The 72,089-nt window shown below is 41.7% G+C and overlaps 1 protein-coding gene across 1 annotated transcript; it reads right to left on the bottom strand.

Annotated features, from left to right (window-relative positions):
* Positions 1 to 22,590: 22,590 nt before the first annotated feature.
* Positions 22,591 to 61,790, bottom strand: lrrc4ba (leucine rich repeat containing 4Ba). The gene is made up of 3 exons (XM_036590448.1): positions 61,706 to 61,790; positions 27,726 to 28,251; positions 22,591 to 25,198 (listed from the first exon to the last, which is right to left on the bottom strand). The coding sequence occupies exons 2-3, from the start codon at positions 27,969 to 27,971 to the stop codon at positions 23,240 to 23,242; spliced, it is 2,205 nt and encodes a 734-aa protein (XP_036446341.1). The 5' UTR covers positions 27,972 to 28,251; positions 61,706 to 61,790; the 3' UTR covers positions 22,591 to 23,239.
* Between the last annotated feature and the right edge of the window lie 10,299 nt (positions 61,791 to 72,089).

The following is a 72,089-nucleotide window of genomic DNA, read 5'->3' as shown; positions in this document are numbered from 1 at the left end:
GTAAAGAAAGACTGGGTAAGTGTGTGTGTGTGGGTGACATCACCACTTAGGTAGACGTTGCCCAACTCTAAGCAGAACAGCATTCCAAGTTGTGGACTGGTATTGTGAACCAAGAGGTATTGTGATCAATACTCTGAGGGAACATGCCAAAGCATTCTGTGTAACAATCTGTGTAATTCATCAAGCCTGGACGTCCAGCATAAAGGACATTTATGCATGTAAAGGGGACTCACTAAAACGGAACTGGCCATCCATTTTGGGGAATGGAGAATGTCAGTTCAGTTTCGAATCAGTTTCACTGACTGGTCACTTGCAATACATTGCACCCTTCAACAGCAGGAATGTGAATGAAATTTTATTTAATTTACAAAATATGGCATGTGATTTATCAAGTGAGAGGGTCTAATCAAGCTTCACAGGAAGGCCAATGTACTGTTATGAGTCTCACCCCAAAACTCTTGTATAGACAGTCTAAAGCAATACAGCTATACTGACTTCAGAGGACTCTTAGTGTGGCAGGAAATCAAACCAGCAACTTCTTGTTGCTGCAGGCGGCAATGTTATCCACTACTGCTATTAAAAATACTGAGATATATGTGAGCTATTGACTTCAGTCAGGTGGTCTCTTTTTAAGAAATGTTTGATGTCTGAAGTTTGCTTCTTTAGCTATGATGCTAATGATGCTAACAACTACTAGAAGTCACAGACAGGCTTTGCTCACACAGCAGGTCAAAGTGGCCCAGATCTGCATATGTGACACAGATGTGTGTCTGTGCAGCATCAGAGAACATTTAAAAGTCTGAAAGCAAAGTTTAAAGAATCCGAGGATGCAAACCAAAGAAGTGACCGCGCCCTTTTAATGGCTCCAACACATTCTGGGTGGTGAGCCCAGTGGTCAGTCAATGAAGCTTCATGATGGCCCCTGTGATGCTGGCGAAGATGAGGCTGAAGCCTCCGGGAGCGACTGGCGTTCGTTGGCAGTCATGACATTTTCAATTCTGATTTGAGACACTTTCATATTTGGTACTGAAATCTGATACGTATCCGATCTGCAGCAGTGTGACTCACTCACGATGTGAACAGCCAGATCTGAATTCATGCATCTTTTTCGTCAATCCAACTCAACATTTGTCATAATTTCGCGCTGCTGAGACTCATAAACATTCAGGCTGATGTTCCTGTACAAAAAATTATTAGAGACGTATCCAAAACCCTATCGTATCCGAAATGTCCGAACGCGGCCGCAGGAGAACGAGGCTGCAGCGTCAAAGAACAGTTAAAAGTCTGAAAGCGAAGTTTAAAGAATCCGAGGACGCGAACCAAAGAAGTGACCGCGAGCTTTTTATGGCTCCAACACATTCTGGGTGATGAGCCCAGCTGTCAGTCAGGGAAGCTTCATGATGGCCCATGTGATGCTGGTGAAGATGAGGCTGATCCTCTGGGAGCGACTGGCGTTCATTGACAATTATGATTGTTTACCTCTGGATGAGTCACGTGAAGCAGCGTGAGCTCTGTTCTTTTGTGCAAGCGGGTCGTTTCAGACTGATGTCGCATACAGATCACATTTAAAAGATCTTGTGAACAGCCAAACAAAAAATCGGATTTAGTGAGAAAATCAGATTTGAGCTACTTTTACCTGCTGTGTGAACGTAGCTTAAATCATACTATGTCCTAAAACACATCAACAAGGCTGTGCTACCTTAATGAAGAGCTGGAGGCAATTTGAGCAAGTAGAGAGGCGTTTTAGGAGTGTCTTAACAGAAAAGATTTGGGTGACTATTGACTTCTAGTGTTCGTTACTGACGTTAGCCTCATAGCTCCAGCACTAAAACTACAGACGCAAAAATTTGGACTTGGCTGATCTACTACATCTATGCCAAGGGAGAAAATAGAAAATTGTGCACATTAGTTTTTTCTCTAAAGTAATTCTTTAAGAGCTTCACAGAGACTTCAGTAAGTTATTAGCTCCCTTTACTGATGACGTTGTGTTTGGTTTCAAATTAATTTCAGGAACGTGAAGCAGTGACATTTTCTTTCCATAGGCAGTGGGCACTGCACCAAAGAAGGGACACAGGGGCACATTAAGCTTACGGAACCCAAGCTGACCCACTGGCTCTGTTCCTGGGGTGAGAGTGGGCCTTGCCTCGTGAAACGGATCCTAAACAATGACAGAGACCGTATAAAATACAGTTACTATCCACACCCGCCAGGAGGACGCTTTCACAGTCTGAGGGGAACAGAGCGGGGGCTCAGGCCCCCTGCAGGGTCTATCTGCACATGCCTGCCCCTCAACTCAGACAGTATTAGCTCTGTTACATCTCTTTTGTGTTATTATTTATTATTTTACTGGTTTCTTATGCTTCCTTATTTTACACCTATTGTTTAGTCTTGCACTTTATTATTTGCCTCATTGATTATTGTGGACTTGCACACAAAGAGCTGAACTGAATCCAGATAAAAACAATGCTGCAATAAATCTGATGTAGTTACTACAGAAGTCCAGAGAGGCCTTGAGGTAGTTCTGATTTTCTGGAGTCTGTTATCTTGAGATCACAAATTATTTGTCTTGTGCTCTCAAGATAACAAAAGTTGTTTTATGTGAGATCACAAGACAAATAATTTGTGATCTCTAGATAACAGTCCAGAGAATTATTACAAAAGTTGTTGTCTTGAGATCACAACTTATCTTGAGACCAAAAGACAAATAAGTTGTGATCTCTAGATAACAGTTCAGATTATAACAAAAGTTGTTTTCTTGAGATCACAACTTATCTTGAGACCAAAAGACAAATAAGTTGTGATCTCTAGATAACAGTTCAGATTATAACAAAAGTTGTTTTCTTGAGATCACAACTTATCTTGAGACCAAAAGACAAATAAGTTGTGATCTCTAGATAACAGTTCAGATTATAACAAAAGTTGTTTTCTTGAGATCACAACTTATCTTGAGACCAAAAGACAAATAAGTTGTGATCTCTAGATAACAGTTCAGAAGATTATAACAAAAGTTGTTTTCTTGAAATCAAAAGACATAAGTTGTGATCTCTAGATAACAGTGCAGAAAATTATAACTACCTAACTGCCTTTCTGGACTCATAAATTACCCAACTGTGATCCAACTAATGGTCAGCAGCGGTCCTGTGGTCAGAAACTGAGTGGGGCGGATCAACTTTGCAGCACCAGATGGACCACAGTTGGTACACAGTTGACCTAAAAGGTAGGTGTTTTTTAATGAAGTGGACTGTAAAAGTGAAGTGAATCAAGTTCTAGGTTCCAGCTCTGGGTTTATTCATATACCCACAGAGATGTGACGAAGAGGCGCTGACCGCTGAGAGCCGCCAATTCTCTGTCACACTCTGCGTGGGCTACCAGTCACATTCAATCTGCTCAGCTCGGTAATAAACCCATCCCGGATCCACACGTCTCTGAGGGATTCAAGGAAAAGTCCAGCCTTCTGGATCTGTGACCTGATGAACTCACTCACTTCACGGCCGGAGAGGATGCCGCTGACCGCTCGGTACAACAGCACAGATGGGGACAGATTTACTGGTGGGTTTGCGCCGGTGGGGGTGGCCAGTTTGGTGGGTTTTCTGCTGAGAATTTTCCATGCAGATGAACTCAGACACCTTCATAACACAATTCCCAAAAACGGGAGCTTTTGCGAAATCTCAGGAGACCTCGGCTGACCCTGCGACCCTGCTTTGCTGTCTGTCACGTCATCACCATGACGACAGTGACTGACATCTCTTGTCACTTCACAAAGTCCTTCTGAGAGGGCTGTGTTACCGCAGAGACGGAGCAGCTAAGCAGCGGCCGTCTCTGGGGCATGAATCAGGGCTATGTCACACACACACCCCCACATATACACACACACACACACACACACAGTCTCCCTCTGTCTCAAGACAGATATTTATTCAGACATTCGTGTCCACACAGCCTGCACTGTGGCGGCGCTCTGAGAGAGACGAGCATGATTCAAGCGCATAACAGACACAAACACATACACACATACAGAACTGTGCAAAAGTCAGAGACGCCTCTTCATTTATTTAACTTTAACCAGTCAAAACAGCCATTAAGCACAAGATATCTGTTTTTCTGGAGATACTTCTGAGGAGATTAGATATCAGATAATCCATAATCCAAAGCTACAGAGAAAATGGAGCTCCTAACAACCACCTAGAAGACCTGGTCGACACCAAAACTGCCCCCATCAGATAAACAGCACTTAAAGCTTTCATCTCGGAGAGAGAGGAGAAAATCAAGCTGCTTCAGATCTGAAAACATCCACAGGTGTTTCTGTCCATCCTTCCACTTTGAGAAGACGACTCAGCGCTCTGGGTCTGAAAGGATGTGTAGCTGTCAAGAAGAACCTCACTGAGAAAAGAAGATGGACACATCAAACAAAGAAGCTGAACAATGGACTGACCACCCCCGAGTCCAGACCTCAACACCACTGAATGTGTTTGATTACTTCAGAAAATGATCGACCAGCTTCTTAGACTGAACTTTGGAGGTGTGTCTGCAGATTCTTTGAGGGACTGAAAGTGAGTCTCCTGAAAAGAATGGAAGCTGGAATGAAGGTAAAGAGTGACTCAGTAAACACTGAAAAAAATATTATTTTAGTTGTTTAGGCTTCTGTGCAAATTTCTGTTACACGGTGAAGTTTTTCTTTTTTTCATAGTTCACAGTAAGTCACAGTTTTGATGGGTGGCGTCTTATTTCTGCACAGTACTGTATCAGACAGCACCCTTCATGCACTTGTGTGTGTGTATATATATATCACTGTTGTCGGAACAAAAAATCTCCAAAATGGTAACTTGACAAGAGAAGGAAACAACCTACTTTACTTTTAATGTAATTTACATACAACGTAAAGAATAACAGGCATTTTCAAATTATGGCAAAAACTGAAAAATGACAAAAATAGACGTACAAGTTTTTCTTCCGACAGCAGTGATAAAGTCGTAAAAGTCATATTTTACCTTCTGTACCGTAATAATTTGGAGACACAAGGTTTTGTTGTGACAGTAAACACACACAAACACACCTATATATATATATATATATATGTGTGTGTATTTATATACACAGTCAGCTGAACATATTGGGGAAAAATGTGGCCTGTGCAAAAGTTATGGCACATTTTACATTTTATTTTTTCTTCCAGTTTGTTAAACTCAGCAAATAAACAGTACTTGTGTATTAAAGTGTGCAGAAGTGTGTTCATTGTAGAGGATGTGTTAATATATTTACACTCAGAACATCAACAGAACATCATTTGACTGGGGGTGTGCAAACTTGAGCCCCCGCTCTGTTCTCCTCAGACTGTGAAAGCGTCCTCCTGGCGGGTGTGGATAGTAATTGTATTTTATACGGTCTCTGTCATTGTTTAGGATCCGTTTCACGAGGCAAGGCCCACTCTCACCCCAGGAACAGAGCCAGTGGGTCAGCTTGGGTTCCGTAAGCTTAATGTGCCCCTGTGTCCCTTCTTTGGTGCAGTGCCCACTGCCTATGGAAAGAAAATGTCACTGCTTCACATTCCTGAAATTAATTTGAAAACAAACACAATGTCATCAGTAAAGGGAGCTAATAACTTACTGAAGTCTCTGTGAAGCACACACACACACACACACACACACACACACACACACACACACACACACACTCACTCTGACTGTGGAGGATTCACAGCTACAGTATGAACAGATCAAATCAGTAGAGAAAGTTACTGTTTCCTTTACAGATCAGATACAGGTACAGTCAATGTGAGTGAGGAACGAGTGGCGGGGGAAGAGTGTGTGCGTGCGTGTGTGTGTACTTAGGTGAGGGTGGGATGAGTGCTGGTGTTTACGTGTGTGGTGTGTGTTGAGGGTAATCAGTGTTTGAGGAGCTGCCTCGGGCTCTTGTACAGATCAGTGTGATGACGCAAAGAGCCGCAGAGAACAGCTGATCTCATTCAGCTCATAAAACACACCACACACACGGTGTCCCGCTCTCTAAACCACATCTGCAACTATCCAGCACATTCATATTCAAATATTCCATCATCTCTACTGTTTAAATATTCTATATGAATAAGAAAAACTCAATTAAACAATGTTTTAAATTGTTATTCTACTCATTATTATTATTACTATTGATCATTACAAATATTTTAAGCACTGCAGATGCTACTTATCAAGTGACCTACAGTTTAATAACAGCACAGAGCTCAATGTTGTGTTAGCAGTATCGCCCAGTGGCCCTTCGAACCATTCGTAGTTCCTCACTGAAGTCCAGCTGCTCATGTGCTGTTGCTCTGACCTCACAACTGTAGTCATCTCATTCAAATACAGCTTTTAAATGGCAAGAAGTTCAACTGACCAGAGGTTATTTACAGCTGCTGCAATGCCGTGAATTTGTTTATCAGTGAAATACATCAAGTATCATTTACAAGCCAAGCACAGAGTTGATGCAGTAAATCAGTTAACATTAGCACTGACAGACACCTTAACAGACTATGCTGGACAGTGCTCACAGCAGAACTATGGATAAATCAATGAGCAGCAAACTAACAATAGCAATAGGTTGGTGGAGCTCCAGATCCCCTCGAGATCCTCCACTGTGACAAGATTCAGTGAGCTGTATGAACGAGAGGCTACAATCCACTGGCTGTATATCACTGCTGTCGGAACAAAACCTTGTATCTCATAACTTTACAGGAGAAGGAAAAAACCTTCTTTACTATTAATGTAAGTCAATAGAACCAGACTTTTTTTTCCAAGTCATTTTGGGTTGTTTCTTTTGGTCCGTTCTTCATAAAATTTACACACAATGTAAAGAGCGACAGACATTTTCAAATTATGTCAAAAACTGAAAACGACAAAAATGGACGTACGAGGTTTTGTCCCGACAGCAGCGACATGCATCATTCTACTGAACTGGTTCAAAGAGTTTTAACTGATTTGGACTTTAGACTAAAATCCTTTTGCTCTGAATGATTAAAACAATCTTAGTATAGTGACGATTTTCGCTCATGTTGAGCAGAACTCAAAACACAGCCAGTACATGATCAGCTAACACAGCTTTGAACAGCTGTTCACACATAAAATCATAATACTTTTATTAAAACACACAAAAGTTTAATGCAGAAAATGTGTGTTTCGGTAGTGACAATTCTTAATGTTCCACACTGATTTTCAGACTTTAGGACTCATTCAAAACAATGGGATCTAACTGCTCACCATGTGGCCAAAAGGGACAGGGATGCAGCCTTACTTCCTGCTCTAAAATGCAGGGGCGTGGCTAAAATAAGGCTCTGACTACAGACTAAAACTCTGTTTCGGTAGTGACATGAAAACATGGGACAGCTTTTTTAATGTTTTTTTTTTATGTAAAAACTGAACTCATGATAAATATAAAGCTTTCAATTTCACTTTAAAGGATATAAAAATATAAAACAAACAAAAAAAAAAAATGAAAGATGAAATGTAGGGATGGACACCTCCCAACAGAAAGTATCCTATAAATGACAATATTGTATATTTATTATTTGTATTATTATTATATATTATTATTACTATCTTTATTAATATCTTGGGTTTAAATAGATCATAACATAACTCTTGTAAATATCTAAGGTCTGAATCATTAAGTGTTTTTATTTTTTTATTAACTTTTTTTTTTTTTACAGTTTGAACTAATTCAGTAGAATAGTCCATGTCCAGTCATTGGTAGGAATATGTAGACACTGTTGCTCTCACTGGACGCTGGTGATGAAAATTGGAAACTGCATTTGTGGAAAACACGCAATCTTCATGTTTACGTTCATAGCTTTAAGCTAACTAGCAATACACAGCATTAGAAGACTTACTGGACCTCTCTGGGTTCAATCTCAGTCAGTAATCCTGGAGTTACAGTTTATATTAAAAACATGTTTTAGGCCAAAACTTTATCACAAAACTATCACAAAACAGTGTCTTAGATATCAAGCCATGCATTCGTAACCACTTTGTGTAATAACTTAATGAGATGTAGCTTTTAGAGCCATTCAATGCTTCGGACGTCTGGTTCCTAGTACTATAGTGGTGAACTGCTTGTGTCTAAACAAATGTTTGTTTCCCAAAAGAAGTGCATAGTTTCATAAATATGATAATGTTGGTTATTCAATTTAGCATTTTTGAATATTTCAATTATCGAGTTTATTGAATATTTGTTGCAGCTCTACTTTAAACCCACACAACACTAAGCTAGACATAAATTTATAGCACAAAAACACTCAATAAATCAGCTGCTGTTTACACACACACACACACACACAGGCGTAATGTTCAATTCCAAACCTGTCACACACACTCTAACTCTGTGGTTAAATAAGCCGTCCGAGGCCGAACGACACTCGCATCTCTCTCTCTCTCTCTTCTTCATCAGCGGCGGCTGCACGGACAGCAGTAAAATATTACTGATCACAATAATAACACGGATAAATTACAACAGTTTGGCGCATTTGGCCTCGTGGGGGAAAAAACAGCGATGTAATTAGAGTTGGCGCCTCACCGGCATGAAACACTGACCCCAAATGCATCAATAACATACGAGGCCTCACTGTGGAAGGAAGAAGAGCCGTGTTAAAGGAAAAGTTCAACACAATATCACGTGTACACCCCATCCCGTATGCATTCAATTAGCCAAGTCATATCTGAAGTTCTTTTGTTTTGAATTACGAATGTAGCGAACAAGTAATGGAACAATTCCCATTGTACAAATTGTTAGCCTGTTAGCATCACATGCTCGCCTAAGACCATGTGGAGGTGTTCAGTATCTAATAGACTTGATTATGTGGTTTCTGACACTGTATTACTTATAATCTATAAACATGGACTACTGTACGACAACGTGGGGTGAAAATCCTTTATTGTACTTAATATTAGTCATATTTCCAACTTTGAAGCACTTTAATATAAAAAGTTCATAATTAGAATTCAGGGTCCCGTAAAGTCTAACCTCGCGTTCACACCAGCGACAAAGCGGCCGGAGGTCATTTGTTTGTCCATGAGAGCTGGCGATTTCTGGCGTCAGGAGGCGGTGCGAACGTTGGCCACGCAAAGTGGGTGGAGTCAGCGACGTGATAAAGTTGAGTGAAGTTTAACTTCATGCAAATAAGGAGCGAAGCAATGTGGCGATTACCAATAGGAACTGAGCATTCAGCCGGGGACTTGTAGAGAGAATTACCACTCACTTCACTACTTCACTAACACTAGAGGGCGCTCCCGAGTGAGTCCAAAATGAATGGATGAAGATGGAACATTTGAGTAAAATCTAAGTTTATAAATGCTTAAACATTTTTAATATAAAAGAATACATTTATTTCCTGAACACAGATCAACATAAAACATTTTAACACTGCTGTTATATTTTTAAGAGCTTTTAAACTCGAGCTATAGGAGTTTAAAACGGCGCCTCATGTACGTTTATGACGTTTGTGAGTGTGAACAGCCAATGTGCTGCTCCGCTTGCCAACCAATCAGCTTTCAGTAGCAGTAATGCTAACCAATCAGTAATGCCAGCGTTCTGCTGCCCAAAACCCGTTTGCTGTAGAAAAAAGAAAACATACAGGTGAGTTTTCTTTGTTTTTTTAGTGAAATACAAACTTCTACTTTCTAAAAATTAAAGGCAACAAGAGGCGAAAAGTCGCTGCTGGTGTGAACACAGAGTAAGGGTTCTTGTAAAGTCTTAAAATAGATTTTGAAAATTTAAGATCACAAAACATTTTGTCAATTTTGATGCTTTCATTTTTGTGGTTTACTCTGCTGTCTTGAATAGACATTAACCGCAACCTGCAGCAGTGAGGAGCGATTTTAGAAGGTCACAAAGGGTTTAAAAACCTTTAGTGTTGAAATTCAACCCTCTGGGGTCCACAAACTCGCCTGTACGTCAAATTTGATGCTTCTATATCTGTTTCTCATGAATCAAAATTGTAACTGTAAATTGAAAGGCAGCTCATGTGCAACTTCTAGGTTGGACATTTGTATTTCTAAAGAGTGCAGTCTAAGCGATGACCACACGACTGCAATGCTGTCAGTTATGCCAGAGGTGCACAACACCAGTCCTGAAAGCATCCAGCACAGTTTTGTTGTTCCACTCCTCAAACACACCCAATAAACCTGGCAATTAACAGATGAGTTGAATAAGATGTGCAGGGCTTCCACTAACAACTATTGTTCTATTGATTAATCTATTGACCATTTTACCGATTAGGTGACTAAGTGATTAATTTTCTTCCAAAAAATAAAATTTAAGTTCCTTTTATTTTGAGAGTGAGTGCATTTACAAGCACTGAATAATCTGATAACTGCAGAAAATCAGATTTTGTCAGTAGTCTGATCAATATGTTTATATGCACTTGAGTAATCAGATAATGGGAAACTACCTGAGTCAGACAGTAATCAGATTTCTGCTTTACAGCCAGCCAGTAAACTCACAGAAGACGACGTGACGCAAACATAATGTAACTCAAACTTCATGGTGCTTTTTTTAAACATCGCACCACTTTACCTGAAAATATGAACATACATCATCTAGAAGATGGAGAATATTTAAATCCTTCACTTCGTCAAGCATGTATTTGGTTTCAGCGTCGCTCCAAAAGTGTTTTGCTGCGTCTAGCGGTAACACCGCTAGCTTATTTCCAGTACCGCCGCCTGTTTTCGCACATTCGCAGACTGAGAAATCCGAAAGAAATCAGAGTAAGAGTTTACATGCACTGAGAAATCTGATTGCTGAGCTAAAATCCACCTCTCTTTATCAGATTTCTTAATCAGATTTCTAGACCTTACTTCAATCTAAGAAATCAGAGCGTGCTGTTTACACGACCATTTGAATAATCAGATAACTTCAGAAATCCGATTATGATTGGATTATTGAGTGCATGTAAACACACCCAAAAATGTGCTTAAAATGATGGCAGAAATAAAATAGTTAGATAATGACCACTTCCCATCAAGCCCACGTGCATGAACACACACGCTGACAGCGTCAATCAACATAGATTAAACCCTGATTTGACCCTAAACATTTTCTCAAACACTTATTCAGTGGAAATTCTAAAGGTAGCAGGCAGACGACTTTATGGTTTTAATAATGAGTGTATTTAGCTGCTACAAGGACAACAGATTTTAAAAACTTCACCCTACTAATGGCAACATAATGTTAACAGTGGTTTCGCCTTTTCCGGTGTTGCATCCAGTCCAGTTCCCCCTCAAATTCACGTTTCCTTGGATACGCACATTCCCTAAAGGTTAAGGTTTTACGGCTATTTATTGTTTATTCTGTCGGTCTTTCAGCTGTACGATCTTTTTTTTAACCTTTTTTTGTGTTCCATAGTTCAAGTGTTGCTTGGTATTAACCTCTGTCCAGGGAACACGCATGCCTGAGGACTTGATTCATGAAAGGGAGCATGAATTTAAGGAGGAAGTGAATCGGATGCAACGCTGGCGGTTCCTCATCCAGAATAGCACCTGTGTGTTTTCTCTTCAGGTGCTCGTGCAGCACGCTAACGCTGCTGTGGTACACAATCGAAACTCTGTCCAAACCACCTTTTGTTTTGATAAAATAAAAGCAATACATTGGTTTCAACTATTCATGTCATTTTCAGCGCCAATGTCATTGATTATGTTGACTAAACGTGGCAGCCCTACTGATATGTTTGGGCAGGAAAATCACCGAACTGTGCTGGATACCAGGACAAGAGCTGTGCACTCGAGTTACACTCTCTGTTTCCACCAGGTATGTTTTTGCTGTAGCACCGTTTTGAAACGTCACCCTAAAACAGCTGTTGGTTGTTTTGCATGTCAGTCAAATGGCCAGAGTAGCAGTTCTTGGTCACGCTGAGCAACAAAACACACCAGATGACCTGACTCTCCTGAATCCACCTGATTCTCTCAGTTAGATGTCTGGTTTATGAGACAATCTCAGATGAAGTTCAAGTGAACATGAGCGAGCTTTGGAAGAAAACGCTGGAGTAAGACCTTTTTCCTTTCCTCTCCTTTTTCCATCCCTAAAAGCTAGAGATGCCCTAGATTTGTCCGTCACAGCCTGAGGAGCACTGACCGCTACGCTACAGCTCAGAATCGCTCACCATTTCACACACCATGGCCCCTGATAGGGCAAGACTTTTCACCTCTCTGACCAATCAGATCAAGGGATTAGACAGGAAGCTGCAGGAAGACGAATCCAACCCCCACTCCCCCCACTGATGTGCCTTTCTCAGATCCCCCCGCAGCTCGGAGGCGGTGGGGAGGCGTCTGAACTGATTTAAACCATGGGATTTTACACACTCTCCTCCCTGAAACACACACACACACACACACACACAGTCTCCATCTACTGCCTGAAAAACAGTCATGCTTTCTGACAAATACAAGAAAAACAAGAATGAAATGAAACAGAGATGCACAGATATGAGAAACATGGTCCGATGCTATTATCTGATATTTTTAATGTACAAATCTGCTGATACATAATCATTCATCATATGTAGAAACTTCGACTATCTCAGGGTTAGGACTAAAATCTGGGTTAGCATTACAGACAAATATATATTAAAAAGCTTCATAGAGGCTGACAAATATATTTATTTCTGAAGATTTACAAATGTCATAAAATGAATGAGGCGTAGATATTTTAACGCAGTAACCCAGTGTCGCCTCAACGTTCTGTCCTTCTGGAGTACAATCGGTGTGTGCAGCCAGGGGTGAGCCTGGGCCTACCCAGTCTAATCACAGGCCTAATCAAGCAAATGGCGTCATAATATTTATTAAACTGATTTTGAAGTGGATTTATGCTCTCTGCCATGATCCAACTTATTTTCTTAACTGCCAATCACTGTTTAGCAAATGTTGCTATCCACCATTGCTTCAAGACTTCGGTTTGTTATATGCACCAGTATTTGAAATGGAAGCAGTTAGAAGATGAGTAAAAGTGAGATGCTGTCCCCAATACAGTGGAGTATGAGGTTTTCTATCCATTTTCATAGCCAAAAAACAAATTTTAAAAATGTTGCCGTCCAATTTATGCAATTTTGGTAGCTACAGTATTCTTTAACCAGTGTGCGAAATACCCTTTGTTATTCGGTTGGGTCCCATGTTGGCTGGCTACTCCACTGTTGCCTGGCTGCTAATTCACTTGTCATAGTGGTGCTGATGATTTGGTGGCAACATTTATGTTTAACAATTCTTCTTTTGGAAATGCTTGTCTAGATTGGCAATGCGGCTGTCGTCAGTCTGAGAAATAAACAACAATTCCACTGATTAATTTTTCATATTTAAAATATGCTATGGCATATTGTAAAGTTTTCAGACTTATCCTGGGCATAGTTACAGTTGCTAGGTTATGAAAGGCCAAATGGGTGGACCAGTTTGCTACATAACCACCCTGGGCAGGGCAGTGCTGCATCTCCAGTTAGTTAAGAAAACCAGAAGCCCAACATTTTGTGGGTGAAGCAGGATAAACATTTACGTTTTTTTGAATTTGTATTTCCGTTATTCCCTAATGGACAACATAACGTCATAATAAATTTGCTTCCAATTTGATTTTAAACATTCAGGGAGTCCAAGAGATTGATTAGGGGCCCCCCAGGATCTCTGTACATCTCAACAGAGTTCAAATTAGACAGCTATGTTGTCTTCATTGGCCAAGCTGTGCCTGTGATAAGTGAAGGGTGCTGCTGGTTAGTGAGGTAAAGTTTTGGATGTGTTTGTGTGAATCCAGTATTCTGGTCTTGCTATTGTTTTGCATCACCATAGAGTGGAAGTGTTGGAACAGGTAGGGTGAAGACTGCACTGCTGTCAGGAATAGCTAATAACCTGATGTAATGGCGTCGTGGGACATAGCATTCTCGGAAATTGTATCTACCAAGGTGGCCTATCCACTTTTTCACAGGCCAACCCAAAAAATTAGTTCTGCCTACACCACAGAGTACAACAAATACATCATCAAATATCAGTTGGAGTTGAAAAACAGCTGTCAGTGCAGCAAACCCATGTGATACAATAAATACACATTTACAGTAAATCACCAATTGCCCATTTATGAAATCTGCTAGTTTATCAACATTCATTGGATCCTCCTAATGCTACCAATACAGAGTGATGCATTTAAACACTCTTATTTTAACCCGTGTAGCCTTTGCATGGCAAACAGTGCAGCATGCACAAAGTTTAGTTTCAGTTTGATTGTTTTTTGCCCACCTGCCGTTATTATATGATTTCATTTTTATTCTTTTGATTTAGGTGGCTTGTAGTGAAGTGCACACTGAATCTCATTGTACTTGTACAATGACCTTTGTATTCGTAAAGCATGCATTAAAAAGTAGGGGGTTTAGTGGGGCATAATGATTGGTTCATGGGGCACTGCCCCAATAAATGACCCCCGACACCAGCCACAGAGCTGGGGGAATGCAGTACACGAACGTGATTATATAGTAACGTGATTACTTTTAACTGTAATTAAGTATGTAACACATTAAGTTTCATTTTTTGTAATCAAGTTATAGTTATCATTAAGTGCTGTCAAGTTATGTCCGACTCCTGGTGACCATATGGATAGTATTCCTTCAGAATACTTTGTGTTCTAATATTACAGTTACAGAATTAATCTGTAATTTTAACTGTTACTTGTACGTCTTTAAGCAAACAAAATAAAGTATATGCGATTCATTTATATCATAAATTGTCTCTATATATTATCTGTGCCTGTCATTGTACATAGTTTGCATGTATGCATCTGCTAACTGCATCAGCTGACTGCATGGCTTTGTAAGTATCAGCAGTGCAGCATGTGGGAAGATTCGTAAATTTAAACGTATCTGCAGAAGCATCTAATCACGCTAATACTTCATCTAAACAAACCAGATTCAATTTGCATTCAGAAACAGCTTTTTAAGAGATTTTATTTCAATGCAGCTGTTTATGAACTGTTTCTACTGACTAGTTTGAGTTGTTCATCATTTTAATGAGCCTAACTGGCTGTCAGGGATACTGATGCCTTTTAAGTGATGTTTACTGTAATCTTTCTAAATACATTACTGAGAAGGACTGTTGGGTTTTACCTTGTATAAGGAGGTTTTACAGAGTAATGCAGACATAATGAGTACTAAGATTACTTTTTTCAGGAAAAAATCTCATTACATTTTGAGAAAGTACTTGTGGACATGGTGAGCGAAGCCTCTGTAAGACGTCTTATCCAGGGTGACTTGCAATATGATCATATTACACAGGTAGATGGAGGTAGTGTTAGAAGTCTTGCCCAGGGACTTGTATTGGTATTGTGTAGGGTGTTTGCCCAGGCAGGGGATTGAACCCCCCATATCTGCAGTACTACTCACTACACCATACCAACCACAATTATATCATATTGTCCGCTGAAGGTGCAGAGACATCAGTGTAGTGAGGAAGATGACCACCAAAACCATTATTGCTAAAAAAAGTTTTTTTTGGGGGGGTTCCAGTTTTCTCCCTAGTACTATCCACTACTTAGGACTCCCCCAATCACACAATGCCACCAGTGCTAGGAGGGCAAAAGCTCAGCACAGGCTTCCTCTGAGACTTGTGAAGCCACTGCATCTTCTCGAACTGCTGCTAACGTAGCATCATTAGACAGCTGAACACGCTTGGAGGAGAACACTAATCGCCAGATCTGTTACATCAGCCAACAGACGCCTGAGCTGACTAGCATTGTGCTGAGTGATGGGGGAGACGCAGGGCCATGTGACCCACCCAAAGAGCGAGGCCAAATGTGCTGACCCTTTACAGACTGGGTGTGGATGTTCTCAGCTGAGCCCTCAAGAGACTATGGGAAGATCTCAGGATCTCAGGAGAGCCTGGTCAGTCTCTTAGTAATTTAAGGTGGCAAAACTTAATGAGAAGGAATGAAAACAGCACCTGTGTCTATGATGACCTTACATTTTGTAATTTTTTTTAATGATCAGAAATTTGAGGGGCAGTGGTGGTCGAGGCCTCCTCCACAGCTACACCCCTGATACAAACACACACACAGCCCTAATGTGAGAGGACAATAGAAGCCACAGTGAAAAACGAAATGCTGAATGAAAAACAGGGAATGAGATCAGATCATTTCACAGAATCTCTACATGACAGCCACCACACACACACACAGCTTAACCAAACCCGCAGCAACACTGTGGCGTCCTGTGTGTCCTCATCAGCCTCCGACAGCCTGAGTCTCTACTCAGTGAACACAGCGTTACAGAGAGAGAGAGAGTTTATAGGATAACTAAAGAGTACAGCCGCTTCCCCATGACTCAGACACTGCAGAGAACGAGAGCGAGAAAGAGGAGAGATTAAGAAGAAAGTGTGAGAGAAAGAGAGATAGAGAGAGAGAAGAAGAGATGAAAGAGAGAAAGATGGGAAGGGAGGAAGAGGAAGAAAGAGTGAAACAGGAAGAAGATGACAAAGTGAGAGAGACAGAGAGAGAAAGATTTGTCTCTGAATCACCATCAGGGTTCATACGTGCCTTATAAAGGCTTTAAAAAGCTTCATAGAGGCTAATTTGCATACACAGACCGAAAGCAAAGTGTGTGTATGTAAATGAGCAGAGGAGCGTATGAATATATGCAAATGAGTCAGGTTAGAGGCAGAAATAAGCCAGCGGCTGAATGCTGTGGACGTGCATATGGCAGATCAATGCTCTATTAGATATGGGTATCTTCATCGCTGCAGTGTGAGACTCATGAATGTCAACGATCAGGCAGAGTGTGTGTGAGGAATAAGTGAGTAGTGGACGGGCGGATGTAGCGGTGAGGGATGCACAATTTATTGTTTGCTAATGGTCATCAGGATATTAGTAGGGTTGTAACAACACATCATCAGCCACAAAGAAAACAGGCCAAACATTCTGACCGAACAAACCCAAAGATTAAATAGAATGAAGTGTCAAAATCTAAGACTTTACAAAAAAATGCAATGGTAACGAAAATATGAAACACTGTCTGTTTACATGCAGAGATTGTTGCCAATCTGACTGAATACATTCTGATTATAGACGAAGACTGAGGTGTTTATATTCTCACTCTACTCAACAATCTGATGAAAATCTCTGTTTACATGCTCACTACAAGTAATCTGATCCAAAATTACACGCATGAGTAGAGAACCGCTTAGTGTAGACGTTACCATGACAACCAGCATCACGTGAGTCCAATCAGAGTGAGATGAGCAGCAGTGAGCAGTGCTTGTGTTTTGAATTACTTTAAAATGATGTCAGACTCAGGAAAACGTCCTTCACATGTCCTTATTAAAGAAGGCCGAGAGGAAGACGTCGTGTTCTGAGACACATAAGCTGGACATCCGTCCCACCACCGCCTTTTAAAGATCAGAGCATAAACTTCGTCTCCTCTGCAGACCAGTTTCTGCTCCGCCATGTTGTACATTATAAACTTTCACTATGACGTGATGAACATGCAGAACGGACTTAAACTTTCTGATAGGGAATGTAATCAGATACAGGCGTTTACACGGATATTATTCTTCTATTTAATGGATTATTTACAGGATTACCCACCTCGTTCAGTCAGATAGAAACTGTATTCCGAATGGCCCCAATCAGACTAGACTATTCCAATTGAGGTGTTTACATGGACGTATTCTATTCCGATTGAGCTGTTAGTCGGATTATTAACTGATTAATAGGCTGCATGTAAACTTAGCTATTGACAGGTAATATGAGCTACATTTTGTTAGCCACTTGAATGGCCAGAGCTCACCAGTGGGCCCAAAATTTTGTTACAATCTTCTGTCACCTAAGAATAGCTCAGCCAGTTTTCACTGAGGTCCCTGTAGTTACTGAATAATAAGCCTTATTACGTAATAAACCTGTGATTTTAAGGGGTTAATATGTAATAGACCTCCTAACTCCTGAGTCATTTTTCAAGTTGATGTCACACCCAAATAAAGAACTCTGGGTCTAAGCAGATTCTCTATGGGAGAAAATGCATGGCATTTTTGATATTACCCTACGTAGTGAACAAAAATTTTCCTAATTCATTTTGTTCTAAGCATATTTCTCCCACGGTATCACAGGATCCTCTGAATTATGAGGTTGTTAAGGGGTCAAAATATGAATAATGCTACATCCATTCTACAAGCAAGCTAACACTCCTGTGCATTGAACTCAAATTGCATGAAAGTAAGTCTAACACTGTAAACTACTTGGAGGGACAAAACCATCAGCTTTCAAACAATTTTGTTTACTACAGGTTGTGATAGCGGCGATTTCCAAAAACAGCATTCATTTTTTTTTCCATAGAGCAAAACACTTAGACAAGATGCTGCCTACAAAATGAGGAGTTCAGAGATCTATGAAAACCCATATCTTATATTTTCCTTGTATATTATTTTATTGCTCTTATAACAATTGGGTGATTTTATGCACCAAAATTGGTCAATTAATTTTTACATGACAATTTTTCAACATCAGTTCATTAGAATTAAACGGGGTGTTTTCATTACTGTGCCTTTAAGACTGATGTATGTAAATGAGCTCTCATATAAAACGCTGAAACACTCCTTATAACTTCAGTGTGAGTAGGCGGGGCTAAACCGCAGTAGATTGAATAGACGGATATATGCATATCAGCTGGTTCTTGTGACAACACAGAACATCACTATAAGACCCTATATGACTTGTATAGGTTGCAACCATGTCAACCTATTCAGTTTCATAAGTCACAGTGAGTGCTTTACATGCACTTAATAATCCGATAACTGCAGAAAATCAGACTTTGTCAGTAATCCAATCAACGTGTTTACATGCTCTTGAGTAATCAGATAACGTGAAACTCCAGGTCTACATGAGTCAGACAGTGATCAGATTTCTGCTTTACAACCAGCCAATAAACTCGCAGAAGACGAGGCGATGTAAACGTAATGTAAAACTCAAACTTCATGCCGTGGCTCTTTACCTGAACATATGAACACACAACATCTAGAAGACGAAGAATATTTAAATCCTTCATTTTGTCAAGCATTATTTGGTTTCAGTGTTGCCCTAAAAGAGTTTTGCTGTGTTTCGCGGCTGCTCGATTATTTCCGTTATAGCAGTCTGTTTTCGCAAATGCTCATACTAAGAAATCTGAAAGAAATCAGAGTAAGAGTTTACATGCACTCAGAAATCTGATGACTGAGCTAAAATCCAGCCTCTTCATCAGATTTCTTAATCAAATTTAGAGACCTTAGTATGCTGTTCATAAGAACTGCAGAAATCTGATTATGATCGGATTATTGACTGCATGTAAATGCACTCAGTGACTTAGCAACATGAATACAGTTATCATTTTTCTTAATTTATATTTTGTTAAAAATACCTTGAGAACATCAAACTGTGAACCGAATCATGACACCTCTAGACATCAGCCTTCACATTATTGATATCGCAGAAGTCTGCAACATGAAAATGATCCTCTTATTTGTAACTGGACATTTCTCCTCGTGCTATGAGCATCATGACCAATCCCAGATGTGCATCCAGTGTTTTAAATCAATCAAGGCCCCACAAATCTCTATCGTTCTGATCAAAACAATGCAGGCCGATCTTCGCTCAGTGAATGAACTTAATTTAATTATGCCACATATTTCCATTCAATCACAATATGTCTCCAGCTTGTGTGACAAACTACCCCTTGAGTGTTCAACCGCGTCACGTCCAGCATGTTTTTAGTATGCTGTCACAACTGCAGTGTGGAATATGTATCAATATAACAGGGATTTTGTGTTTGGTTCATATTGTGCAGCCCTGGCAGCGACATTACTCGGAAAAACGCCGTTCTGCACTGCCTCTGTCCTCACATTTGCATCCAAGACCCGAACGCTGGGTGATGGGGGACTGTCGTCGCAGCGGCAACAGTTGCCAGGGAAACCTCACCGTAGGAACCTGTGGAGATGCTGGGCCACTCCAGCTCTCGGTGGACGCAAAGCAGCGACATAGAGGAGGCGATGCTTCTGCATGTGTTTGTTTTTTCGTACATTTTGAGGACAAAAAATGTCCTGACTATGTAAGAAAAACAGAAAAAAGAACACAAACAACAAGGTTTTTGGCCTAATTTTGTAAAGGACAGTTTATAATCTTATAAAAGGTTACGATTAGAACATTAAGCATACAGGTACCTACCTTTATATGTATATGTGCATATATACTGTATGTATGTATGTGTTCACATATATAATTACCTATATATATATATATATATATATATATATATATATATACACACACACACACACACACACACACGTATGGGACGTATGTATGACCCTGTGTATGTGTTTTTCAGGTGCAGAGGGTCGATGAACGCCAATGCAGGGAGCAGAAGAGATGGCACCCCAGCTTTGATGCAGTTTGGCTCATTAATTCGAAGGCGTGTTGCCGAGGCAACAGGGTGTTGACATGGCGCAGTCGCACTTCTTGGCACTGATAATGGGTGTCATTCTGAGAACAGGCACAGATCCCTCTCTCTCTCTCTTTCTCTGTCATCCCTCCATCTGTACACAACGCCCATCCCCCTGCCCCCGCCCCCCACCAGCTACCGCACCTCAGCATCTCTTACGTGTGCACGTATGATGGGAAATGTGTTACCTCGGTTACATCAGCTAGCGAGAGACAAAAAAGCAAGAAAAACAAACGGAAACCAAAAAACACAAACTCAAAACCAAAAATGAACGGTTTCACTGTTCCACTTGCCATTTTTTCGTGTGCCATGTTTCTTTTTAATTTCGAAGTGACTTCTGCTAACAGAATAGTTCTCATAATAACCAGTGTAACCTTAGCTAATTATAATAACAATAACAATATTACAATTAAGATAACACTTGATCTTTTTTTTTAATAAAAAAAAAGAAAACAAACCAACAAAAAAAAAAAAAATCAAACTAGATAAAAACAAATAATGAAAGACACTTATCATAATAGGTTTGTTTTTAAAAGAGCTCTATAAGTTTCTATAGTCGTTTATTTGTCCTTTTTCCATTTTAAAAAAACAAAAAACAAAAAACGATTCGCCAAACTCTTTTATTCCAGTCTAGCGTGGTCTCGCTCACTGAGTTGGGTTTCTCTTACCTGTCAAACGCTTCAAAATCCTGTCCTCCATTAGCCCTCAGAGTCTTTGCTCGTATCCTGCGTCCGTCCGCGTTAGAGAACACAGTGATTCGCTGTAATCCACTGTACTCCCGTCCGTGATGTTCATCAGAGTCTGTGTTCTGTTCGGAAACATGTTCAATCACATAGGGGGGGACAAAAAAGGAACGCAGGCTCCTGGTTGAGTTCTTGTACAAAACAGAAGGAACAGGAGAGCCGGAGAGCCCGTTTTCGATACCCTTTTTCCACTTTTTCGGGGGAATGTTGCTGCTTTCCGAGCAAATCTGTGGTTGTAGTTCCTGCCATCGTATTGTAATTGTAATCCCTCAGGGAATATATGCTGTAGTGACAATCACTTCTAGCACAATGAAATACAAACATCACCTCTGGATACAAAAGGAAACAAATTAATCATAATAATAATCATAATAATGATTAAAAAACAGCTGACATATAAGCATTTTTATAGTTATAATAATAATAACTGCAATATCAATAATATTATATTTACTCTTATTCAATATAGAGGGACAGATTAAATCGTTTCACTTTTCCGCACATCAAATATCTCTCTGTATAGCAGCATTTAGATAAAAATTCACATTTTGCTCTCATTACATTACCTATTACTGTATTATCTGCATTATGGTTAGCATAGTTTATCGGTATTGGTAATTTGTTCCCCGCTCGAGCCGCTCTGTGTCACTAAAATGTTTATAATCCGTTACAATTCCACTGTAAAAGACAAACAAACGTTACTCTTCTTCAGCGACCCTGTTAGTAAGAATGCAACAAGAAAAGGGAAGAGGATTTAAGGACTAAAAATAAGCAGTAGTCAGACACAATCTCCTGAATTTTAATACCCTCCCCGCCAACCCCCCCCCCACCCCCCCACCCTGTCCATGACCGCCTGGTGTCCCACAGACGACCGCGAGGTTTTCCGCCGTGTTGTCGGTTTGTAAGCAGACTAAAGGTTTCTCCCGAGTGTCAAAGCGCTACAACTGCAGCTGCTCGATTCTTCAAGAGCCGTGGCTTTCAGTCAGAAAACGAAACCAAAAACAAACAAAAAAAAAATGCTAAAGATTCTTCATAATTTATTTCTCTGAATGAAAATATATTTATATATCATGTGTACTTTCACAGTTTATTATTTTTTTCTCTTTAGTGTAAGATCAATGTCTTTTGCCCTTTAAGGTTCTTTTTCGAAAAAATCTTGTCTTTTTTTCCCCTCTCTCTCTCTTCCTTTCACCTCAAGAAGAAGGTTCAAAGGGAGGAGAAAGTGAGAATATGGCAGAGTCCATCAGAACGAAACACAAGCCCTCAACACAGTGCTGGTCTGTCTAATCCACCGTCCACCCTGAATGCTACTGCAAACCTTCAAGTACAGTCATTCCCTTTTGTCGTCCCAGGCTTCCCTTGGCACTCTAAAACGCTTACGCACAAGATAAAATACTTTCCGTTGCTTGTGTTCTATATATATTTATATATATGTATATATCTATTTTTTTTTTAAAGATTTTGTTCATGAATTCATGAACACAGATCTTCTAATGCATACTGTGCAGTGTCTCATAGCATGTCAGCGTAGGTGTACAGACACTGACACTGTTCTCGACCCTTTCTGTGAGATAGTGGACATGCTTCGTGACGCTGATGCGCAAAGATTTCTGCTTTGGCACGGATCTGTGCAAGTTTGGCACATGATGCTGATCTTAAATTCGAATGTGTTGATACTGTACTGTGTGCTGCTGTGGGAGCACGTTCGCTTCGACACTGATCAGTGTGGTATGGAAAAAAGTAAAAAACATTATCCTAACTGCGGTGTGGTGGTCTTGCCTTCCTCTTTCACCCACTCTGTGTCGTCGCAGTGCCGACTTTGTAGTGGTTCACAGCTACGTCTTATTCTTGTGTAGGTAATATGTCATACAATGCTGGGTCTACCTCGCTCGTTACTCCTGAGAACATACCCACGGGGGCTGAACAGCCAGTGCCCTTCATCTGTTACTGTCTTCCTGATGCTATCTTTCCATTATTCTTTCCTCTTTTCATCTCCCTATCTTTCATTCTCTCTCTCTCTCTCGCTCTCACTCTCACTCACTCTCTTCCTGTTTTAGATCTGAGTCTCTTGGACGTTCTCCTTGGAGCCACTCTTGAAAAGCAGGGGCTCGATCTGAGGGTTCTGCCCTTTACCTATCAGGCCTTTGAGTGACCCGTGGATACCGAGGTTTGGCAGGGGCATCGAGGAGGGAATGGAGCATGGCACGCTGCCCATAGAGACAGGCACCTGGGCGCAAGAGATGGGTGTGGTTTGGGACTGGGAGCAAGAAGAAGGGTTGTTGTTGTTGTTGAGGCCAACACCAGAGCCTCCAGAGAGGCCCAGACCCATCATGTTGTTGTTGAAGTGGTGGGGCTTGTAGTAGTGGTTGAGGTGCTCCGCTCGAGCAAGGTTGGGCAAGTTGACAATCTCTGGGTGGTGCAGCCGCAAGCTTTGGCTTCCTCCTCCGGATCCGACCTGGGGCACGGTCGAGCCGCCGCTGATCCCGCTGCCTCGGACGCTGGCTCCTGCTCCGATCTCATCCTCTACGTTGATGATCTCTATAGCCCGCGCTGGTCCATGGTGTTTGTGGAGCTGGTGCTGTTTCCGAAGCTTGTAGAAAACCACCAGCATCACAGCCGCCATGAAGGTGATAGCCACGAAGCAGCCAATGATGATTTTGGTGGTTTTCATCACGTCATCCAGGCCCGAAGGGTAGCTGGGCTCAGAGACAGGTACAGTAAAGGTGGGTTTGGTTGCCCGGGGAGAGGACGAAGAGCCAAAAACCGACAGAGATGAGGCAGTGGTCGGGATCACATCATGCCAGAGACGCCCAGAAGGTGTCGGTCCAGGGATGTGGATGATGGTCTCGTTGATGGAACGCAGGGCAGAATCCTCTTCTCCTGTGGATTCCACAGTTTCCACAGTTACAGTAGTGAAGTAAGTGTAGTTGATGCTGGCATCTGCTGCGGTGACATTCAGTACAGCTGTTGCTGTGGTGTTTCCAGCTGCGTTGGTCACCATGCATGTGTACTGGCCAGTATCACGCAAGGTTACATTGGTGAAGTTCAGAGTGCCATCATGCAACACAGAGATTCGGACACGATATGACCCATGGGTCATCAGTGTACCATTGGGTGTGATCCAGTTAACGGAGGTCATGGAGGTCCCGGTGCGGCACTTGAGCTCAGCAGCCATACCCTCGGTCACATTGAGGTCTGTGGGAGGCTCAACAATGACAGGGGCGTAGCAGGTGAAATGGCTCTGGTCAAGCTCGCCGATGTACTTGCCCTTCAGATAGGGTGGTGCATGGCACCGAGCACAGCAGGTTGTGTTGCTCGGTACCGTTTCCTTCAGCCACCAGCTGAGCCAAAGAACATCGCAATTACACACCCAGGGATTGTGGTTGAGGTGAACTCTCTCCAGCTTCTGCAAGGGGGTAAAGAGGTCATGGGGCAGAGAGTGAAGGGAATTGTGCGACAAGTTCAGCTCCTCAAGGCTCTTGAGATCGTCAAATGCATTGCGCTCGATGACGGACATCTGGGAATGCATGAGCCACAGTTTGCGCAAAGACTCCAGTCCTTGGAAAGATCCAGGTCTTATGATCTCCAGTCTGTTTCCAGAGAGCTCCAGCTCCTCCAGCCGGACCAAAGGCGTCAGGTTGGGGATGTCCTTCAGACCACACATACCAAGGTTTAGGTAGCGCAGATTGATGAGTCCGACAAAGGCAGCATCTGAAATATAGTCCAGCTTCTTGAGCTCACCCAGGTCAAGGCGACGAAGGGAGGGCACCCGGTGGAAGGCATAGCCTGGCAGCGTCTCGATGGGATTGTTGCGAAGCCAGAGCTCCCGTAGCTTGCTGAGGTACTCAAACGCCTGCGATGGCACCAGCGTGAGGCGGTTGTCGAACAGTTCCAGTGTGTTGAGGTTTGGGAGGCCATTGAATGCACCGACCTCAATCTGACGAATGTGGTTCTTGGAAAGCTGGAGGATCTCCAGGTGCCGCAAGTGCTTGAAGGTATCTGACCTAATCACCTGGGTGAGAGAAGTTCAAGTCCAAGTTAAATTTATGTCTTTGAGATTCTAGAAATATGAGGTTCTTAAAGTTCAATTGTTGGCTATTTTAGATACCACTTCTTCTAACGCTTCATAAATAGAACTGTCAGTTATGTGACATCCCAATCACAGTTTCTTTGCTGATGTGTTCGTGTCTGGGTTTGATTTGACTGTCTGTTTCTCCTAAAACTTTAGACAAATGGTACAGTCAAAGATCTAGGCATAAAACACATTCTACAAATTACTATTGAGCACAGAGCCATTGTTTGCAGCCAGTCACAAACCCCGTTTTATTTGTTCTATATTTGCCATGCATTGTAGTCTCAAAAGCAAGTGCGCATAAAACATTTCCCTGTAACAAGAGCAGTCAAAAGTTGAGGCATTTAGCTAAGGAGAGTTAGCTCATCTGTTTGACAGTACTACCTAATAAAACCTCAAAAAAGACACAGACAGGGCGCATCTCCAGGAGCAGCGGCAGTCTTCTCGTGGCATGTGTCAAAATAATTCATTTTATGGAAATATTTTTACTTAACCAGTGAGCACAACCAAGGCCTCTCTCATTAGAGATGGCTCAAATTCCTCTTGACATGATGTACGGGTTTCAAATGCTACCGCAATTTCACACATTGAAGATGCAGAGAGCTGCGTTACACAGAGAATCGGCACATTAGTGACAGCCTGAGCTGCTTTCCTTGGGCAGAGAGCGAAGCCTAGTCCTGGCCTGCCGCCACAGCTCTCACTATATACGAACCACACGAGGGGAGGGGAGGGAAGCAGAGGGAAGGGGAGGTGGGTGTGAAACACAGTGGGCTGGGGGTGTTTCAGAGAGAGGATGGGAGAGGAAACTGTCAAATCTCTACTCTCGGGGTACACAGCAATGAGAGAGAAAGAAGCCAAAGAAAAAAAAATCTAGGATGCCTTCAGGTGTTAAAACATTTTTAGATTTTTAATCATTTCAAGTGGGGCTCCAGGATACGACAAACCAAATCAGAATTTTTACGCTAAGAGGGAGACGTGATGAGTATTATTATTATTTTTTCTATTTTTAATAGGGATGCTTTCTGTTAACCCTTTCAGATCAAACTACGAAGGATTAACTCTCTGCATTTGTTTACTATTTAAAGGGGAATTCCACCAATTTTTCTAAATTTCTGCCTGCACTGACTTTAATCACAGTCACATGCAAAAGTTTGGGTGCCCCACGTCCAATTGCATCCTTTGTTGATTTTATAAGTGAAAGCAAGTGTACAGAGAAAGTTCTAGAGTTTCTGCACATTCTAATGTAATTATTTTCATTGTTTCAAACTAATCAAATAAATAAAAACTGCAGAAAAATGTACAGAAAAACAAGATATTTTAATTCACTGTAAGGAAGTGTAACGGGAACTTACAGTTAACTTATTTTCCCTTAGAAAACCAACAAAACATGTAAGTAGACGGGGGTTATTGAAACTGTGTGTCTCTGATGTAAGCAAGTCGGTCAGAGTGGTTTGATGCGAAATGGTTCATTGTGGTTCATTCTTTGGGGACTAATTTGCCTTACACTCTGAACTGTCACTGGGGCAGTTCCCCTCTTGTCACTGGGGTGATACCCTCAAAGGTACATCCGAGTACCTTTAGTCAGGGAACATAACTGAACCATAATCCACTGAAATGATATGTTCTAAGCTGTACTGACTCCACACACCCCGTCTCGTCTCCAGGCTTTTATTTTACTGTTCTGTTTTAAAACATTCGGTTATGAAAAATTCCGTACTTTTCACCTGGAAAAACTTATTTAAGGTTCACAATCAGACCTTAAAACCACTGTTGTACCTTTGAGGGAACATTTACACTGTTTGTACCTTGGTAACTGAAAAATGTACCTGCACAGAACCTTTATTTCTGACAGTGTACACTGCTCTCTGCCATGAACGGATTTTAAAAAATGTGTTTTAGGCCAAAACTTCATTTCAAGACTACCATAAAACAATTTCTCAGACATCAGGTAGTGAATTCATAACCATTTCATGCAATAACTTTCTGTGAGGGAGCTTTTAGAGGCGGACGTCTGGTTCCTATTACCAACATTATGAACAACTCTCGGCAAGTTTCTCTAGAACGGAGCCTCTCGCACCAAACCACTCTGAACGGCTGTTTACATCTTACCCCTTTAATTATGCCCTCATTTTGAAAAACAAATAGGGTGGAATTCCCCTTTAATCCCACGAACATGTACCTTGCTTTCAAATTAGGTCACATCGTAACACCTGATTCAGCAATGGAGCCCTGAACTTGAACGAGGGCCCGAACAGAATCAGCAACTATTTCATTTGTGTTTCAGCGCAGAAAGATGCTTACACCACCTTCACTCACTGTTTAAGCAGTGCCTGTGTTACAGTCTCTCGATGCCTCAGTAATTAAAGCTGTGAAGGTGTTGACAGACAACCGGCAAACACAGGCATCAACATTCAACAACTCGCACAAACACGGCCGCTGAGTAAGAAGCAGTCGGGACAATACTTACCTGTATCGAGTTCTCCTGTAAGTTGAGGTATCGCGTGTTGTTGGATATATTCTCAGGCACCTCATCCAGGTTTTGTCTTGTACAGATCACTCGACTGGCTTGATTGGAGCAACTGCAAGGTGTAGGGCAGGTAGACGTGGCTCCTGCTACCTCTTGGCCAAGGAGGAGGAGCCACAACGGCAGCTGGGCCAATAGAAGGAAGAGGGGGGAGGGGCTAGGAAGGCCGGTCACCGTGGTGATACGCATGGCAACTGGGTCATGACCTTTCCCGTAATCCAGGGGTGTATGATAGACCGGTTCCAGAAATATCCGTATCGCGTCTCAGCCGCCGATTTGAGTTTAGTCGTACATTGTTTTGTGTTGTTTCTCAGGTGAAACGCTCCGCCGTCTCCTCGGTACGCCTGTTTGTTCCTTCCTTGTTTATTTTTTTAAAAGATATGACACATTTACATATGCTGTGCCTCCTTTTCCCTTAAAGCGTCCTCTGAGAATTGGAGAAGCCTCTCTGTGTGGAATATGTGTGTTACTGGAAAAGAGAAAACAGAGGAAACATCAGGATCGCAGAACTTCATTTTGTTGCCTTCTTGAGAAATAAAAACATGGAAATGAATCCTGTTAAACCCCTTAAGGCGCCCCGTTTGTGGGTCTACGCTTCGGTTCCTCACTCTCATAACTTCAGAACTTACACATTAGTTGTTTCATTAGTGTTTTATAATAGTTACTGAATAAAAAGCCTTAAGATTAATATTAGATAACAACCCTTTAGTTTAACGGTTAAAGCAGGGCAGCCCATTCCTGGTCCTGGAGATCTACCACCCTGCAGAGTTTAGCTCCAACCCTGATCTAACACACTTGATCCTAAAAATAAAGCCCTCAGAGGCATCTGACTATCACAGCCAGGTGTGTTGGATCTGAACTCTCCAAGACAGACACGTCAAACTGGGGACCTTCTGGGCCAAAGTGCTGCGGAGATTAGCGTTTACCCTCATTTAACACTCTGAACTCAGTTCATGAAGGCCTTGCTGAGTAGCTGATGAGCTTTATCAGGTGTGTTTAATGAGGCAGTGTGCTGAAGTCTGCAGTGTTTTGGCCCGCAAGGACTGGAGTCTGACACATGTGCTCTAGGACCAGCATTGGGAAGCCCTGGCTTAAAGGAAGATGAGCAAATGTTTGGAAATTATTACATTAACTTATTTACTTATTAATTAAGCTCCGCTTAATTAAAATCTTCAGAAGTCCTTGAGTGGCTGGATCAGATACATTAGTGTTAGGTAAGGCAGGAGCAGCATGTTAGATGCAGGTTGCACTGTAAAAAATAGCATCTTGTCAGATGAAATGATCTTAATTCTAGTCGATATATCTAATTTTTCCCATTTTGAGATGGTTGTGCACTGATAAGATTATCCAGCTTATTTATAGACATTTTTACTTGTTTTAGGTGATTTTATTGAACAAAATTATCAAAATATACCTGCAGATAATTCTACAGGTTTCAAGCACATTTCTTAAAATAAGCAAAACAATCTACCAATACAGTGAGATAACTTTACTTAATAAAATCACTTAAAACAAGAATGTCTAGAAATAAGTTCGATAATCTCAAATTAAGTTTACAACAATGTCAACAGGAGAAATATTAGATTTACTGACTACATTTAAGATAATTTTCCTTGACAAGATACCATTTTTTGCAGTGTGGAACTAAACTCTACAGGAAAGTAGATCTCCAGGAGCAGGAACGGAGACCACTGGTGTTAAGAATTACAGGAGCAATGAATCATTGTTGAAGTAGGATAAAGGGTTTACCTATTACTTCATTCTGATAGCAATCTCACATTCAAAATTCCCAAAGGAATGTATTTTTTTGATAGGACATGTAGTCGCATGCAAAAGTTTGAACACCACTGATCGAATTGCATGTGTTGTTGAGTTTCTAAGTGAAAAAAAGTAAATACGTCTTCTACAGAGAACAAACTTAGACCTAAATATGGCATCTTTTGTAAATGTTAGTGCACAATTTCTACTTTTTTTCTGAGTTTAATACATTGGAGAGAAAAAAAATGTGACATAGGTTTTTCACAAGCCACATTTTTGTTATATTTTTTCCCCAATATGTTAAAAATCGCCAATTAAACAGTAATTGTGCATTCAAATGTGCAGAAGTGTGTCTCTGTGGAGGATGTGCTCACATACTTACACTTAGAAAATCAACCAAACATGTAACCTGACCAAACTTTTGCATTTGACTGTAGACTGATTATAGCATAATATATCACCAAATTAAAAATAAAATAATAAGTTGTGTACTAAGCCTGAGAGATAAATAAAATAAAAGTCATCATAACATTTTTTTCCTAATCTAACTTTTGGTTTTAATTTGATTTTTTAACCAATTAAATGTATAATTTGATTTTTAATTTAATGATTTTCACTTTTAAATCTATTGTTTCAAATTTAATGTTTTTAAATTTCTATTCTTGTTGACTTTTTTTTTAACTCTTTATTTTCTGACCCTGTATTTTCTCATTTGTAAAGCACTTGACAATGACAGCAGTGTATAAGAGGTGCTGTAAAAATAAACTCGCCTTGTCTTTTCCAAATGTTTTACAGTGTGATGGTATGAGATTAAATTAAATTAATTTAATTAAATTTGCATTAATAAAGTTAATGAACCCATGAGGACTCTCTTACAAATCTGGCAGGTTGTTTGTAAAATTACACCAAAGGAAACTTAACACATTATTGCAATTATTAACCAAACATAAAAAAAGATTTACAGAAAGGAATTGAACTATTTGTTTAACTTTTATGAATTTGAAACTGTAATCTACCGCACTTGGCAGACTACATACACGGTGAAAGGTGCAGGAGCAGAGGGTGATTTTTGAGATTAAAATTGATGTAAATGTTGCTTTTGCTGATCTCAAAGTTTACATGTTAGATCTAAAAGTGAAAAAGCTTTTTTTAAAGACAATCTTTTTTTTACAGTATACTTTGTAAGTTAATTTAACTTATTATTCCAACAACGCAGAAATTTCACCTCCGCATTTAAACCCATCCATGCAGTGAAACACCACATACACACTAGTGAACACACACACACTAGGAGGCAGTGAACACACTTGTCCATAGTGGTGGGCAGCCCTATCCACAGCGCCCGGGAAGCAGTTGAGCACTTCAGTAACGTACTGTCAGCTCAGGAGATCAAACTGGCAACCTTCCGGTCACAAGGCTGGTTCCATAACCTCCAGCCCACGATTGCCCCATCGTTATATCATGGACATAAAGGGCCTCATTCACCAGTGTCTTCCAAAGCTTTTCTTAAGTGTGTTCTTGAGAAAGATCTTAAGAAAAAGTCTACATCAGTTTCATGACGTGTTCTTAAAGTGCAGAACTGTTCTCACCTTTGTGCTCATGAGTGTGTGTAGATTCTGTTCTGACCTAAGAACGAAACCCAAATAAGAAAACATTGGTGAATGTCAGAATCTTAAGTGGGTTTTCTTCTGAAGAACGGTTGGTGAAGGCCCAGTGTTTATTATCTATGAGACATGTTGAGCAAATGTCTCTAAAACTAAAAATCAAGAACATGCCATGTCGAATCATGCTTTTCCGGTGTACAGGGTATATCACCCAGCGTACTTTATGCCCCGCTTTAGGCTTAGGTCTTGAAAGGTTTCTTTAGCCTGGCACTTTGCTTGTTATACAGATGCGAGACAAAATACACAAGTCCACATTTACACCTCATTAACGCCAGAGTTACATTCCTAATCCTCAGGTGTCTACCAGCGTAATATAGCTGCTGCGGGTCATTGTGCTAATCCTCGCGTCTGCAGGAACCCATAAGCTCCTGGGGCCACAACGAGGACGTACGATGGCGCAGTGCGTTTACTTTGATGGATGGCTAATTCAGGACGGACCCTGAGCAGGAGAGTTCCGATCTCACTGCAGGTTATTTAGACCCGGGTAACCTTATATAAGGGCAAATCTGGTGAAACGCAGGCCGTTATTAATGATGATAGTCCTAATGATGGGACACAGACACAAAAACTCATTTGACACGGGGAGTCTTCAAGCCTGGCACAAAAAAAAAAAATCTAGGGGGTGAGGAGAGAAAGAACGAGGGATTATTAAACTGATAGATGACTGTACAGCCGCAGGGAGAGAAGGGAATTATCAACACTAATAGATGAATACAGAACAGCTACAGAAAGGGGGAAGAGTCTAAGAGAGAGATGAAGATAAAGAGAGAAGAGGGGAGGGAGGGAGGGGAGAGAGACAGTCAAGGCGGCGAGAAACAGTGGAAAAGGGGGAAATATTAGAGAGATCGAGGGCGGAGGAGAAGAGAGATTTGGGAGGAACGGGAGAGGAGAGATAGAAGGAGAGGAAGAGACAGAGACATTAATATTAATAATCTCTTCCAGAGAAAGAGAGAAGGAGGGAGAGAAAGGGAGGGAGGGGAAGGGCTCAATAGGAAGAAATGAATATGAAACACGGAGAAGGAGGGAGGGCAATGACAACACAGAGGTGCATATAAAGCAGAGAGAGCCAGAGTAAGTGAAAGAGAGGGGGAGATGGAGAGATGTGGAAGAAAGACAATACAAGCGAATGAATATAAAGCAGGCAGAGATGGACTGAGAAGAGGAGAGGAGAGGAGAGGGTTGTGCTGTAGTAGATCTACCCATGCAGGTGCAGAGATGGAGGAGAGAGGCTGGGGGAGCAGGGCAATAAGCCTGGTTAGATTAATCAATAATGCGCACACAGTGTGTAATGACATTAAGGCCAACACTCAAGCGTGCACACAGACTGCAGAGAGCACTCTGTCGAGCTTGCCTGACAGCCTTGTTTAACTGTGACCTGAGAGGTACTGTGATACTGTGTGTTACAACCTGCCATGTGCAGTGCTTCCATACAGTAGCTCTATTGGGAGACTAAAAGCCAGGAGCCAAAACCCCAGGGTCCGAACCTGGAAGTCTCAACCCCAGAGTCTGAAACCTGGAGTGTGAAACCTGGAGTCTGAACCCAAGTGTCCAAATTCCAGAGCCCAAAACCTTCCAGAGTCCAAAACCTAAATTATAAACCCCAGAGGCCAAGTCCCAGAGTCTAAACCCCAGAGTTTGATTTCTAGATTCCAGACCCCAAACTCCAAAGCCCCAATCACAGGAGTGTGAACCATGGAAGTCGAACCCAGTGAGTCCAATCCCTGAGTCCAAACACCAAGGTCCAAACCTGAGGTGCAACCCCAAAGTCTGACACCCAGAGCGTGAAACCTAGAGTAGAATCCAAATCCTGAAGTCAAAACCCCAGAGTTTGATGTCTAGAGTCCAGACCCCAATGTCCAAACTCCAAAGCCCAATGAGAGCAATCCCTGAGTCCAAACCCAAGAGTCTGAATCCTAGATTCTGAGCCTGAGAGTCTTAACCTTAGTGTCTGGAACCTAGAGTGTGAAACCCAGACTCAAAGGAGCCAAAAACCCAGACTTATAAATCCCAGAGTCAAAACCTAAAGCACAAACCCCCAAGTCCAAGTCCCAGAGTCTAAACCCCACAGTTTGATGTCTTTAGTCCAGATCCCAGAGTCTAAACTTCAAAGCGTGAATCACAGAAGCCTGAACCTTAGCAATCGAACCCAAGGAGCCCAAACCCATAGTCCAAACCCCAAAGCACAAAACCTTTGAGTCGAATCTGAGCCTAAATCCTAGGGGCAACAAATCCCAGAATCAAAATTCCACGACTGCAACCCCTAAATGCCCAATCCCCATGAGTCTGTGCCAAGGAGCTCAAACTCAACGAGCTTGAAAGAAACCCAGGAGTCAAATACCCAAAACATCAATCCCAAGTCCAAACCCCAGGAACCTAAACTCTGGAACCCAAATCCTGGCAGCACAACCCCAGAGTCTGAATGGGGTCTAAACCCCAGCGTCCCAAACACCCCAGAGTTAGAACACTTAGAGTTAGAACACATGCAGAGTTATAAGTGAAAATCCCAAGGTCGAAACCCTAGGAGCTGGAACTCCAGGCCCTTCTGCACAAACAGCAGCATGGGGAGGCCCAGGGTCTTCTCTAGGACTCTCATAACTCCAGACTGCATCTGCACCTGCTCCAGCCTCTGTCTAAGCACCCCCCTCCACCCCCCTCACTGCATCTGTGTGGAATGCCGCAGGCCAGCTTGCCAGGCAAAAGGACGGACGCACCCGCCATAAAAAACGATTATTAAAACATCGTGCTTGAAATTACCGTCACCTTATTTTATTTATCCGCGTTGTGTCATCTTCACGCATGACTGACAAGAGACACAATTAGCTCCGAGTGTGAACTGCCACGTTAAGTGACCGTAATGGAAGATGACATCTGCTGCTATGGCGCTGATGGGAAATACAGTTCGTAAATGACTCCGCTTGATGGGAAACTGAGTCAGCTGTGGGCCTGCTGGGAAATGTAGTTGCCGTGTGCTCAGGCTCGTCCATGTGAAATGTGCCATGCGTCCGCGACTCTGAGACTCTCCTACGGCCACTGGCTCTGCCTTCCTGCTCTCTAAACGCCTCTTTCCTCCACTGTCCCGACCCTCTTCCCGTCCCTAAGCATATCAGTGTCCTCCTTACTTCTCTCCTTCCCTCTCTCCATCCATGCGTGTCCTGCAGGGTCTGGTTAATGTGTGAACACTGCGCTGCCCTCTACGTTTGATGAAAAATTAACCTGCTGCTCTGACACATATTAACCCTTTAGCCTGGACTCTACATCAGCATCCTAACAGCACCCCCCCCAACCAGCACCACCCCACCACCTCTCTTCCTCCCTGCCTGTTTGTTCCAGCCACCCCCCCTCCCTCTCTCTTCTTTCTCCCTCAATGCAAACCTTAGCGAAGGGAGTTACCATGGTTACCTTTTCACCAAACTCAATCTTTCTCTCTCTCTCTCTCTCTTTCTCTCTCCAGCTGTATCCCTCCCGTTCTACCATCCCCCTCTCCTTCCTCTATCTCCCTCTCATTAACACGCAGGAACACGTATCCGCACGCACACATGCACATACATAAGCAGTCTCACAAACTAGGTTGCACGAGGGCTTGGCACAACAAGATCCGCAGAGCAGCGGCGAGTTCAAAAAGCTCCTTTCTCATGCAACGCGCATACGCACGCAGAGGATGAAATCGTATTTGGAGGCGACGGAACACATGCATGTATCACTTCTAGTGCCAGCTGCTCCAGCTTGCGCCGAGACGCGGAGATCAGCCTCCTCGAGGGGAAGTCCGTGTTGCGGAATAAGTTACCAGTACGGCTGCTCCCGTTTTCTAGTGAAAATCCCTTAAAATCCTCTGTAACAGGACGGAAGCGCTCTCAGGCTTCCATTTGGGACAAAACACACAATGCAGCAAAAACACATAATGTCTTTAAGGGATGCCGCGCAAAGTCGAAGGCGCCGGCTGGATGCGCAGGAGGAGCGGCTTTTCTATTTTTGCTCTCACACATTCCGAGTTCAGGCCGCTGGCCGTATTTTTGCTCCGTTCTTTAAGGTAAGGCGCTGCAGGCGAAGCGCAGGCCCTACTCGAATAAAGAATAATGCAAGATAAGCAAAAAGCAGCGGAATAAAACAAATCTTCTGAAATGCAACGAACCCAACGCAAATCCATCATGAAAGTAATGATCGCTGTTTGCCGCTGCCAGATGCTCTGGCTCTATGTCAGAGCAAATATCTCAGTGTTATTGTTTTTTTTTCTCCTTATTGTAATAAAACTGTAACGATTCATTTTAACTCTACTTTTGACAGTTACTTTGTAGACAGCTGAAGAAACAGAAGAATGTGAAAGGAAAACGAATGGGACTTGATTTTGAAAGCAGTCAAAGGAGAAGTCAATACATCTTCTGTAGGTACGTTTCTGAGCTCAACAAACCACAACAAACCACAAGAATGTGAGAAATGTGCCTCAGCGCTGGAATAATGTGTTTTAAATGCAAATAAAGAATCAATAACAAGGCCATGTAATCTCCTCAGACTCAGCGGTTAGTTAAGACCCTTATCGTCTCCGTAGATGGGGTAGCGGCTAATGCACACAAGCTTTAAAGAAATCACTAACTAAAAGTCCATCAGTTGCCCAGTGGATTCAGGTTAATACTAGTGCAATTCCCACTGCAGCTTCTTTCCACCTCCTGTAAAGGCCTATTTGCACCAAGCCCTTTTTTTGAAGAAAAAAAGTGCAATTTTTAACGCAGTGGAAGCTTCATATCAACTCCAAACAGCATGGACAAGAGATTAAGTTGTATGATAAGAATTTCTGAAGGTATTTTTGAACAGTATCGTGCAAAAGTCACAGCCCAGCCTTCATTTATTTATCTTCCACTCAAAACTGCCATTAAGTGCAAGGTATTCATTTTTTAGGAGACACTTCTGAGGAGATGAGATATAAGACAGTCCACTTGCATAAGGAAAGAGAAAGTCAAAGGAAAATGAGTGAAAAAAGAGGAGTTTCCAAAACCTGGACTGAAGCTACAGAGAAAATGGAGCTCCTAACAACCACCTGGAAGACCTGGTAGACACCAAAACTGCCCCCATCAGATAAACAGCGCTTAAAGCTTTCATCTCTGAGAGAGAGGAGAAAATCAAGCTGCTTCAGATCTGAAAACATCCACAGGTGCTTCTGTCCATCCTTCCACTGTGAAAAGACGACTCAGCGCTCTGGGTCTGAAAGGATGTGTAGCTGTCAAGAAGAACCTCACTGAGAAAAGGAGACGGACACATCAAACAAAGAAGCTGAACGATGGACTGACCACCCCAGAGTCCAGACCTCAACACCACTGAATGTGTTTGATTACTTCAGAAAATGATCAACCAGCTTCTAAGACTGAACTTTGGAGGTGTGTCTGCAGATTCTTTGAGAGACTGAAAGTGAGTCTCCTGAAAAGAATGGAAGTTGGAATGAAGGTAAAGAGTGGACAAAATAAATTGTACCTAGTTGTTTAGGCTTCTGTGTAATTTAAATTTATGTTTTCTTTTATAATTTTATGTTGGAAATTAAATGAAGGGTGGTCTCTGATGTTTGCACACTTTTATATGTCAGTGGGAAACTTTAGCCCAACCCCATTTTACCACTTAACCTGTACCCATCTGTTTTGCGTGCTCACGCAAGGTGTAGGGTGTCCTGATTCTCGTTGAGATAGAGGGGGAGGGTGAAGTGTTAGAACTACATGACCCTCCAAACGGAGTTTTTTCAGAGACTCACTCCAAACGGAGTGTTAAGAGAGAAAAAAAGAAAAAGCGGCAAAATGCTGCACAAGAGACCAAAGAAACCCACAACTGAGTATTTTCTGTTAAAATTACGATAATCATTATATTATTTTAATGTCATTTTAATGTATTATGGTCGTTTTCTTCATAACAAGCATTAAAACACCGCTAATAGTATGCTGATGTCTCAGTAGCTAACTAGCTAACTTACCCGTTCCACCTTAAATAGTCCAGCAATTCTGATGCCTGAAGCGCCAGAATGTAACTGCTGCTCCATTTAAGGTGGAGTGGGAAAATTCGAACAAGAAGCTGGAGAATATCTGACTTCAGCTTCATATCACTGAAGAATTGGGGTGGGAGATATTAAATAATTGCCCCCCTCTTTGAAGGCATATGATTCCCTAAATGTAACTAAAGCCCAGCAGTGAGGAGCTGAACTTTACCCTACTCTGCTGTCACTGCAGACTGGCAGGGTCGCCTACAGAGCAGCGCTGGTAGCTGTTAATGAAGTAATGCTCTTTTTATTTGAGGGTCCCATTTCGTAGAGAAAGATTTCAACCACAACCCCTCATACCTCAGTTCCAAGGGGCAAAGTGACACTCGAAAACAAGGGGTAGGGGTAAAAATAAGAAATAGAATTGGGTCTTCATGTCAGTTATGGTCCACCATATATTTTCCTTAAGTTTCACATTTTTATAATCAACATGGTGCTTTTTGTATGAGCTTAATTTTTCAGGTTAATGTGTGGGACCCTCTTCTGGAACATCTCACCCCAAAAAGGCTCAAGCATTTTTACATATATACTTTACATAGTATCTCAGATATTTTTAGTTGTTGTCTCAAATATTTTTTTGCCCTATTTTCTCCTCCTCTAATTATCACTCTAGCATGTATTGTACTGTTGGCTGTGTTGCTGCTCTGCTCTAATTGCCACAAAACATAATAACAAATAAATAAATAATAAAAAAATCACTGCACTGTATCGCGTCTGCAACCTATTTTCATTAATTTTCCCCACATTATAAAGAGATGTATTTAAATCACTATTAAAAAAAAGCAAATTTACAGTTTTGACTGGGGTGTGTACGAACAAAAGTATGTGTAAAACATCCTTTGTGAATAAATCATAAAGCATTTTTACTGTGAAACTGTAATTAAGAAGACATGATGGACCTGAAATGGCTCATAAACAAATTGAATGCTTTATTAATAGTGACACTGAGTGAGGATATCAGGGGGCTGCAGAAACACAGACGTAACGTCTTATGAAAAGCCACATTTTTAATTAATCGACACACCGTGTTAAACGGACACTAAATAACACTTCAACTCGACAGCATCCAGGTCAACACTCTGTGTACTAAACAGATGTAAATGCAAATGTTAAAGAAATACAAGAATGATGTTAGGTCAGTATATGGCTCTAATTAAAATAATGAGTAGGTGTAAAATAAGAGGTAGGCGTAGGGTAGCTTATGTGTAGGGTAGGTTATGTGTGGGGTAGTTAAGGTTAGGGGTAGGGAAGGTTGTGTGTAGGGTAGTTAAGGTTAGGGGTAGGTGTAGAGTAGGTTATGTGTAGGGTAGTAAAGGTTGGGGTAGGTGTAGGGTCGGTTATGTGTAGGGTAGTTAAGGTTAGGGGTAGGGAAGGTTGTGTGTAGGGTAGTTAAGGTTGGGGTAGGTGTATGGTAGGTTATGTGTAGGGTAGTTAAGGTTGGGGTAGGTGTAGGGTAGGTTATGTGTAGGGTAGTTAAGGTTGGGGTAGGTGTATGGTAGGTTATGTGTAGGGTAGTTAAGGTTGGGGTAGGGAAGGTTGTGTGTAGGGTAGTAAAGGTTGGGGTAGGTGTATGGTAGGTTATGTGTAGGGTAGTTAAGGTTGGGGTAGGGTAGGTTATGTGTAGGGTAGTTAAGGTTGGGGTAGGTGTATGGTAGGTTATGTGTAGGGTAGTTAAGGTTGGGGTAGGTGTAGGGTAGGTTATGTGTAGGGTAGTTAAGGTTAGGGGTAGGTGTATGGTAGGTTATGTGTACGGTAAGTTACGTGCAGGGTGGTTAAGGTCAGGGGTACATTTTTTTATTCATTATTATTTGTTATTTTTGTTGCATTTTTATTCAAAATCAGACAAAAAGAGGATCCTCACTGTGCTTTGTGAAACATCCTTATGATGGCTGCATTTGAAGCTCTTACGTGGCCCTCATAATCACTTTGACACATGCTTTTTCAATTAATAAACATTTTATCATATTCAAGTTACATTTTTTCCCCTCAAGCATTGCTAGTGCAATATCTGGCCTCTGTCGAAGTGTGTGTGAAATATTCAAAATGATAAATATGTAAAAGCAAGTGGTGATTTGGGGCCGGAAAGGCCACGAGAAGTTCCTGTTGGTAGTGGGGGTTTGAGCAGAGTGCAGACAGAGTGAACAAGGAACAGTAAATCCCACATATCTTTGATATTGATCAGCAGGTCAATTTTCAGAGTAAATTATCAGAGTGAGAGCTGTCCCTGGGGCACTGAATTTCCAGATAGGCCACGAGAGGCAAAGTGTCCGATGTCCTTCACTGAAGGACGAGAAGGTGGACCGAGTATAGGTCAGTGTCAAAGCTGATGAACTTCCTGATCCTATACTGTCAATGTATTTTTACATCAGTCACTCAGCACAGCTCTCTGAAAACAATAAAGCTACGTAAATCAACACATAAGTGGCTTTCAAGAGCTTCAGTGCTAATGTAAAAGCCACAGTCAGGTAGTTTCAGCTTTAGATGCTCTGTTGTCTGATGTATACTGTAAACACATATACATTCACACACACACACACACACACACACTCACACACACACTCACACCTAGGGACAATTTAGCGTTTCCAGTCGGCCTGACTGCATGTCTGACGGCAGACATGGGGAGAACTCCACACAGTAAGGACCCTGGCTGCCCGGCTGGGGAATCAAACACAGACCCTTCTTGCTGTGAGGCAACAGCGCTACCCACTAGCTCAGGGGTTGACCACCCAAATGTTAAAAAGAGCCATTTTGTCCTTTCAACAAAAATCAAACCACGTTGGGAGCCACAACATTTTATGTCCGTTTTACCACCTTGGCTGTAAATATGTCTCAGTATGTGCTGATGTACTAGCAGAGGCTGAAAAATATAATATAAACGACAACACAGACTTACTTTGCTCTGCTTTAAGCTTCAGCTCAGCTATAGCTGCTTTTCTCACATCTCCAGCAGGAAACTTTTCCGCAAAAGTAGAAGATTTTCTTGTTAAATGTCTCTCAACCTTGGACTTTTTCCGAGGCTGAAGTCACTTCTCATTCTCCAGCTTCTTGCTTGAATTTTCCCGTTCCACCTTAAATGGTGTCTGAGGCACCAGAATGTAACTGCTGCACGATTTAAGGTGGAATGGGAGAATTTGAACAAGAAACTTTTTAATGTTTGGCAGTTGCTTGTTGCAGATTAAACGTATCAGGAAATCAGCTGAGTGCTTATAAAAGTCAATTCGTCACCAATGTTCGTCTTAAATCTTTCTTTTTGTCGTTTCCTTAGCTACTTGCTAGGCGAGATTGTTGTCTATGTTGCCATAGTGACCAGCAGTCTGCATTCCAGCCTTCAGGGTTAAAGGCTGGTGAATTAGCAGTTAAAGTAACTAACTGAGATACACGTCATCTGCCTCTCACCGTGTGGAACTGGTGGATTCATGTGTCCGTCTACAGTCTGTGTGAAACTGACCAATGGACGCTCAGGAAATCACTAACGAATGACCCATCATGCCCGGAAAACCCTTCATTCTTCATTCAGTCCACATTGGAGACACGTGTGAAATGGCGTGCAGAGAGTTTACAGCTGCTGAAGTTGCTGCAGCAGTTTTGGAAAGTAGTGATGAAGATAATGGAGCATTTTGATATGAAATGAGGATCATGTTATAAGGAAGAGCCTTTAAAGGAGGATTTGGAAAGATGTACAAATCGAGAAACTGACCACAGACCACAGAGGATTAAAAATAAAAAACAACAAAACTGGAGATACAAGGTTTTGTTTCGACAGTGACAGTGTGGCACAAAGGTGGCACAGCGCTTATGCCAAAATGTATTAAACTCTTTTTGGCCAGTGCATTTTGATTTTTAACATGTTTTCTTTGTGAAAGAAAAGTTGAGGCCACAGACTCACACTGAGCACCTAAGCACCTTGCAGTTAATAACGGATCTTCATCATCATCTTGGCTTCTTGGTTTGACTCTCAGCATGAAATTGGTAAATAAATAATATTTTCTATGTTTGTGGCATGTCTGCTTCCAGGAAGAACTAAGCTCTGTTGTGCTAATCCAATGTGACGCGTAGCGATCTCTCTTTATTTTTAGTGAGTCACATGGGGAAAGTGGATGGCACGGTTTTTATACCGCGGTTTTGCTGCACACTGTAATAACAGATCCTTCATTACTGCACATAAAAACAAGCTGTGCTGTAATTAGGAGACTTATTTTTGTGCATTCCCACTTTTTCTCTCATCACAATTGCTTCCTATTTGATGTCCTGAGACGGGATAGTGCTGTAGAGCTCCTCGCTAATCTTTGGTCTGAGGAGAGAATCTTTTTTGGATTATTATCTTGTCTCCCCGCTCTTGTGGAGGACCAGCCGAAATGTAAGTATGCGTTAGTGCCAGGCATTTAAATCAGCTGAGCCTGAGCCAAGAGCAATGGACTCGCAGACTCCGTCACAGAGCCCGGGCTTTTACGGAGGTGAAAGGCGCCATTGTGCGACGTCATGACACTCGGCCATTTAAATAACAGAAAAACGCGAAGCGCTCCCAAACACTGCCTCTTTCTTCTGAAAAAACACAGAACAGGAAGACGCTTCTCTCCTCTGTGTGCAGGGCAGCGACTTCTAAGGGATCCCCACGCCAACGTCCACAAACATGCGCACCATTTATCCATTTAGAGTCTAAAAAGAGTCGAATAGTCTGGAGTTAATAAAGTATTAATACAAACTTAATACAATTCACTACCAATATAAGACTATGAAAACAACATTTAATTATCTTTTATGAGCGCATTCATTCACGCATTATGAGATCATTTAAACACATAATGGATCTCAAAACTAATTAGCTGGATCGTAAGGTGTCTGTTGATATGCTAATAAACAACTTTGAAGAAATAATAATATATTAAAAATAAATTGAGTTAAATTTGGTCAGATGTTTTCATTCATTTCATTCATGTATTCATTCACCCAGCACTATCAAGTGAGCACCCAATACTATATAGTGAGCACCCAATACTATCAGGTTAGCACCCAATACTATCAGGTGAGCACCAAGCACTATATGGTGAGCACCCGATACTATTTGGTGAGTACCCGATACTATCAGGTGAGCACCCAGCACTATCAAGTGAGCACCAGATACTATGTGGTGAGCACCCGATACTATGTGGTTAGCACCCGAGACTATGTGGTGAGCACCCAATATTATATGGTGAGCACCCAATAATATGTGGTGAGCACCCAGCACTATCAGGTGAGCACCAGATACTATGTAGTGAGCACCCAATACTGTATGGTGAGCACCAGGTACTATGTAGTGAGCACCCAATACTATATGGTGAGCACCCGATACTCTGTGGTGAGTACCCGATAATATGTGGTGAGCAACCAATACTATATGGTGAACACCCAATACTATGTGGTGAGCACCCAGCACTATCAAGTGAGCACCCAATACTGTATGGTGAGCACCAGGTACTATGTAGTGAGCACCCAATACTATATGGTGAGCACCCGATACTATGTGGTGAGTACCCGATACTATGTGGTGAGCACCCAATACTATATGGTGAACACCCAATACTATGTGGTGAGCACCCGATAATATGTGGTGAGCAACCAATACTGTATGGTGAACACCCAATACTATGTGGTGAGCACCCAGCACTATCAAGTGAGCACCCAATACTGTATGGTGAGCACCAGGTACTATGTAGTGAGCACCCAATACTATATGGTGAGCACCCGATACTATGTGGTGAGCACCCAATACTATATGGTGAACACCCAATACTATGTGGTGAGCACCCAGCACTATCAAGTGAGCACCAGATACTATGTGGTGAGCACCTGATACTAATAGAAAAAAAAGTAGGCTTCCTTCGCTAGATATAGTTGGTAAGCTAACTAATCTAGCTATAAGTCTTACATTGTTTTCTAGGCAATACATGTCAGGCTTGGTGAAAGTAGCCTTAATGTTAACGCCCAAAAGTTTTTTGCTGTAAAAAGAAGCCTCCTGCTTTATGCACTATTCATCATAGTTTGCTAGCTAATGCTAGCTAACATTAGCTCCGGGCTGAACATTCCACAATAAAAGCTTAAATCACTAGCTACTCAGCAAGATAAGTTACAGTATGTTGCTTTTTTTTATTAGTATCAGGTGCTCACCGCCTAGTATTGGGTGCTCACCTGACAGTATCTGGTGCGCACCAGACTTGTACCTAAAAAAATATATACACCACATCCCTTTTACCTAAAAAAAAATATATATATATATATATATATATACACACACCACGTCCCTTCAGGGGCTCCATATAACAGTGGTTCCTGTCCCTAATTCCTCTTCTCACAGTTTGTTTTGGGCCGAACACCTGTATATATGCAGTACTACAGTAGTGGTGCAGGGCAGTGTGGCGCTGTGGTCCTGCACTGCTGTAGGGCAGCTACAGTGTGGGTTGGGGGTGGGGGGTGGGGTGGTCACTCAGACTAAGCACTACACAAAGTACAGAGGTGGCTGAGACTCTGGCCACCGAATAAATGAATCGACATCACGTGCCCACACACCCTGCACAGCGCACAATGCAGCCGGCTCGCGTGGTAAGAAGCGTGACTAATAGTGTGCTAACTTGCCTGCTTTGTGCAGCGCGTGTAATTGGTGATTTATGAGTGGGCTCGGGGGAGAGGGGCCCCCAGGTTATTGAAATATTCTGCACGGGGTTCGAGGCTGAATGTTTGAACAGGTAAATCAATGACGCCAGTCGATACTCTACCCATGGCTACAGGAGCTGAGCGGAGGATGTGTGTGTGTGCGCGAGTGTTTAGCTGTTTGCAGGGACCAAACGCCTCGAGCTTGAAGAAAAAATGAACATTTTGACATTGTGGGGACATTTAGCTGCTCTCCATGAGGAAAAATGAGTTTTTGCTAGAAAGACTGAAGCTTTTATAGGAAAAAACAAAAGATGCCTTTTAAAGATGATCTTTTAGTTGCTGAGGCTAAAAGGCACTGATTTCTCCAAAGTGGTTGAAATCACAGTTTTAGAGAAACTCTGAGAAACGTCAAGAAAAGTTGTTGACCACAGTGGTGGTGATAGGAACCAGATGTCCACCTCTAAAAGCTCCCTCACAGAAGGTTACGACATGAAATGGTTATGAATTCACTGCCTGATGTCTGAGACACTGTTTTATGATAGTTTTGAAAAGGTTTTGGCTTCTACTTTTTCAGACCAGCTTCAAATATTTCCACAGTAATGGCACGGAATGTGCGAAACTGCTGTAAAATCACTACGAAACTTTGCCATCTTGTCCTGCATTATTTCAAAAATAAAAATAATAAAATCAAAAGTTCAGATTGCTTACATGTCACCAAATAAGTATACGCAGTGCACAATTTTCAATTCATCATTCATAAATATCAGGATATGTCACAACAACTGCTGAATGCTAATCAGTGCTGCTAACCAGTACACAAGAGCAGGTTAGCATTAGCTTAGCTAGCATGTTAGCACCTCTGCTCAGCACAGAACATGTTAGATTCTGGCTAACTGAAGCTACGCTAACAGGTTTAGATGGTAATGACTCTAATGTAAAAGGGGTGAAGTCAAGGAGAGAGAAAGGTGAATTTTAACCTGTTCTGTGTTGTTTGGATATTAGCTAACTTAATGTTAGCTTAGCAAGCAAGCTACACATGCAGTCAGTACCACACACCACAGTTCAGGTTCAATTCTGACACAAGTAAAGATGATAAAAGCTGACTTCTGATAGAGCAAACCGGTATCTGAGTGACAGAAAGCCAAAAACGAACCTGTTCTGTGGTGTTTGGAGTTGTTAGCTAATGTTAAGCTAACAACAGTTCAGTTAGCTGGCCAAAAGTGCCTGCTAACTGTGCTAAATGACACACAGTTGGAAAATAAAGACTAACAACACAAGGTCAAGTGACTGGTGTTGAAGTAACAGCTTAAACTAAACATGCTCTGCGGTTTGTGTAGCCCTTAGCCGTCACTGAGTCGCTGCCCTGTGTAGTTTTTCTGAGGTATTTTCTAGCCGTGATTTGGTGGCACATCAGATATATAAACTGGCTCTATACAGGCGGGGGAAGCGTTTGGCTCTATAGTGGAGGTTGACACTTTCTGTGATGCGATTAGTGGGTGTTTAATTTGTAGATGGGAATGCATGTTGGATGAGTTTCAATCTCTGGCAAAAACTATTTTTTAACAACTACTAAAATGTGAATGGGTGGAAAGTGTTTATTTTTAAATATCATCATCATTGTTAACTACAGCAGTATATCATCACCGTTATACCACCCAACGTTAGTTCTGGCCTACAACATACGTTTAAAAGCCAAGTGTTGTAAAGTGTTGTAAAGACCACAACTATATTAACATTACATATAAACATAAACAAGGTTCACTGGTGGTGTTGGATATTAAATAAAATGTCTATATTTATTGCTGTCATGGCGACCCCTGGTTCCTATCACCACCACTGTACAGAAATCTGAACCACTTCACACCAAACCACTCTGAACGACTCGGTTTCTATCTCAACCACTGAACTGTGTAGAAATTTAGAAAAGAATGACAAACAGCACCAATTAAATGTAAAGTGCTTTTAAAGCTCCATGTTTGATTTTTTTAAAACTGAAAGGGAAAAAATATTTCCTGTTATACATATATATGTATATATATATATATATATATACACATATATATGTATAACAGGAAATATTTTTTCCCTTTCAGTTTTATCTCAGAAGCAAAGATGGGCAGAGAAAACAATCTATGAAAAACTGCATCTAAAAATTGTGGAACAATTTCAGAAAAATGTCCATCAATGTAAAATTGTGAAGACTTTGGGATATACCACCATCTACAGTAAATAATATCATCAAAAGATTCAGAGAATCTGGAGAAATCACTGTATGCAAGGCACAAGGTCGACGGTTAAATATAAGATGCCTGTGATCTTCGGGCCCTCAGGCGGCGCTGCACTGAAAACAGGCATAATTCTGTACTGGAAATCACTGCATGGACTCAGGAACCCTTCCAGAAATCACTGTCTGTGAACACAGTTTGCCATGCAATCCACAAATGCAAGTTAAAGCTGTATCATGCAAAGAAGTAGCCATATGTCAACTCGATCCAGAAACGCCGCCAACTTCTCTGGGCCCAAGCTCATTTAAGATGGACTGGGGCGAAGTGGAAAAGTGTCCTGTGGTCAGATGAATCAAAATTTGAAATTCTTTTAATATATAATGGACACTGCATCCTCCAGGCTAAAGACCACTCAGCTTGTTATCAGTTCACAGTTCAAAAGCCAGTATTCATGATGGTATGGGGGAGCTGAACTGGCCTGCCTGCAGTCCAGACCTTTCACCAATAGAAAACATTTGCCGCATCATGCACCCAGGACTGTTCAGCAGCTAGAATCCTACATCAGACAAGAATAGGACAACATTCCTCTCCCAAAACTCCAGGAATCGGTCTCCTCACTTCCCAGACGTTTACAGACTATAGTTAAAAGAAGAAGGGATGCTAAGCAATGGTAGACACGGCCCCGTCCCAACTTTTTTGAAGTTCTAAATGAGTTAATGTTTTTCATGAAATGGTAAAATGTCCCACTTTCAACATCTGATATGTGTTCTATGTTCTATTGTGAATAAAATATGTGTCTGAGATTTGCAAATCATTGCATTCTGTTTTTATTTACATGTATTTATATATAAAATTGCTGTTTGTCAGAAGAAAATCTCATATTGTTGTCAATTTTCAGTTTTTGACATAATTTAAAAATGCCAGTTGTACTTTACATTGTGTGTAAATTCATGATGAATGGACCAAAAGGAAATGACCCAAAATGAGTTTGAAAAAACTCTGATTCCATTGCATGTATATATTCCCATTCTATGGATGACGTAATATCCTGCCATTGTATAAAAACAAACCTGTGAGTGTGTCCTAGCTCAGCCTCTCTCAGTGACAGTTAAAGACATGAACATCACAGTGCTTTACTGATCTCCTCCCAATATCACCCCCTATTTTCACTTCGCACTTAATTTTTACACACTGCAGATACACTGCCGTCTGCCAAGGACATGATGTGTGTGTGGTGGTAATTGTGTGGGCTGCGAGGGAGCGCAGGGCTGATGGCTGTGATTGGGTATAATGGGGCGACGGCGGTAAAAAAAAATCTTCTGTTCACTCATCTCATAAAGTTTTAGAGCTGAGCCGGGGGTGAGGAGATTCTACACGAGCTGTACAGTCGGAGAGGAGACACAGAGACACGCGCTGTCACACACACAGGGGTGTTTTTAGGCTTTGTCAGGACGCAGGATCACAGATACGGTATTGTTAAATATATCACTGTTTTTGGAACAAAACCTTGTATCTCAAAAATGGTAACTTTACAGGAGAAGGAAAAAACCTACTTTACTTTTAATGTAAGTCAATGGAACCAGACTTTTTTCCAAGTCATTTTGGGTTGTTTCTTTTGGTCCATTCATCATGAAATTTACACACAATGTAAAGGACAACTGGCATTTTCAAATTATGTCAAAAAAATGAAAAACAGTGACAGTGATATATATATATATATATATATACACACACACACACATTTTAATGTAAGTCAATGGAACCAGACATTTTTCCAAGTAATTCTCGCCCATTTCTTTTGAGCAGATGGTAACTAGAGTTTTAAATTATACAAAAAATAATAAAGATGGAGATACAAACAGTTCTTAGAAACAATAGAAGAAACTAAACGAAAATAAAAAAATAACTTTTTGTTTTTTTTTTACAAAACATTGTGGGAAAGAGGATGAAGCTGAAGTTGGCTTCTTATTTGCCAGCTTCTAATTCAAAATTTGTGTTCCACCTTAAATGGTGCTGATATTATATTTGATATTATATTCTGGCACACAATTTAAGGCAACTGCTGCATAATTTAAGGTGGAATGGAAAATTCAAATAATTACTTACTTCATCCTCGAGAAAAGAGGCACAAGATAACAACTGCTCCAGAATGAAAACTTCACTAAAATCTGGTTAATAAACTCTATTAGTCAATAAGAGCTTCTCAATTCCATACATTTAACAGACCGGTACAAATATAGTACCCAGGTTTAGCCCTGCATATATTGCATAAAACCATAATGAGGACAGACCAGTAACTGCCTGTATGCAATAAAAATATCTGATATTATATTTATGCAAGTACCTATATGTAATATGTCCCGTATATAATATATTGCAGCTGTCGGACCAAAACCTTGTATCTCCAAAATGGTAATTTTATAGGAAAAACGGTAAATTTACTTTCAATGTAAGTCAATGAAACCAGACATTTTTCCAAGTAATTCTGTGCCATTTCTTCTGGTCCATTCATCATGTAATTTACACACAATATAAAGGGCAGTAGGCATTTTCAAATTATGTCAAAAACTAAAACTGCCTGGTTTGGCACGAAATTTCAGTAGGCTCGTTTACATGCAGTCTAATAATCCGTTAATAATCCGACTATTAGCTCAATCGGAATAGAAAACAGCCATGTAGACACCTCAATCGGAACAGTCTAGTCTGATTGAGATCATTCAGAATATAGTTTCTATCCGACTGAACGAGGTGGGTAATCCTGTAAATAATCCATTAAATAGATGAATAATATCCGTGTAAACGCCTGTATCTGATTACATTCCCTATCGGAAAGTTTAAGTACGTTCTGATCATGTTCGTCACGTCATAGCGAAAGTTTATAATGTACAACATGGCGGAGCAGAAACTGGTCTGCAGAGGAGACGAAGTTTATGCTCTGATCTTTAAAAGACGGCGGTGGGACGGACGTCCAGCTTATGTGTCTCAGAACACGACGTCTTCCTCTCGGCCTTCTTTAATAAGGACACGTGAAGGACGTTTTCCTGAGTCTGACATCATTTTAAAGTGATTAAAAACACAAGCACTGCTCACTGCTGCTCATCTCACTCTGACTGGACTCACGTGATGCTCGTTGTCATGGTAACGTCTACACTACATGGTTCTCTACGCATGCGTGTCATTGTGGATCGGGTTACTTGTAGTGTGGAGGAAAACAGAGAGTGAGAATATAAACACCTCAGTTTTAACCTGTAATCAGAATGAATTCAATCAAATACGTAAAAATCTTGAATCAGTGAATCCGTATCTGACGTATTTTTAAGTCTAGGCTAGGCTTAGCCTGGGCTCTTGAAAAAAGGTCTTGTATGTAATAAGAATTCTCTAATCTTACCACCAAACCTCAGGAACAACAAATGCTTTTTCTCTTTTGGTTTTAAAAAGCTTTTTGTAAAGAGCTCTTTATAAAGTGAGGACCTGCGGTGTTTGTTTAATTAGCAGTGTAGAGCAAAAAAGCAGCTGAGACGTGGTTCTAATTTTTCATTCAGTGCTAAGATCTTCCATTTTCACTCTTTTAACTTCTGACTCTCTCTCTCTCTCTCTCTATCGGGATGCAGATGGAGGGTCTGTTCTATTCACTCTCTCTCTGGGCTGTAAGCTCCGCCCCCTCCCTGCTTTGAACAGCAGACAGTGCTGAAGCCAGCACATCAGGCTTCCACTCTGCCGACTGCTGCAGGCCCTCAACACCTGCCCTGCGCGACTGTGCGTCTGCGTGAGAAGGTACTTCAAGAGTTCTTTAAAAGCAATCATTCTATTTAGAGGCATGAGTTCTATATGGAACCATGTCACGCTTAAATGGTTCTTTGCATGGTGAAATGGTTCTTCAGATTGATGGAGAATGTGATGTATATGGTTCCAAATAGCAACAAAAAAGGTTCTTCTTTTTAACGAGCTTGATGTGGTAACAATAAAAGTTCTTAAAAAATCAACAAAACATGAAATTTGACAGGGCTCTTCAAACAGAAGACACACATTTTCAGAAACACATTTTATGTAACTAGTAGATGGATAGATAGACAGACAGACAAACAGATAGACAGACACAGATAGATAGGCAGATAGATAGAGAGACAGACAGACAGACAGATAGATAGACAGACAGACATATAGATAAGTAGATAGATAGATAGATACATAGATAGACATACAGACAGACAGACACACACAGACAGATAGATACACTATATTGCCAAAAGTATTCACTCACTCATTCCAATCATTGTATTCAGGTGTTCCAGTCACTTCCATGGCCACGGGTGTATAAAACCAAGCTCCTAGGCCTGCAGACTGCTTCTACAAACATTAGTGAAAGAATGGGTCGCTCTCAGGAGCTCAGTGAAGTCCAGCGTGCTACCGTGATAGGATGCCACCTGTGCAACAAGTCCAGTGGTGAAATTTCCTCGCTACTAAATATTCCACAGTCACTGTCAGTGGTATTATAACAAAGTGGAAGCGACTGGGAACGACAGCAACTCAGCCACGAAGTGGTCGGCCACGTAAAATGACAGAGCGGGGTCAGCGGATGCTGAGGCGCATAGTGCGCAGAGGTCACCAACTTTCTGCAGAGTCAATCGCTACAGACCTCCAAACTTCATGTGGCCTTCAGATTAGCTCAAGAACAGCGTAGAGAGCTTCATGGAATGGGTTTCCATGGCCGAGCAGCTGCATCCAAGCCTTACATCACCAAGCGCAATGCAAAGCGTCGAATGCAGTGGTGTAAAGCGCCGCCACTGGACTCTAGAGCAGTGGAGACCTGTTCTCTAGGGTGACAAATCACGCTTCTCCGTCTGGCAATCCGATGGACGTGTCTGGGTTTGGCGGTTGCCAGGAGAACAGTACTTGTCTGACTGCACTGTGCCAAGTGTAAAGTTTGGTGGAGGGGGGATTATGGTGTGGGGCTGTTTTTCAGGAGTTGGGCTCGGCCCCTTAGTTCCAGTGAAAGGAACTCTTAATGCTTCAGCAGACCAAGAGATTTTGGACAATTTCATGCTCCCAACTTTGTGGGAACAGTTTGGGGAGTTTGGCCCCTTCCTGTTCCAACATGACTGCGCACCAGTGCACAAAGCAAGGTCCATAAAGACATGGATGACAGAGTTTGGTGTGGAAGAACTTGACTGGCCCTCACAGAGTCCTGACCTCAACCCAATAGAACACGTTTGGGATGAATTAGAGCAGAGACATGGGAGCCAGGCCTTCTCGTCCAACATCAGTGTCTGACCTCACAAATGCGCTTCTGGAAGATTGGTCAAAAATTCCCATAAACACTCCTAAACCCTTGTGGAAAGCCTTACCAGGAGAGTTGAAGCTGTTGTAGCTGCAAAGGGTGGGCCAAGATCATATTAAACCCTATGGATTAAGAATGGGATGTCACTCAAGTTCATATGCGTGTAAAGGCAGACGAGCGAATACTTTCGGCAATATAGTATAGATATAAAAGACAGATAGAGAGACAGACAGACAGACAGACAGATAGATGTTGTGTGGTGTTACAGTAGCAAAACATATAATTACACATAAACGTACATATGCAGTATAAGGCAGAAATAAAAATAGAAATAAATGTAGATATAAATTAGGCAGAAATAAAAAAAAAGGTAAATCTGACAATCGCATAGCGTTTGGCTCAAATGATACACAAAAAAGTTTTTTGTTTTTTTTTACAGGTTGTTCTGACGACGTCACACGCTTAGATCTATAACAATGAGTCCCCATTACTTTCTCTACCAGTGAATTGACTCCTCCCCCTTTATAACACCTCTGACCCTGTTCACACCTCCACTTATGACCTCATCGCCCGAGACGCTGGTTAATGGCAGGTGTAAACACAGCCTGGGTGTCTCTGTGTGAGTGTGTGTTTGTCAAACAGTGTGTGTGTGTGTGTGTGTGTGTGTGTGTGATAAGAGTTAGTTGTATCAGTCTACATGTACGCCAGAGTCTTCTATCAGTTCTTCGCTTAAATATTCTTTTAAAAAGGGAAAAAAAAACAAAACTTAAACAGAAAACTCTAAGAAACACCTCCAGCTACATCATCTCCTACTTTCAGCTGCTGAAACTTAAATAAAAAACTGCTGACTCTTCCATCTTCAGGCAAAGAGGAATTATTTCATACCTCGCTATTAAAAACTACTAAAAATGTGCTTAATCTGAAAAGCACATCTGTTATTAGCACACAAACGTCTAACATTGCATAGTTTTAGCCTCACTGAGCTACAGAGACGTCTTATATTTATCATACACTAAGGTGAATAAGGTGGATTATGGAGTTAAAATTGGAGATTAAATAATTCAGTCTGTGTTTGAGTAGCCTGAGAATAATGACGCCTGTCAGCCAATCACATTCTGAACAATCTGTAGTATAAAATATTTTCTCTTCGGGATATTTAAATAAGGGAATTAAAATTAAAATGTGGGATATAAATTAAATTAACATTTGGGATATAAAAATTAGGCCTAAAATTAAAGACAACACCAACACCAGTGACACGACTCCTGGGGAACTTTCATTATATATTTTATAATATTTATTTGGCTTTTTTTTCTTTGTCATTTAATTCATATATTCCAGTCATGTAGAGATTATTGCAGTTAAAATTGCAGAAAAACATGTTTTTTACCTCAAAATATGGCCTGCAGCCTTCACACATGACTGTGGGGACGAGCTCTTCTGTGGTGCCTGGAATTCTATATGATTGATTTAAAAACCAATGTTGCTAAATTGAGGCTCAAGAAGATGTATTTGTTAAAATAACTTAAATAAATTGTAACCCTAACATGTTTTTTAAGTGTAATATATCTGTAAACGCAAAAATGGACATTTCTGTAGAATGACTCATTAATTATACTGAGAAATAAAGATTTTACTTTAATTTATTATCTTATTAATTTATTTCTTTAACTTAAAATCAACATAACGTCATTTGACTGGGGGTGCCCAAACTAGCTCAGAGACCCCCCGATACTGTGTTTCACTCATAAAAATACGTGAAAAACACAGAAGGGAGATTTCTGGTGATTTCACATTCACGCTGCCTTTAAACTGCTCGGCCCTCATGGCGAGTTTACTCTTTATTCCTCTAAAACGCGCTCAGCGCAGTCGGAACGTCGTGCAACTTTTGGCTTTTGATGCAGCGGAAAAGCTTTAGTAAAAAAAATAAAATAAAAACACCCCAGGCTCTCATACGTGAGCGCAAACACACACAGGCTCCTGGCAAACAATTAATCAGCACTTTGGAGAACTAAGCGTGTTGATACTCTCTGTTCCTGTGGGCTGGAGGGCGGGATGGAGCGAGAGTGATTAAAAGAATAACTTAGAGAAAATCAAACTTACAGTTTTAGTTAAATACACCACATAGCATGAATTTCAACTGTACTTCTGTCCCTTTTTAGAGATAGCAGTACACCATAAAGCAGGGGTGTCAAGCTCAGCCACTAAAGGGGCCATATTAAAAAATCTCAACAAATCTGTGAGACGGAGAAAAAAAACAAACAAACCTTTATTTCATTTTTATTTAATGTTGTGCTGTAACCCGAACTGACCACTGTTTATTCAAAGTAAAACTTCAACAGTAAATTACAGGCACTTGTAGCAGAGCTTGAAATATTCTAAATGTATATATTCTAAATGCAAACGTCCCCAGGAGCTCAGTCTTTTAAACCTACCTATCTGCTTGATCTGGACACCTTGGCATCCTTTCTTTGCTGCAAGTTCATGAAGACTTGGGCTCAGTTTCTGAGCTGCCATTTAGTGTTTATATTGATTGAATTGCAGCTGAAATCTGACTGGTGTGGGATTGTGTAGAATTGTCTAGAATTGAGGTGTAACTGCTGTCCCATAGACTGCTGTTGGGGCAGAAGAGCCAGAGCACACGTTACACTGTAGTGCATGCTGGGGACTGTAGTGCAGGGCATTGTGAAACAGGCTAATATTAATAGAAAATTAAAATACTTCTGTGGGCCGGATGGGATGGGATTGTGTCGTAGGCTTGATCTGGATCACGGGTCTTGTGCTTGACACATGAGCCATAAAGGGTCAGAAACCACATAAAGTCGATTTAAGATGACTTAAAAGGGACACTCCAGCCATGAAAACTAACCATCGCTACATCTGCTGTCAGCATGCCTAGTCGCAGTGTCCAGCGGTGCTGCAGCGGTCTCTAGAGATTTTCTACCAACCAATCACTTTAGGTTTGTAGTTTTAAAGTTGCTTACAATGAATAAAAGGAGACAATTTAGTTTCTAAATTAGAGTTATTTACATGGTAATTAACCAGCTAACACTGAATGATTTCAGGCCCTGGTTTTGTAACATACACTGATATAAAATTGACAATTCTGTTAACTCTAATTCAGTCAACTTGCTAGTTTTAGGCCAACTATTTAACAACTATGCATGCAGGTTGCATGACGGTAATGATGTGAACTGATCTACATTACTTTGTAAATTAAAGCAGCAAACTATGACTACATTTGGAGTCGGGAGACGGAGGGGGGTGTCGTAAATGTGATTTTCTGCTGAACTATTGCTTTAATCAGGACATCCGTGGGTCTTTTATTGAGCCATGTAAACTATCACAGCAGCACAGAGGCACGGCGGTGACTGCCAAAACCTCTCAGCAACCACGCTTCCAGCTATTTTTGAGAGAACTTACCTCAGCACTTCTCTCTCTCCCTCTCTCTCTCACTCTCTCGCTCTCGTTCCTGTGTTTCTATTTAGCGTTTGCACTGCAGGCTAGCAGACTCAGGCTAGCTTTGCTACACTGCTGCGATCACTGTGTGTGGCTGCTGTGAGAAATGTGTGCGTTTCTTTTTGTGAGCTCAACATTTTCTGCATTCGTCTGTTTTTGCTGTGTTGCAGGTGTGTGTGTGTGTGTGTGTGTCTTCAAGTCTGCATGCATAGTATGTGCGATGGACCGTGTGTGTATAAAGTCACTAAAACAACTGCCTGAGCCTGGGTGTTCACTACATGACTTAAAATCTGAACACATTTCTAAAACGGAGAGCATCACACACTTAACGCCTGTTTGTCACAGAATCTCTTGTCTTTTTGTCGTGAGGTGCTCAGACTAGACGACAAGGCAAAGAGGGAGAGTAACACATAACGAGTTTGGGCTACAAATAAGAACTCAGACTCCCAGATCTCCTCAGATCACATGACACAAACAAAACTAAACTATGGCGTCAAATCCAATTCAAAACTCACAAGTGAGCAAAATCGCTCTCGCATGAGCAAAACTACTCTTGCACGCAATGACAGGTACTCAGAAAACTACTTGTGTGAGGAAACAACAATCGCGCATACGAGGACAACTACTCCATCCATGCTGGGCCGGTCAAATTTACGCTAACCTGATAGAAGAGGAGGTCCTAAAAATTCACAAAGATAGAATTCGGTAATTACAGGCAGCGTTTTGGCTAACGCCGCTGTACTGGTGGACTCTGAAGGTCGTCTTCTAGAGTAAAAGTTCTGTTCCCGGTTTTTATATATAAAGCTCTGACGACCACTGACAGCGAGCCAATCACAACACAGTTCCAGAAATCAGCAGTAACCAATCATATGTCAGGACCCGCCCACAGCTGTAAAACACAAATTAAACTCTTGCGAGAGCAGAAAGAAGAGTCGAGTGTCAGACTAATTTTCCCCGCTTGCGAATTCTGAATTGGATTTGATGCCATACTGACCTGTCTGTGCTTTTATGCGCACTGAAAACGCAAACTGGGGATTAAAATGGGGTTGAGAAGCACTGATATTACAGTGAAAGCTGGAGAAATATTTCACTACAAACTGGCACCTGAGCTGAAACTGTAAACTGTATTTTACACGCAGCTCCTCTGTCTCTGCGCTCTGCTGTTCAGGCGCAAAAAAGGGTTAAAATTGGGCAAAAAAATAATGTGGTGTGGGCCCAGCCAAACTGTACGATCACATTAGCAGGCAACAGAGCGACAGGGGAACAGTCATTCCTTATGGAAGTAGATGAGTTGTAGCCACAGTTTGGTGACAAGCAACAAGCAGCAGGGCGACAAACTGAGTTGAGATTTTCTTAACTTTATGTGAATTAAGTTTGACGTGGTGAAGCAAAGAGTGGCTCAGAGAAAATCCACAGCCTCTCTAAACGTCTTTGTTCCTGCTGTCATTTCGTTCCTATTCCCAATAGTATCGCATAGCACGGAGACGGAAGAGGGGCTTACTCCGTCCACTCCACGCATTGACCTGGTATTGCAGTACCTCCAGGAACAGTGCACCTCCTTTTTGAGGGGGCAGTCGTGGGCTGGAGGTTAGGGAACCAGCCTTGTGACTGGAAGGTTCGCTGGTTTGATCCGCTGAGCCGACAGTACGTGACTGAAGTGCCCTTGAGCAAGACACCTAACCCCCAACTGCTCCCTGGGCACTGTGGATAGGGCAAGTGTGCTCACTGCCCCCTAGTGTGTGTTCACTAGTGTGTATGTGGTGTTTCACTGCACAGATGGGTTTAATGCAGAGATGAAATTTCCCCGTTGTGGCATTTTATACACTAGTGAACATAAAGGTCACTTAATCTTAATTAAAAAATGTAGAAGGGCCTGCGTAGGTCGGGTCTCAAACTCGCGGTTACGGCTCGCCTTCGGGGTTCAATTTCAGACCCATGCAGACCTCTACTGTGAAGCTTCCCCTATGTTAAAAATCAAAGGCCTTAATTCAACGCCAGCAAGTTGGAGCTACAAGGAAGGGCTTGCTGATAAAGTGGCCAGTGAGTTCCTGCGTCCTTGTGCATTTTGTCCAGGCCCCGTCTCTGACTGACGCAGTGGTTAATACACGGGCCAGTAAACATTCACTCTGACAAACACGATAAGAGAGCTCAGCGCGACACACTCGCAAACACACGCTGATCCGCATCCCCATGGAAACACCGGCACATGCTGACTGATGGACGTCTCCATGGATACCTGTCACCGTGGAGACTGACGCTGTGTCTCTCTCTGTGCGGTGCCATCAATATCTGCGCAGGGGAACGAGGTGTACGTGTGTGAGGCAGGTGGGAGGTGTGTGTGTGTGTGTGTGTATGTGTGTGTGTGTGTGTGTGTGTGGAACAGACAGGTTGCAGAGAGGCCACTGTTCACCTGACAGCCACTGTCTGTTTCTCTCTCCTCTCTCTCTCTCTCTCTCTCTCTCTCTCTCTCTCTATCTCTATCTCTATGCAAAATAGTGATTGACACACCTCTCGACCAGTCAGAACAGTCTTTAAGCACCACTGTGAAAAACTCAGAAAAACTCCACAGAACAAACCTGCAGTGAGAACAGCAGTAGCAATAAATTGGTCATAATTATTAGACTAAGACAGGAGAGTCTAGGATAGGATAAGACAGGATAGATTAGCATAGGATAGGATGGGTTAAGCATAGGAGAATATCGGATAGGGTTGGTTGGGATATGATAGGATAGGGTAGAATACAATAGGGTAGGGTAGGTTAGTTAAGGATAGGACGGGACAGGATAGGATAGGATAGGACAGCATTTCTCAACCCTGGACTTGGAGGCTCACTGCCCTGCACTGTTTTACCCAGCTCCCAATACACCTGATCCAACTTATCGGCTCATTAACAACCTGAATTAAAAGGTGGTGTATTTAAGCAAGGAAAATACTAACCTGTGCAGGGCAGTGGGCATCCAGGACCAGGGTCGAGAAACACTGGGATAGGACATGTTACAATACAATTGGTTGGCATAGGATACAATTAGGAAAGGTCAGGTTCACGTAGGTTAGAACAGGATAGGATAGAATTCTATAGGTTAGGACAGAATAGGACAGGATAGGATAGCATAGGATAAGAGAGGACAGGATAGGTGATAATAGGACAGGACAGGATAAGAGTGGACAGGATAGATGAGGATAGGATAAGATAGGTTAGGACAGGATAGGATAGTACAGAATAAGATAGGATAGGATAAGATGGGATAGGAAAGGATAGGAGAGGTTAGAAAAGGGTAGGATAGGATAGGATAGGATAGGATAGGATAAGATAGGATAGGATAAGTTAGAACAGGATAGGATAGGATAGGATAGGTTGGGGTAGGAAAGGATAGGAGAGGTTAGAAAAGGGTAGGATAGGAAAGGACATGATAGGATAGGATAGGTTGGGATAGGAAAGGATAGGATAGGTTAGAAAAGGGTAGGATAGGATAGGATAGGATAAGATAGGATAGGATAAGTTAGAACAGGATAGGATAGGATAGGATAGGACAGGAAAGGATAGGATAGGTTAGAAAAGGGTAGGATAGGATAGGATAGGATAGGATAGGTTGGGATAGGAAAGGATAGGATAGGTTACGACAGGACACAATACGATAGGACAGGATAGGATAGGATAGCACAGAATAAGATAGGATAGAATAGAACAGGTAAGAATAGGATAGGATGGGATAGCATGGTTTAGGATATGATAGGTAAGGATAGGATGGGATGCTATAGGAGAGAACAGGTTAGGACACACTGTCAGAAAAAAGGTACTGTGCATGTACATTTATTGTTCTTCCAGGTACAAATCTACCCTCAAAGGCAATAATGTTTTTTTTCTTCAATTGTGTACCTTAAATAAGTTTTTCCCAGGGGAAAAGTATATCTTCTGACATTTTCATAACTTTACATTTTAAAACAAAATCAAATAAAAAAGGCTGGGGTCCAGACACAGTGTGCAGAGTCAATGCAACCTTAAAATATAACTGCAATGGAATATGGTAAAATTATGTTCCCTGACTAAAGGTACTGCGAAGGATCCTTGAGGGAACCACCCCAGTGACAAGAGCGGCACTGCCCCAGTGACAGTTTAGTGCTTTTTTTCTAGGAATGTAGCGTAGGATTGGAAACGTTAGGACAGGACAGGATGAGAAGGATAGGAAAGGATACAATAGAGTAGGGTAGGATAGGATACGATAAGATAGGATGGGGTATAATAGGGTAGGGTAGGATAGGGTAGGATACGGTATGTTAGAATAGGATAGAATAGGTCAGGGGAAAGGAAAGGATGCGGCTCTTTTACTGCCCTGTTGTGGCTCCACAGCAGAATTAGATTATTAGATAAAAATAAAATAATCCTCCTTTACAGTAAAATAAAGCTCTGCTGATCGTTCAACACAGTTTTAACAATAAATGATCTTAAACGCTGGAGTTAATATAGAACTGCTAATTCATCAGTCAACCCTGAAGGTTCATGCGCAGACTGCTGGTCACCATAGCAACGCAGACAACAATCTCGCCTAGCTAGTAGATAACGAAAAGACAAAGATTTAAGACGAACATTAATAATTTGGAGACAAATGCGTTTATAATCACTCCAGCTGGTTTCCTGATACGTTTAATCTGAAACGAAACACTGTCAAACAATAAAAAGTCATGAAGCTGAAGTCAGACTCTCATTCGCCAGCTTTTTGTTCAAATTTCCCCGTTCCACCTTAAATGGTGCAGCAGTTGCATTCGGGTGCCTCGGGCACCATTTAAGGTGGAACGGGAAAATTCAGCCTCATAAAAAGTTGAATGTTGAGAGACGTTTTACAGCAAACTGTTCTACTTTTGAGGAAAAGTTTCCTGCTGGAGATGTGAGAAAAGCAGCTATAGCTGAGCTGAAGCTTAAAGCAGAGCAAAGTAAGTCTGTGTTTTGGTTTATATTAGATTTTTAGTCTATACTAGAACATCAGCACATACTGAGACATATTTACAGCCAAAATGGTAAAATGGACATAAAATGTTGTGGCTCCCAAGGTGGTTTTTTGCTGAAAGGACAAAATGGCTCTTCTTAACATCTGGGTTGCGACCCCTGGGTTACGATAGGGCAGGGAAGGGTAGGATAGTCAAGGTTTGGATAGGAAAGGGTCATGAACATGAAACCTTTCAAAAAAAACATTATTTGAAATTAATAACAGTAATCAATAGCTGGCAGTACATTCCAACAAAGACATTTCGAAGCAAAACAACATCTTTTAGACCAAACAACAGGGTGCTTTGAGTTTGTACAGTGCAGTGTGTGCCGTCCAAGAGAAGAGTCGCTGTCTGTCGCTCCCTGTGGTCTTCTGCCATTGTACGTCCCCCCCCCCAAAAGTCACTGGATTCCTGGAATTACGTGGTCGCTTAGTAGTCAAAATATGAATAATGCTACATGTAAGCTTCAAGCAAGCTGCACTCCTGTGCACTGCAATAACATCGCATGAATGTCTACTATTAAACTTAAGCGCTGTTACATACCAACACCAGCTACTACTGCCAAAGCCTCTCAACTTCCTCAGCTTGCAGGTTTGTGTGGTGCGTTCTGTTGAGGTTTTCAGGCTTATGATGTCCGTTCAGTGTCAGCAGTGTTACCTCATAGCAATAGTTGCATTTCGGATCCTTAATGACCTCATTATTCACAGTATCCGGCGATATTCAGAGGAAAAACAGCCATATGGCAAAATGTATCTGCTTTGGAAGGTTTTTGTTTACCACAGGGCACGACAGCAGTGATTTTCAAAAAAATGCAATTTATTTTTCCCGAAGAGGAAACCAGCTCAGACACGGAATTCCTAATATGGGCATGACGCCGACCACAGCCTGACGGCACGACTGGCGTGACCATATTTAGTTACAGTACAGACTCAGTGAAACAACACAGTTGTTTAGAGATTTAAGAAGCCGTTTCTCTCTCTCTCTCTCTCTCTCTGAACTCTGTCACTCTGTCTTTCCTCCACAGCTCTGGCCTCCTTGCTCTTCTCTCCACACCTCCTTCCCCCTCAGTGCCCTCTTACTGCCCACAGCATCTCTCCCTTCACCCCACTGCACTCCAATCTGTACAAACGCCTCTCTCTTCTCACTTCTTCTTCTCTCTCTCTTTCTCTTTTTCTCACACTTTCCCTTCCCCCTTTCTCCCTTCTCCACTCCCTCCTCTCCATCCTTCGTCTATCTAACTATAGCGGTCTATCTATCTATCTGCCTGTCTAGCTGTCTATCTATGTATAGCTGTCTAGCTGTCTGTCTATATATCTGTCTATCTCTCCATCTATCTCTCTATCTATCTATAGCTGTCTAGCTGTCCATCTGTCTCTCTAGCTGTCTGTCTATCTATCTGTCTATCTATCTATCTATCTGTCTATCTATCTATCTATCTATCTATCGCTGCCTAGCTGTCTGTCTATCTAACTCTCTAGCTGTCTGTCTGTCTGTCTGTCTGTCTATCTAGCTGTCTGTCTATCTATCTATGTATAGCTGTCGGTCTATCCATCTATGTCTATCTATCTGTCTGTCTATCTGTCTATTGCCCTCTCACTTTCTCGCTCCATCTTTCTTTCTCCCTCTTTTTTTTCACTCGTTACCTTCATCTCTTTCCCCTCTACTCTACCCCTCTGTCTTTCATTTTGTCTTTTTCTCTTCTTTTTCATCTTGAGTTGCCTTTAATTTATCTTTTTTCATCTCCTCTCTCTCTCTCTCTCTCCTCATTCCCCCTTCTCTATATCTCCCTCTTCCTCATTCTCTCCTCTCCCTCTCTCTCTGTTCTCTTGCTCTCTCTCCCACGCTGTGTGAAATGGAAGATGGAAGCACACTCTCGGAGACCCGGGTTGCCATAGCAACCGCCTCACACTCACCATCTTGCTTGTGGTCCGTGTTCCAGGGCTCGCTGGCGTCCGTAACCCAGCGGAGAGGCTGCGAGAGTGGGCCGGCTCCATCAGGCGAGGCTGGGGATTCGGCCTGGAGTCCGCTGGACCTGCGGGCGGCGAGAGAGAGAGAGAGAGAGAGAGAAAGAGAGAGAGAGAGAGTGAGAGAGAGAGAGAGGACAAGGTCAATCAAATAATTAACGAACAGAGCGGATAATGAAATAAATAAACGGCCGTGACTAAGCCCAGCCTCAGAAGACTCCCAGCAGCTCCCAGAGGAGTCGAGAGAGAGAGAGAGAGAGACAGAGAGAGAGAGAGAGAGAGAGAGAGAGAGAGAGAGAGAGAGAGACAGAGAGAGAGAGAGAGAGAGACAGAGAGAGAAGATAAAGACAGAAAGAGAAAAGAGAAAAAGAGAGAGAGTGAGAACACAGGGGGTGGAGAAAGAAGAAGAAAGAGAGAGACAGAGCAGGAGATGGGGAGACCAGGCGGAGAGAAAAGAGAGCAAGTTGGCGAGAGAGTGTGGAAGAGGGAATAGAGAGAGAGATAGAGCAGAAGTACAAAAGAAAGAAAAAACGAAAGAAAGAAAGACAGAGAGAGAGGGTGAAGAAAGAGATGGAGGGAGACAGTGAGAAGAAATGGGAGAGAAAGGGAGAGAGCGAGAGTGAGAGAGAGAGAGAAGAGAAAAAGAGAAAGAGCAGGAGATAGGGAGAACAAGAGAAAGAGTAAAGGGAGAGCAAGTTGGTGAGAAAGGGAGGGAGAGGGAATGAGAGAGAGAGAGAGAGAAAGAAAGAATGAAAGAAAGAAAGAACGACAGAGAGCGGGAGAGAAGGTGAAGAAAGAGAGTGAGAAAGAGACTGAGGAGAAATGGGAGAGAAAGAGAGAGAGGGGGAGAAAGAAAGAAAGAAAGAACGCAAGAGAGAAAGTGCATGAGAGAGAGGGAGACGAAAGAGATAAAAGGAGACAGAGTGTGAGGAGAAGTGGGAGAGAAAGACAGAGAGAGAGAGAAAAGAGAAAAAGAGAGTAGGAGATGGGAAAACAGGAGAAAGAGTGAAGAGAGAGCAAGTTGGTGAGAAAGGGATGGAGAAGGAATAGAGAGAGAGAGGGAGACGAAAGAGATAAAAAGAGAGAGAGAGTGAGGAGAAGTGGGAGAGAAAGAGAGACAGAGAAAAGAAAGAACGGCAAAGAAGGCAAATAGGGAAATAAGAGAGAGAGCATGAGAAAGAGAGTGAGAGAGAGAGAGTAAGGAGAGAGAGATAAATAAATGAGTGGGTGAGTGAATAAAAGCCAGCGTGTTCACATGATGGCACTCAGCATAATCATTCTAACCACGGAGCGCAGCGCTGATTTATCGCACTAATAACCCTGACGTCACACACTGGGACCAAGTGTCTCTCGACCTCTGTTTCTCTCTCTCCCTGCTTTCTGGCCCCCTTTCTCTCCTTTTCTCCCTCTCTCACACGTTCTCTCACCCTCTTCTTTCTGAGTCTCATTTCACTTTCTGTTTTTCATTCTGCCTCCTTTTATTTCTCTCTCTGTCTATGTTGTGTTTCTTCTTTTTTTAGGTTCCCTTCATCAGATCTCTTTCTTTCTCTGTCTTTCTCTTTCCTTCTTTCTGACTCACTTGCTCTCCCTTATCATCCCTCTGCCTGTCTCTCTCAATATCTCGTCCACTCACTCACTCATTCACCCACTTTTCTTCCGCCTGACTCCCTCTCTCATCGCCATTTCATTTTCACTATCAAACTTACCTCTCTCACTTCATTACTTCCCTTTCTGTCTCTCTTTCTTTCCCCTCTCACGTCTCTTCTTTTTGACTCCTTCTTTCTCTCTCCTCTCCCTTCCCCCTCTTTTTTCATCCTCTCACTTTTGACTGATAGTTCTTCCCCCACTCTCTCTCACTTCTACAAACACCTTCCCCCTCCTGCAAACCAGAAAGTGTTAAATCCTTCTCTCTCTCTTCACTTCTTCCCCAGTTCTCTCTCTCTCTCTTTTCACTCCTTCCCCAGTTCTCTCTATCACTCAGACCTATATACAGTGCATCACCCCTACTGCATGTTCCTCTGAGCGCCAATGCCTCTATTTCTCTACTTTCTGCCCCAGAGGACGTGATTAAAATGAGTCTCCCCCTCCAAACACACACACACACACACACACACACACACACACACACACACACACACACACACACACACAAACAGCTACTGTTCTTCACTACAGATCTGCTCTCCCGCAGGCAGGACACAGCCGTATACCATCCCACGCATGGAAACATGCTCAAGCAGAGTGGTCACGTGACCAAATACATGGAAAAACTGGATTATATTTGTCAGGCAATATCACAAGCATCACCAGCATCACCATGGTCATCATAAACAATCACCAGTATCAACATCCGCATCATCATCATGCCCAAGACCATCACTAACATCATCTGTACCAGTGTCGTCATCAACATCATCATCACCACCACCATTACCAATGCCACCATCACAATGCACTGACATCACCAGCATCACCAGCATCATCATCACTGTCATCACGACCATAAACACCAGTATCATTATCTGCATCATCACCTACATCATCATGCCCAGGATCATCACTAATAATCTGTACCAGTGTCATCAACATCATCATCACCATCATTATCAATGCCTCCATCACAATCACCCCACCAGTATCTGTACTGACATCACCAGCATCACCAGCATCATTTTCACTGTCATCATGACTATAAACACCAGTATCATCATCACCTACATCATCATGCCCAGGATCATCACTAATATCATAAGTACTAGTGTCATCATCATTATCATCATCATCATCATCATCATCACCAATGCCACCATCACAATCACCCCACCAGCATCTTCACTTGACATCATCAGTATCACCATCATCACAAACATTATCACTACATCACAATCATCATCACTGCCAGTATCACCATTACCATCAGCACCACCATTATCAATCACCACCATTATCACCAACTTCATAACCTGAACCAGCAGCAATATCAACAATGTCAACAATGTCATCAACAATGTTATCATCAAAATGTTAATACTTTAAACACTGCCATCACTATCACAATGATCATCATCCTCATCACCATCGTAATCATTCACCAACATCATCAGACACCATTATCAATACCAGCAGCAATATCATCACCAGTGAGCATACAATGTGACAGTATCATCACCACTGATGATACAATATGACCTCAAGCATTGTCATGACCATCACAACCACCATCATCACCACCATCATTACCTTCACCAACATCATTCCCCACCAGCATCAGCATCATAAACATCACCAACATAAACATCATCATCCCCACTTGCATAATAATCACCACAATCATAAACACAATTACCAAAACGGTCACCATCATCACCACCATCACCATCATCAAAATCATCACAATCACCAATCTCCCCACCAGAATTTTCATCATAATCATCACCACCGTCACAATCATCATGATCACCAAAATCATGACCATCATCCCTACCAGCATTATCACCATCAACATCATAAACATCACTACCAACACAGTCACCTGTATTCAGAATCATCATCATCATCATCAGCACCATCATAAATATAATCCTCACCACCAACGTCAGCATCACAGACACCATCATCAAAATTATCCTCATCATCTGTCACATTTACACAGCAGGGCTTTTCACAAAAAAGTGAAGAACTCCATAAATAACTCTATGAATTGTGTTTTGATGTAGCCTGATAGTAAACCATGTTATAGGGCAGTTGGAGGGGCAGCGCAACCCCCCACGATGTTGTTTGTTTGTCTGAGGCCCCGGCCTGCAGTGTCCAGCGCTTCATGCTGGTCTCACTCAAACACCCCTGATTCACCTGATAATTAGCTGCTGAGCTGTGTCTGATGTGTTAGAGCTGTAAAGGTGGAGCGCTGCAGTCCTGCAGGACTGGAGCAGGAACAGGTTTATTACAAAGGATTTCAACTACACAGTCTCTCTCTCTGTCTCTCTCTCTCTCTCTCTGTCTCTCTCTCTCTGTGGTATTTCTGGGCAGTAGTTCTGTAGTTTGCCATTCAGCTTCAGTTGTCTCTATTCATATGAATTGTAATTAACAACCTAAATGAATGCTTAATTATAATAGTGAAAATCGCATATAATAGAAAAACACATTTTCCTCATTCCATAAAATCCATTATAAAATGTATTAAAAAGTTTCGGTCCTAAAATCTGATTGGCTAAAGCCATTGTAAAATCCACAATACACGCAAACCTATAACCACCTCACAACAACTGAACTGTGCATGACGAAAAACCCTTGTGTTGTTAATGGAATAATCTTTGACTCTCATGCTGCTCACAAGGACCACTGACTGTACTGATGAGGTAAGAACCTGGTTTTTTGTTTAAACTGAGGGGCGACTTATGTTCTTAACTAGAACCAGACTAGTCAGCTAGCTAACAGGCTAAAAGAGCCAACAGCCTAAACAGCTTCATCATTAATATCACAGGCTGGAATTAAAGCACTTACAGTCTGATTAACTGTAAAACTGCAGTATAAAGTCTAAAAATGTCTCTTGAATGTCTCACACGCTTCAAATGTTCGTGTTTCAGTCAGAAGTCACGTCAAACCCAGGCTGAATCCCAAACGGCTCTGTAATCCCTAAATAGTGTGCTAGATATGAAAGTTTAGGAATTCCAGCCTCTACAGCCAAACAGTGCATCATTTATCGAGTGTGGATGTGTCTGAGTCCCAAATGACTGTGTCTTAGTTACATTTTGCTCTGTTGGGTCCAGGATCCAGTATTTAAACTCCTACATAGTGCACTATGTAGGGAGTAGGGAGCCATTTGAGATTCAGCCTGCTGGATTGGTGCTAAATAAGACTCATGGTGGTAATTTAGTGACCAAAAAGTACTTATAAAGCAAAGGTCTTTGCATTAAACAGTGCTGTGTTATCATATGATCATTGTTATCTGACAAAAGGTTAAAAAATGCATGAAATGACCGCAATATACAGCAACGGGCGACCGAACATTCTCCTCATTCAGCGTCCATGGTTGCTTTGCAATAATACCAAACTCTAAAGGAACTACAATTCTTGGCGGAATACTTGTTTATGCCAATTATTATTAATAATAATTTTTTTTTTTCTGAAAAATTGCGTATTTTATCATAATTTATGTTGGCCGCCAGGTTATAGAAGCAATAAGCCACTTGAGGCCCTGCGTTACTGCGATTTTATCACAGGGAAGGGGGTTTTACTCCACTTCACGTCGTGCCTAACAACACCCTTCCCCGTGACAAAATCGCAGTAACACACAGCCTCTCGTGGCTTATTGCTTTCTAAAGTCCGTATATGGATACTAAGCTGCCATTTTGAATGAATTATTTCCGTGATGTCACATAGATCAGTTCACTATCTGCCTATTAATCTTACATCATTACAGCTCCACCTATTCATGCTGATGTTTTAAGGAGGGCTCCAGCTCGAATCGCTTTTTAAATAAGACAACACATGGCAGCCAGTCAGAACAGAGCTCATTTACATAAATCAGTCTTAAAGGCACAATAACAAGGCGTAAAAGTTGGAAAATGGTCACATAAAGAAGCTTTTTTGGGACAGAAAACCACAGGGGGGAAAAAACAAAACAAATAAAACTGTAAGATATGGGCTCTTTAATATACTGCAAGGCATATTTGCAACACTATAACAGCACTACTACTATTTTTACTGTACCGTGCAGCCAGTGTACACACGCACTCTCTCTGACACACGCACGAGCAGTTAAAATAGGAAAAGCCCCTTTTCCTTCTTCCAGATTTCTGTCCGCTGCAGTCTAAGCTCCCTCGCTCTCTCTCTCTTTACTCTCTCGCTGACCTGAATCAAACCGCTCGCAGCTACTGGAGCTGAGTGCAGAAGGAGCAGCCATATCTCCCGCACTCGGAGGTCAGTGAAGCCTGACTGCTCTCATTACCAAACAGCCTCTCCCTAACACACCATCTAACCAAAGCCTGACCGTTTCCATTACCCCAAGTCATCGTTACTCACACATGATCGAGCCGCTCCCTCTGTTCAGGCTACTGTCTGTTTACACGCCAGCCAAGAACAACTTGACCGCGTCTATTACCCTACATATAATAACCACACATGCTGGATGTGTTATCTTATTAACACGGCCTAACCGGAGATTTCACAGCATTAGACGCAGGGCACATGCAACATGTCTCGCAGCCCATTAGCTGATATCGCATTTAGCCCTATGGAACCGAGCGTCTACTGTAAGGATGGCTCCTTGAACTGGTTTAAAGGGGTGCATGTTCACATTGGCAATGGTGAATCGTATCAGCATGTAGAATTAGAGCTGCCTATGTGGTAACATGTTGTCTATCACTGTATAAAAGATGCACGGGGCTTCCTTTATAGTTGGATGGACCAAGTTCTTTTCCCCCCAAATGAGCAGTTCAGATCAGTAAGCACTTATTATTATTATTTTCTTTAATCAAAGTAACAATAAAACATGACTAGGGTTTGACTTCCCAGCTAGAAAAACCAGCATTGACCAGCATGCCTGGTCACCAGCAGGATATGTTGTGTTTTGGATGCTGATATGCTGGTTAACCAGCAAGGCCATGCTGAGTGACCAGCTAAACCAGCATCAGACAAGCAGAAGACCAGCATAAACCAGATTAGACCATCTTAGACCAGCATGGTCTTCATGTTTCATGTCTTTGCTTGTTCAAAAAGGTTGTTTGTGACATAAAACTTAATAAAAATCAAGAAATTTGTAGCTTTTTGCCTCTTTATTGTTACACTGGAGCTTTGAGGCTAAAAGCTAACAAGTAATAGAAGTTTGTACAGCAAGTAGCATTTTGCTAACTGCATGCCTAAATCATCACACGCCTCAAACCATGTGTACTTGTTCAATAATCTCTAATAAACTTGATTATGTAGTTTCTGACACTGTATGACTCACTGCTACCTATAAACATGTCCTACAGTATGGACAATATTCAGACTACAAGATGGCAGCTACTAAGGATGCACTGATGTTTTTATGGCTGATTTCTTTTTGGACAATTTTTAGCCTTTTTTTAACATGAAGCTCACACTATGTGCGCCAAATAAACGCACGACTTACATTAGCACCATTTCCGTACTTTCTAGAAACCAAAGTTGCGATTTAAATAACATTATTTGCTCTATAAAAGAAGTTTTTGGCAAAAGTTTTTGACAATTTGCCACTGACCTCAGATGTAGTCCATCAGCCAAGACATGTTTGGAATCCAAATTTTGCTTTTAAAACTAGAGCTAACTTGAGGCTAATGCTGTTAACACTAGAAGTCAATAGTCACCCAAAATGTAACTGTAAAAATACATCCCCAAAACTTCTCTCAACCAGCTTAAACTGCAGCCAAGTCCTCAGTAAGGTCGCAGAGACTTGTTGATGTGGTTTAGAGCCAAATGTGACTTACTGAGCGCAGAACTTCACCATGTAGCGTAAAAAACAGGTGTCGAATTATGACGCGCCTGCAGAATCCAACTCCCCTTCAAATGCATGCAGGCATATTACATAATCTTATATAATCCTGAATATTGGAACAGAACATGTTTGTTTATAAATAAAAACAACAGAAATCTCAAATGAAATCTGGTGTGCACATGTCTGCCTATAGTTCACCGTAAAGGCTAAACATGTGCGATGTTGTTCACGTTCGAGTAGATGTCTGCAAACAAACCCACAAGAAACATGAACATGTCCACTAGGGGGCAGTGTCCAAACCAGAACGTACAGAACAACAAAGTGGAAAGTCGTGTAAATCCTCTCTACCTCTAAAAATGAATCGCTTCACAGTTTTTGTAATATTTTGAAGATGTGTCATATAAATATTGGAAATGTCGCCCCTTTTCTGCCAGCTGATCTTCAAACTACTCCATTTGATTTTGTGCTCGTTCTGGTTTGGGTTGAGTAGTGTTTGGGTCTCGTCCCACTCCCAACACTACCGGATCCACAGATCTTCGTAGAAGTATAAATCAGCCTTTAGGCATGTAGTTAGCACAATGCTAATTGGTGTACATTAGCTTCCATTTCTTAGCCTTTGGCTCCAGCGCTAAAAAAAACATATTCCAGTTATTAAACATGTCTTAGCGCAGTGGTCTCCAACCCCAGTCTAGGAGAGCTACCTTCCGGCCACACTTACTCCAGCTATTCAACCTTTTTCCATGTCCCTGATTGGCTGGATCAGATGTACTAGAGGTCAGTAAGGCAGCTTATTGGATACAGGTTGGAATTAAACTCTGCAGGCAGGTCGATTTTCAGGACCAGGGTTGAAGACCACTGACTGACTACATTTGGGGTGAGGGGAAAATTGTATCAATTAGATTTTCGCTTTAATAACACGCGTACGAGTCGTGACAAGTCCCATGACATGACTAGTGTGCCTTTGCCAATACATGTAAGGATCATGGCTCCAGCAGCCCTTTGTTCATGCCATAACTGAAACATGGCACTCTAAACATAGCTCCATCACCCGCAGTCACGCTTACTCACGCCTGGCCGAGCCTAACTCGCGCTCCTTCTCCCTCGGCTTAAGCTTCATCTGCCGTATGACCCTGGAACATCTTCGCTGCTTACCTCACACACAGCCAGCGCAGGACGAAAACGCAGCCCAACTACTGGCGTGACTCAAGCTTACAAACAAAATGATGAGAACACAACGTGAAAGTATCCAAACAAAGCAGGAAGCTCATTCATTCGCATAGAGCTTCTACAGTAACGGGATCTGCCCACTGCTTTCACTCCGAAGTCAGACACCTTTATGGCTAATGCAGCCCTCATACACCAATTAGCATCGTGCTAACTGCATGCCTAAACCATCACACCCTCGAATCAGATGAGGCAAAATAAAACATTAAATGCTAGTTTCAGGTCAAAATGCCATTTTAAGTCATCTCTAATAGACTTGATTAACAACATACAGTCTTTAAACATGGACTAAAGCAAGTTAGCTTAGCTAAAAACAGTAGCAACCGTCCTGAGAAGTGCTATTCGTGGATATAGTAATGATAAAAACACAGAATGCAAATTTGTGAATTCCATAAATCAGATGAGGCAAAATACAACATTAAATGCTAGTTTCAGGTCAAAATGGCCTTTTAAGTCATCTCTAGTAGTCTTTATTATGTGTCTGTGTCTGACATTGTACAACATACTGTCTTTAAACATGGACTAAAGCGCGTTAGCTTAGCTAAAAACAGTAGCAACCATCCTGAGGTCTGACTTTTGTCTGTACTTTAGTTCATATTTATAGAACACAGTTTGTCATACAGTGTCAGAAGCCACATAATCAAGTCTATTAGAGATACTGAACAACCCCACATGCTTAGAGGCAAATGAAGGCCATTATTTCCACAATGCTAAATGCTAAAGTGCTATTAGATGCCATAACTTGTTTGCTACATTAGCTCGTAACTCCAGTCCAAAGCTAAAGAAGCAAACTTCAGACACCAAACAGGCCTGGGCTGATGGAATATATTTGGGGATAAGGGAGGGGACATTGAGTAAATGTGCTGTTTTCACCAAACTACTGCTTTAATCATGAATTTCTTAACACACATTCTTCACTTCACTGTATCCATTTTCATCAGTGCTTTTGAAGGCAGTGAACTGTTACTGGATACTCGCCTCACCCAGTCCTGTCAACACCTTTCTTGTCCTCTATGACACATCCAACATCATCATCATCACCACCATCATCATCATCAGGGCTGCACCAACAGTGACCATATCACAGTATGATGTGACAGCTATGAAAATTTGAGACATTTAGATGATACTGGAATCATATGAATATCGGCAGCGTTTTAATAAAAATAATCTGAATCAAACTGGTTTTTAAATCTGGCTGATAATTCAAACTGATATTTGATTATGCATGTATTGTATTTGGAAAGAGCACAAAAACATTTAGGCAACGCTACTGAGCTAAAATGCATGCATTTCATTAATTTTACTGAATTCATGATTCTCTACAAAGAAATATTTCATCACTGAACGACAGAGAAAATATCCAGACCATCAATTCAGGGAAGCAGATATTTTATGTTTATTTCACTGCAAAAAATAGTATCTCGTCAAGTAAAATTATCTTAATTCCAGTTGATAAATAATATTTCTCCTGTTGAGATTGTTGTTGTTATAAGCTTATTTTAAGATTATTTAGCTTATTTCCAAACACCTTTTACTTGTTTTAAGTTATTTTTTTATTATCTCACTATATTGGCAGATAAGTTTGCTTGTTGTAAGAAATATGCTTGAAATCAGCATAATTATCTGCCACTATAGTGAGAATATTTTACTTAA

The sequence above is a fragment of the Colossoma macropomum genome, unplaced genomic scaffold (assembly GCF_904425465.1).
Source record: "Colossoma macropomum unplaced genomic scaffold, Colossoma_macropomum, whole genome shotgun sequence".
Lineage (NCBI taxonomy): Eukaryota > Metazoa > Chordata > Actinopteri > Characiformes > Serrasalmidae > Colossoma > Colossoma macropomum.
Note: the sequence above shows the minus strand (reverse complement) of the source record. Positions and strands in the feature narration are given on the sequence as shown.

What these genes read in the sequence shown, in the direction of transcription:
- lrrc4ba (XM_036590448.1), bottom strand. Translation starts at nt 27,971, where the DNA reads ATGCGTATCACCACGGTGACCGGCCTTCCTAGCCCCTCCCCCCTCTTC. An exon ending in TACAGGAGAACTCGATACAG is followed by an intron (nt 25,199 to 27,725) that starts GTAAGTATTGTC and finishes TCTCTCACCCAG; the next exon opens with GTGATTAGGTCAGATACCTT.